Here is a 62,292-nt window from a genome sequence, read left to right as displayed (position 1 = left end):
CACACTGACAGGGTAGCCAGTTGGACGGTGTTTCCTCCGACACATTGGTGCAGCTGGCTTCCGGGTTCAGCGAGCAGTGTGTCAAGAAGCAGTGCGGCTTGGCAGGGTCGTGTTTCGGAGGACGCATGGCTCTCGACCTTCGCCTCTCCAGAGAGCGATGGGACAAGATTAACTACAAATTGGGGAGAATAAAGGGTAAAAAAATAAAATAAAATAAATAATTAAAATAAAACACATTTGAAGGCCAAAACTGTGGGGGGAAAGCACTCACCATGTTCCTGCAACCGAATAATCACCCAAAGAATACTTTGAACCAAATGAGAAAGTGTAGAAATTGTCCCACCCTAGTCTTCATTGATAGGGAAGCATGGGACATTGCACAGCAGTAAGTAGGTGTTTTTTAAAATTTTATTTCACCTTTATTTAACCAGGTAGGCTAGTTGAGAACAAGTTCTCATTTACAACTGCGACCTGGCCAAGATAAAGCATAGCAGTGTGAACAGACAACAACACAGAGTTACACATGGAGTAAACAATAAACAAGTCAATAACACAGTAGGGGGAAAAAAGAGTCTATAAACATTGTGTGCAAAAGGCATGAGGAGGTAAGGCAATAAATAGGCCATAGGAGCGAATAATTACAATTTAGCAGATTAACACTGGAGTGATAAATCATCAGGTGATCATGTGCAAGTAGAGATACTGGTGTGCAAAAGAGCAGAAAAGTAAATAAATAAAAACAGTAAGGGGATGAGGTAGGTAAATTGGGTGGGCTGTTTACAGATGGACTATGTACAGCTGCAGCGATCGGTTAGCTGCTCAGATAGCTGATATTTAAAGTTGGCGAGGGAAATAAAAGTCTCCAACTTCAGCGATTTTTTCAATTCGTTCCAGTCACATGCAGCAGAGAACTGGAAGGGAAGGCCGCCAAATGAGGTGTTCGCTTTTGGGATGATCAGTGAGATATACCTGCTGGAGCGCGTGCTACGGGTGGGTGTTGTTATCGTGACCAGTGAACTGAGATAAGGCGGAGCTTTACCTAGCATGGACTTATAGATGACCTGGAGCCAGTGGGTCTGGCGACGAATATGTAGCGATGGCCAGCCGACTAGAGCATACAGGTCGCAGTGGTGGGTGGTATAAGGTGTTTTAGTAACAAAACAGATGGCACTATGATAAACTGCATCTAGTTTGCTGAGTAGAGTATTGGAAGCTATTTTGTAGATGACATCGCCGAAGTCGAGGATCGGTAGGATAGTCAGTTTTACTAGGGTAAGTTTGGCGGCGTGAGTGAAGGAGGCTTTGTTGCGAAATAGAAAGCCGATTCTTGATTTGATTTTGGATTGGAGATGTTTAATATGAGTCTGGAAGGAGAGTTTACAGTCTAACCAGACACCTAGGTATTTATAGATGTCCACATATTCTAGGTTGGAACCGTCCAGGGTGGTGATGCTAGTCGGGCGGGCGGGTGCAGGCAGCGAACGGTTGAAAAGCATGCATTTGGTTTTACTAGCGTTTAAGAGCAGTTGGAGGCCACGGAAGGAGTGTTGTATGGCATTGAAGCTCGTTTGGAGGTTAGATAGCACAGTGTCTAAGGAAGGGCCAGAAGTATACAGAATGGTGTCGTCTGCGTAGAGGTGGATCAGGGAATCGCCCGCAGCAAGAGCAACATCATTGATATATACAGAGAAAGAGTCGGCATGGCCAGGTGGAAGGCATGGCCAGCTGTTGAGAAATGCTTGTTGAAGTTTTCGATTATCATGGATTTATCGGTGGTGACCGTGTTACCTAGCCTCAGTGCAGGGGGCAGCTGGAAGGAGGTGCTCTTGTTCTCCATGGACTTTACAGTGTCCCAGAACTTTTTGGAGTTAGAGCTACAGGATGCAAATTTCTGCTTGAAAAAGCTAGCCTTTGCTTTCCTGACTGACTGCGTGTATTGGTTCCTGACTTCCCTGAACAGTTGCATATCGCGGGGACTATTCGATGATATTGCAATCCGCCACAGGATGTTTTTGTGCTGGTCGAGGGCAGTCAGGTCTGGAGTGAACCAAGGGCTATATCTGTTCTTAGTTCTGCATTTTTTGAACGGGGCATGCTTATCTAAGATGGTGAGGAAGTTACTTTTAAAGAATGACCAGGCATCCTCAACTGACGGGATGAGGTCAATATCCTTCCAGGGTACCCGGGCCAGGTCGGTTAGAAAGGCCTGCTCGCAGAAGTGTTTTAGGGAGCGTTTGACAGTGATGAGGGGTGATCGTTTGACCGCGGACCCGTGGCGGATACAGGCAATGAGGCAGTGATCGCTGAGATCTTGATTGAAGACAGCAGAGGTGTATTTGGAGGGCAGGTTGGTCAGGATAATGTCTATTAGGGTGCCCATGTTTACGGATTTAGGGTTGTACCTGGTGGGTTCCTTGATGATTTGTGTGAGATTGAGGGCATCAAGCTTGGATTGTAGGACTGCCGGGGTGTTAAGCATATCCCAGTTTAGGTCACCTAACAGAACAAACTCTGAAGCTAGATGGGGAGCGATCAATTCACAGATGGTGTCCAGGGCACAGCTGGGAGCTGAGGGGGGTCGGTAGCAGGCGGCAACAGTGAGAGACTTATTTCTGGAGAGATTAATTTTTAAAATTAGAAGTTCGAACTGTTTGGGCATAGACCTGGAAAGTATGACAGAACTTTGCAGGCTATCTCTGCAGTAGATTGCAACTCCTCCCCCTTTGGCAGTTCTATCTTGACGGAAAGTGTTATAGTTGGGTATGGAAATCTCAGAATTTTTGGTGGCCTTCCTAAGCCAGGATTCAGACACGGCAAGGACCCTTCCTAAGCCAGGATTCAGACACGACAAGGACATCAGGGTTGGCAGAGTGTGCTAAAGCAGTAAAGCAGTGAGGTGTATTTCTCCTTTATTATTTCTTCCTTCTTGATTTCAATATGGCAGGGAAACTAGGTAATGGTGTTTTGTATGTACTATTTCTTGATTAATAAAATGTATTCATATACCATATTTTTGTGTGGGGGTTAGTGGGGAGGCGCATATGATTTTTCTCCATGATGAAAGGGGGCCATAACAGAAACAGTTTGGGAAGCACTGATCTAGCTGATTAGCACAAATACAGATGGGCAACCCCATGCTTCAGCCTATTTAGTTATAGCCTATAGGCTGCATCCGTTGGGCTACATGTGATAATTGCTTGTTTAACCTCTTGACGCTAGGGGTCAGATTTTTTATTTTTTAAATAACGTTCCCAAGGTAAACGGACTATTTCTCAGGTCCAGATCGTAGAATATGCATTTAATTTACAGATTAGGATAGAAAACACTCCAAAGTTTCCAAAACTGTCAAAATATTGTCTGTGAGTATAACAAAACTGATTCTGCAGGCGAAAACCTGAGAAAATCTAACCCGGAAGTGATATTCTTTTTAAAAAATCTGTGTTTCCTGGCCTGTCTTTCTTCCATTTAAAGGGGTATCAACCAGATTCCTTTTCCAATGGCTTCCTCAGGCTGTGACCAGGCTTTAGACATAGTTTCAGGGTTTTATTTTGAAAAATGAGCTAGATTTTTCAAAAGTAGTCAGGTGTCCTCTGAATAGTTCCTGCGCGCGAGAGGGGAGTTCTCCATTTTTTTTCTCTCTCTTATTGAATAGGTTACAGTCCGGTTGAAATATTATCGATTATGTTTGTTAAAAACAACCCGGGGATTGCTTATAAAAAACATTTGACATGTTTCTACGACCATTACGGATACTTTTTGGAATGTTTGTCGAACGGAACGAGGCTTTGGTTTTCTGAACATAACGCGCAACCCAAATGGCGTTTTTTTGTTATAAAAGTAATATTTATCGAACAAACAGAACATTTGTTGTGTAACTGGGAGTCTCGTGAGTGCAAACATCTGAAGATTATCAAAGGTAAGCGATTAATTTTATTGCTTTTCTGACTTTCGTGACCATGCTAATTTGGGGCTAGCTGTTCTAGCATTGATTGATACACTCACAAAAGCTTGGATTTCTTTCTCTGTAAAGCATATTTTCCAAATCTGACACGATAGGTGGATTAACAACAAGCTAAGCTGTGTTTTGGTATATTTCACTTGTGATTGCATGATTATAAATATTTTGGTAATATTTTGCGCCCTGCAATTCAGCGGTTGTTTAGGAAAATGATCCCGTAAAAGGGATCCGTGCGAAGTTAAGCAATAAGGCATATGGCCAATATACCACGGATAAGGGCTGTTCTTAGGCAAATCTAATTTTATTGGTTACATACACTTGATTAGCAGATGTTATTGCGGGTGTAGTGAAATACTTATGCTTCTAGCTCCAACAGTGCAGTAATATCTAACAAATTACACAACATATACCCAATACACACAAATCTAAGTAGGAATGAATTAAGACTACATACATATATGGACGAGCGATGTCAGAGCGGAACTGACTAAGATACAGTAGAAGTATAGAACAGTATATACATATGAGATGAGTAATGCCAGATGTAAACATCATTAAAGTGACTAGTGTTTCAACCCTTAAAGTGGCCAGTGATTTCTAGTCTATGCCTATAGACAGCAGCCTCTAATGTGCTAGTGATGGCTGTTTAACAGTCTGATGGCCTTGAGATAGAATCTGTTTTTCAGTCTCTCGGTCCCAGCTTTGATGCACCTGTACTGACCTCACCTTCAGGATGATAGCGGGGTGAACAGGCAGTGGCTCGAGTGGTTGATGTCCTTGATAATATTTTTGGCCATCCTGTGACATCGGGTGCTGTGGGTGTCCTGGAGGGCGGGTAGTGGTTCCCAGTAATGCGTTGGGCAGACAGCACCACGCTCTGGAGAGCCTTGCGCTTGCAGCCGGTGCAGTTGCCGTACCAGGCAGTGATACAGCCCGACAGGTGACAAGCCAAATTTCTTTAGCCTCCTGAGGTTGAAGAGGCTCTGTTGAGCATTCTTCACCACACTGTCTGTGTGGGTGGTCCATTTCAGTTTGTCAGTGATGTGTACGCTGAGGAACTTGAAGCTTTCCACCTTCTCCACTGTGGTCCCGTTGATGTAGATAGGGGGGTGCACCCTCTGCTGCTTCCTGAAGTCCATGATCATCTCCTTTGTTTTGTTGACGTTGAGTGAATGGTTGATATCCAGGCACCACACTCCCAGAGCCCTCACCGCCTCCCTGTAGGTTGTCTCGTCATCGTTGGTAATCAAGCCTACTACTGCTGTGTCGTCTGCAAACTTGATGATTGAGTTGGAGGTGTGTTTGGCCACGCAGTCATGGGTGAACAGGGAGTACAGGAGGGATGCTGAGCACGCACCCTTGTGGGGCCCCAGTGTTGAGGATACAGCCATTAGCAGTGGTATATTGACCACATACCAGAAACCCCCGAAGTTCCTTATTGCTATTATAAACTGGTTACCAAAGTAATTATGGAAGTAAAAATACATGTTTTGTCATACGGCTGTCAGCCAATCAGCATTCAGGAATCGAACCACCCAGTTTATAATGCTAAATATCACACCAGCCTGATAATTTTTATTTTTTATTTTTATTTCACCTTTATTTAACCAGGTAGGCTAGTTGAGAACAAGTTCTCATTTGCAACTGCGACCTGGCCAAGATAAAGCATAGCAGTGTGAACAGACAACACAGAGTTACACATGGAGTAAACAATAAACAAGTCAATAACATGGTAGAAAAAAGAGAATCTATATACAATGTGTGCAAAAGGCATGAGGTAGGCAATAAATCGAATAATTACAATTTAGCAGATTAACACTGGAGTGATAAATCATCAGATGATCATGTGCAAGAAGAGATACTGGTGTGCAAAAGAGCAGAAAAGTAAATAAATAAAAGCAGTATGGGGGGTGAGGTAGGTAAATTGGGTGGGTAGTTTACAGATGGACTATGTACAGCTGCAGCGATCGGTTAGCTGCTCGGATAGCAGATTTTTAAAGTTGTTGAGGGAGATAAAAGTCTCCAACTTCAGAGATTTTTGCAATTCGTTCCAGTCGCAGGCAGCAGAGAACTGGAAGGAAAGGCGTCCAAATGAGGTTTTGGCTTTAGGGATGATCAGTGAGATACACCTGCTGGAGCGCGTGCTGCGGGTGGGTGTAGCCATCGTGACCAGTGAACTGAGATAAGGCGGCACTTTACCTAGCATAGCCTTGTAGATGACCTGGAGCCAGTGGGTCTGACGACGAACATGTAGCGAGGGCCAGCCGACTAGGGCATACAGGTCGCAGTGGTGGGTCGTATAAGGTGCTTTAGTAACAAAACGAATGGCACTGTGATAAACTGCATCCAGTTTGCTGAGTAGAGTATTGGAAGCTATTTTGTAGATGACATCGCCGAAGTCGAGGATCGGTAGGATAGTCAGTTTTACTAGGGTAAGTTTGGCGGCGTGAGTGAAGGAGGCTTTGTTGCGGAATAGAAAGCCGATTCTTGATTTGATTTTGGATTGGAGATGTTTGATATGAGTCTGGAAGGAGAGTTTGCAGTCTAGCCAGACACCTAGGTACTTATAGATGTCCACATATTCTAGGTCGGAACCGTCCAGGGTGGTGATGCTAGTCGGGCGTGCGGGTGCAGGCAGCGAACGGTTGAAAAGCATGCATTTGGTTTTACTAGCGTTTAAGAGCAGTTGGAGGCCACGGAAGGAGTGTTGTATGGCATTGAAGCTCGTTTGGAGGTTAGATAGCACAGTGTCCAAGGAAGGGCCGGAAGTATATAGAATGGTGTCGTCTGCGTAGAGGTGGATCAGGGAATCGCCCGCAGCAAGAGCAACATCATTGATGTATACAGAGAAAAGAGTCGGCCCGAGAATTGAACCCTGTGGTACCCCCATAGAGACTGCCAGAGGACCGGACAACATGCCCTCCGATTTGACACACTGAACTCTGTCTGCAAAGTAGTTGGTGAACCAGGCAAGGCAGTCATTAGAAAAACCGAGGCTACTGAGTCTGCCGATAAGAATATGGTGATTGACAGAGTCGAAAGCCTTGGCCAGGTCGATGAAGACGGCTGCACAGTAATGTCTTTTATCGATGGCGGTTATGATATCGTTTAGTACCTTGAGCGTGGCTGAGGTGCACCCGTGACCGGCTCGGAAACCGGATTGCACAGCGGAGAAGGTACGGTGGGATTCGAGATGGTCAGTGATCTGTTTGTTGACTTGGCTTTCGAAGACCTTAGATAGGCAGGGCAGGATGGATATAGGTCTGTAACAGTTTGGGTCCAGGGTGTCTCCCCCTTTGAAGAGGGGGATGACCGCGGCAGCTTTCCAATCCTTGGGGATCTCAGATGATACGAAGGAAAGGTTGAACAGGCTGGTAATAGAGGGTGCGACAATGGCGGCGGACAGTTTCAGAAATAGGGGGTCCAGATTGTCAAGCCCAGCTGATTTGTATGGGTCCAGGTTTTCCAGCTCTTTCAGAACATCTGCTATCTGGATTTGGGTAAAGGAGAAGCTGGGGAGGCTTGGGCGAGTAGCAGCGGGGGGGGCGGGGCTGTTGGCCAAGGTTGGAGTCGCCAGGAGGAAGGCATGGCCAGCCATTGAGAAATGCTTGTTGAAGTCTTCGATTATCACGGATTTATCGGTGGTGACCGTGTTACCTAGCCTCAGTGCAGTGGGCAGCTGGGAGGAGGTGCTCTTGTTCTCCATGGACTTTACAGTATCCCAGAACTTTTTGGAGTTAGAGCTACAGGATGCAAATTTCTGCTTGAAAAAGCTGGCCTTTGCTTTCCTGACTGACTGCGTGTATTGGTTCCTGACTTCCCTGAACAGTTGCATATCGCGGGGGCTCTTCGATGCTATTGCAGTTCGCCACAGGATGTTTTTGTGCTGGTCGAGGGCAGTCAGGTCTGGAGTGAACCAAGGGCTATATCTGTTCTTGGTTCTGCATTTTTTGAACGGAGCATGCTTGTCTAATATGGTGAGGAAGTAACATTTAAAGAATGACCAGGCATCCTCAACTGACGGGATGAGGTCAATATCCTTCCAGGGTACCCGGGCCAGGTCGGTTAGAAAGGCCTGCTCGCAGAAGTGTTTTAGGGAGCGTTTGACAGTGATGAGGGGTGATCGTTTGACCGCGGACCCGTGGCGGATACAGGCAATGAGGCAGTGATCGCTGAGATCTTGATTGAAGACAGCAGAGGTGTATTTGGAGGGCAGGTTGGTCAGGATAATGTCTATTAGGGTGCCCATGTTTACGGATTTAGGGTTGTACCTGGTGGGTTCCTTGATGATTTGTGTGAGATTGAGGGCATCAAGCTTGGATTGTAGGACTGCCGGGGTGTTAAGCATATCCCAGTTTAGGTCACCTAACAGAACAAACTCTGAAGCTAGATGGGGAGCGATCAATTCACAGATGGTGTCCAGGGCACAGCTGGGAGCTGAGGGGGGTCGGTAGCAGGCGGCAACAGTGAGAGACTTATTTCTGGAGAGATTAATTTTTAAAATTAGAAGTTCGAACTGTTTGGGCATAGACCTGGAAAGTATGACAGAACTTTGCAGGCTATCTCTGCAGTAGATTGCAACTCCTCCCCCTTTGGCAGTTCTATCTTGACGGAAAGTGTTATAGTTGGGTATGGAAATCTCAGAATTTTTGGTGGCCTTCCTAAGCCAGGATTCGGACACGGCAAGGACATCAGGGTTGGCAGAGTGTGCTAAAGCGGTGAGTAAGGCAAACTTAGGGAGGAGGCTTCTGATGTTGACATGCATGAGGCCAAGGCTTTTTCGATCACAGAAGTCAACAAATGAGGGTGTCTGGGGACATGCAGGGCCTGGGTTTACCTCCACATCACCCGAGGAACAGAGGAGTAGTAGGATGAGGGTGCGGCTAAAGGCTATCAAAACTGGTCGCCTAGAGCGTTGGGGACAAAGAATAAAAGGAGCAGATTTATGGGCGTGGTAGAATAGATTCTGGGCATAATGTGCAGACAGGGGTATGGTGGGGCGCGGGTACAGCGGAGGCAAGCCCAGGCACTGGGTGATGATAAGAGAGGTTGTATCTCTGGACATGCTGGTCTCAATGGGTGAGGTCACCGCATGTGTGGGGGGTGGGACAAAGGAGGTATCAGAGGTACGGAGAGTGGAACTACAGGGTCCATTGCAAACCAAAACAATGATAATGATAACTAGCCTGAACAACAGTATGCAAGGCATATTGATATTTGAGAGAGACATACAATAAGGCATAAAGTGAATGCAGGTCTTGATTGGGAGAGCTAGCTAAAACAACAGGTAAGATAACAGCAGCAATAACAGGGTGCTAGTCTAACACAGCAACAACAGGTAAAAATGGCGACGACTAGGCAGAGAGGGTCGGATTAACTACACACAGATCCTGAGTTAAAGCACAGAGCCGACAGATAAACACAAATAAACAGAATGGAGTACCGTGAATTAATGGACAGTCAAGCATGCATCAGCTATGTAGCCAAGTGATCATAGTGTCCAGGGGGCAGCCGTAGATGGAGCAGGGAGGCCTCCACTAAGCTAGCACGCGGCGTTTAAAGTTAGTAGCCCGGGGGGTGGTCTGCTCAGACGGAGGGGGTCTGCTCAGACGTGGTCGTGTCGACAGAGAATCCAAGCCGGATGGCGAAAGAGAGGTTGTGAATTGTAGAATTGTGTTTGCTAACTGGTGCTAGCTTCGTGGCAGTGGCGCTAGCTGCGCTAGCTGCAAGCTAGCTGTGAGGATCAGAAGTAGTGGCTCAGGGATTACGGCAGGAATCCGGCGTTGTTGTCGAGAGACAGTCCGATGCTGGTAAATTGGTGAGTAATATCCAGGCTAATAACAGGGCTGGTGTCTGTGCAGAAGGTAAAAGCTACTAGCAGCGGCAAAAAAATGGCTAAATTAGCTTGTAGCTGATTTAGACCAGTTGTGATGGATTGGCAGGGCTCTGTGTCGGCAAAAAAGGTCCAGTCCAATTGGCAAAAGAGGTATTGTAGCCCAAGAATTCGCTGGTAGACCTCTTCGGCTAGCCGGCAGATGGGCCTAGCTCGAGGCTAGCTCAAGGCTAACTGGTGCTTGCTTCGGGACAGAGGTGTTAGCCAGTAGTAGCCACTCGGTTGCAGCTAGCTAGCTGTGATGATACGGTGTAATTGTCCAGAGCTTGCGTCAGGAATCCGGTGATGTGGTAGAGAAAAAGCAGTCCTATATGCTCTGGGTTGATATCGCGCTTGCAGACTGGCAGGTATTGGCCCGGTATTGAAGCTGGCTGTGTCCGAGTTGAGGGTGAAGACCGCAGCAGTGGCTAACTGACTACTAGCTAGTAGCTAGTTATCTAGCTAGCTTCTGATTGGGGTTACGGTTCTAAAGTATAAAAAATAGCAGGTCCGTACCACATTGGGTGAGGCGGAATGTAGGAATGTATATTCAGTTCCTAGATGGAAAGTGAAATTAAAATATATACGAAATGTATACGAAAAATACGAAGACTATTTACACGGGACAGGACAAGACAACACACGTCCGACTGCTACGCCATCTTGGATTCAATTGGACGAATATGTTGTTAAGCAAATTTTTGGAAGGGGCATTTCATTTTAAATAGTGTCACCATTTTATTTTCATAAATTTTGGAGTAGAAAAGTCACCAGCGCTGTGTTCAGTACAAAAAAACGTAATGCAAAGTTCAAGTAAACGGAAACAGTGCTGTTCGTAACGACCAGTTGGAAAACGGGAAGGGATTGGGTTGTGGGTTCAAAATGCACCGCTGCTCTGTAAAATACGTCATTCATTGCTTCAAGCCACACGCCGCCAAACCCATCAACTGCAGCAAACGCAGGCTACCTCAAAGTCTGTTAAAGAACATTGAAGAACATTTTGGGGAAAGGTGTCATTCAGTACAATCTGTTATGCAACGTACCAAATGTTCAATCGAACTGAACGCACCCCAGAACTGACTTTCTCAGTCGTTCTACCAAAAACTTGCCAATTGTGGTTACTTTCTGAACTGATAGTTAAACCAACAGTTGAACTATGACACAGAAAGTATTGGTATTCAAATCAAATTTTATTAGTTACATGCACGTAATACAACAGGTGTAGTTGAACTATGCTTACAGTGAAGTGCTTACTTACGAGCCCCTAACCAACAATGCAGATTCAAAAAAATACGGATAAGAATAAGAGATAAAAGTAACAAGTAATTAAAGAGCAGCAGTAAAATAACAAAAGTGAGACTATATACAAGGGGTACCGATACAGAGTCAATGTGCGGGGGCACCGGTTAGTTGAGGTAGTATGTACATGTAGGTAGAGTTATTAAAGTTACTATGCATAGATGACAACAGAGAGTAGCAGTGGTGTAAAGAGGGGGGGGGGGGGGGCAATGCAAATAGTCTGGGTAGCCATGTGACTAGATGTTCAGGAGTCTTATGGCTTGAGGGTAGAAGCTGTTTAGAAGCCTCTTGGACCTAGACTTGGTGCCCCGGTACTGCTTGCCGTGCGGTAGCAGAGTGAACAGTCTATGAATACGGTGGCTGGAGTCTTTGACAATTTTTAGGGACTTCCTCTGACACCGCCTGGTATAGAGGTCCTGGATGGCAGGAAGCTTGGCCCCAGGGATGTACTGGGCCGTTCGCACTTCCCTCTATAGTACCTTTTGGTCGAGCAGTTGCCATACCAAGCAGTGATGCAACCAGTCAGGTTGCTCTCAATCGTGCAGCTGTAGAACCTTTTGAGGATCTGAGGACCTATGCCAAATTTTCAGTCTCCTGAGAGGGAATAGGTTTGTCGTGCCCTCTTCAAGACTGTCTTGGTGTGGTTGGACCATGTTAGTTTGTTGGTGATGTGAACACCTAGGAACTTGAAGCTCTCAACCTGCTCCACTGCAGCCATTGGCAAATTTAATGATGCTGTTGGAGTCATGCCTGGTCGTGCAGTCATGAGTGAACAGGGAGTACAGGAGGGGACTGAGCACGCACCCCCGAGGGGCCCCTGTGTTTAGTCCCAGGCTCCTTAGCTTATTGATGAGCTTTGAGGGCACTATGGTGTTGAACGCTGAACTGTAGTCAATGAATAGAATTCTCACATAGGTGTTCCTTTTTTCCAGGTGGGAAAGGGCAGTGTGGAGTGCAATAGAGATTGCATCATCGGTGGATCTGTTGGGGCGGTATGCAAATTGGAGTGGGTCTAGGGTTTCAGGGATGATGGTGGTGATGTGAGCTGTGTTGATGTGAGCCAAGACTAGACTTTCAGTTGTGGTTGGGATATATTGACCAAGTTTTGGATGTACACTGAACTAAAATATAAATGCAACATGTAAAGAGTTGGTCCCATTTTCATGAGCTGAAATAAAAGATTGCAGAAAATGTCCATACAAACACAAAATGTATTTCTCTCAAATTGTGCACAAATTTGCTTACATCCCTGTTAGTGAGCATTACTCCTTTGCCAAGACAAACATCCACCTGACAGGTGTGGCATATTAAGGTGATTAAAACTTCTTAGGGACCAAATCCCGTTAACGGGATCGATTTGACAACATCGGTGAAATAGCAGAGAGCCAAATTCAAATTAAATTATTAGAAATATTTAACTTTCAAACAATCACAAGTGCAATACACCAAATTAAAGCTTTACTTCTTGTTAATCCAGCCACCGTATCAGATTTCAAAAAGGCTTTACGGCGAAAGCATACCATGCTATTATCTGAGGACAGCACCCCATCAAACAAACACAGACAATCATATTTCCTCCCGCCAGGCGCGACACAAAACTCAGAAATAACGATATAATTCATACCTTACCTTTGACGAGCTTCTTCTGTTGGCACTCCAATATGTCCCATAAACATCACAAATGGTCCTTTTGTTTGATTAATTCCATCATTATAGCTCCAAAATGTCAATTTATTTGGCGCGTTTGATCCAGAAAAACACCGGTTCCAACTCGCGCAACATGACTACAAAATATCTAATAAATTACCTGTAATCTTTGTCCAAACATTTCAAACAACTTTCCTAATACAACTTTAGGTATTTTTTTACGTAAATAATCGCTAATATTTAATACGGGATAAACTGCGTTCAATAGCGGATAAAAACAAAGTGGAGCGAGCTTTCAGGTCGTGCACCCCTAAGAAACAGTACACTAGACTCGACCCTCGTTCTGAACAGCCCTACTTCTTCATTTCTCAAAGGAAAAGCATCAACCAATTTCTAAAGACTGTTGACATATAGTGGAAGCAATAGGAACTGCAAGCAGGTGCCTTAGAAATGTAGATCCGCATAGAAACCCATTGAAAAGAGAGTGAACTCAAAAAATGTTTTTCCTGGATGGTTTGTCCTCGGGGTTTCGCCTGCCAAAAAGGTTCTGTTATACTCACAGACATTATTCAAACAGTTTTAGAAACTGCAGAGTGTTTTCCATCACAATCTACTAATAATATGCATATCCTAGCTTCTGGGCCTGAGTAGCAGGCAGTTTACTTTGGACACGCTTTTCATCCGGATGTGAAAATAACGCCCCCTAGCCTAGAGAGGTTTTAAATAGCATGATCATTACACAGGTGCACCTTGTGCTGGGCACTATAAAAGTCCACTCTAAAATACACAACACAATGCCACAGATGTCTCAAGTTGAGGGAGCGTGCAATTGGCATGCTGACTGCAGCAATGCTGACTGCAGCAATGTCCACCAGACCTGTCAACTTTACTGTAGTATTCAATACTACAGTGATATCTAATATGCTTGTGTTCCTAGCTCCAACAGTGAACTTGCTGATTTCCGGTCACAACTTGCAGACTTGTTTACGTGCTGCTGTGCTTTTTGTTGCCAACCTTACTTTGCTACCTGACAACTTTACAGTTTGAACTTTTTAATTACCGTTTATATTTTTAGTTTTTCCCTCACTCAACTTTTTTTCATTCAACATTTTCACTCCGGACATTTTATCTTGACATGGTTCGTCAGGACTTCCAACAGCCAAAGCTAAGTAGTAACATTAACATGATGCCTTCTAATTGCAGTCGCTGTACTCATAATATACAGGAGAACGATCGCCATACGGCGAGGATAGCTGTGCTGCAAGCCCAGCTTCAGATGCAATCGCTAGGCAAGGGTAATTTCAGTGTAGGAAAGGATGAAACAGCGTCTGTGCCACCAGTAAGTACAGATAGTAACGTTAGTATAAATCCCCTCGCACGGTCCCCGCAGCCAGACAGCTTTCTCATGGCTTCTGGAGGGAAATGCTGTAGGAATGCTCAACCGGTGTCGCTCATTCAGCCGACAGAAACTTTCAACCGGTTCTCCCCATTAAGCAGCGAGTCGGAGTCAGAGGCCGAGCCTTCTCTGGTCTCTACTCCTCCTGTTACGGGGTCTGAGACGCCGAAGGCTCCCACCATTAGCTCTGAAAAATTGAAAACCCTAGTCATTGGCGACTCCATTACCCGTAGTATTAGACTTAAACCGAATTATACAGCGATCATACACTGTTTACCAGGGGGCAGGGCTACCGACGTTAAGGCTAATCTGAAGATGGTGCTGGCTAAAGCTAAAACTGGCGAGTGTAGAGAGTATAGAGATATTGTTATCCACGTCGGCACCAACGATGTTAGGATGAAACAGTCAGAGGTCACCAAGCGCAACATAGCTTCAGCGTGTAAATCAGCTAGAAAGATGTGAAGGCATCGAGTAATTGTCTCTGGCCCCCTCCCAGTTAGGGGGAGTTATGAGCTCTACAGCAGAGTCTAACAACTCAATCGCTGGTTGAAAACTATTTTCTGCCCCTCCCAAAAGATAGAATTTGTAGATAATTGGCCCTCTTTCTGGGACTCACCCACAAACAGAACCAAGCCTGGCCTGTTGAGGAGTGACGGACTCCATCCTAGCTGGAGGGGTGCTCTCATCTTATCTACGAACATAGACAGGGCTCTAACTCCCCTAGCTCCACAATGAAATAGGGTGCAGGCCAGGCAGCAGGCTGTTAGCCAGCCTGCCAGCTTAGTGGAGTCTGCCACTAGCACAGTCAGTGTAGTCAGCTCAGCTATCCCCATTGAGACCGTGTCTGTGCCTCGACCTAGGTTGGGCAAAACTAAACATGGCGGTGTTCGCTTTAGCAATCTCACTAGAATAAAGACCTCCTCCATTCCTGCCATTATTGAAAGAGATCGTGATACCTCACATCTCAAAATAGGGCTACTTAATGTTAGATCCCTCACTTCAAAGGCAGTTATCGTCAAAGAACTAATCACTGATCATAATCTTGATGTGATTGGCCTGACTGAAACATGGCTTAAGCCTGATGAATTTACTGTGTTAAATGAGGCCTCACCTCCTGGTTACACTAGTGACCATATCCCCCGTGCATCCCGCAAAGGCGGAGGTGTTGCTAACATTTACGATAGCAAATTTCATTTGACAAAAACAAAAAACGATGTTTTCGTCTTTTGAGCTTCTAGTCATGAAATCTATGTATCTATCTTTTATAGCTACTGTTTGCAGGCCTCCTGGGCCATATACACCATTCCTCACTGAGTTCCCTGAATTCCTATCGGACCTTGTAGTCATAGCAGATAATATTCAAATTTTTGGTGACTTTAATATTCACATGGAAAAGTCCACAGACCCACTCCAAAAGGCTTTCGGAGCCATCATCGACTCAGTGGGTTTTGTCCAACATGTCTCTGGACCTATTCACTGCCACAGTCATACTCTGGACCTAGTTTTGTCCCATGGAATAAATGTTTTGGATCTTAATGTTTTTCCTCATAACCCTGGACTATCGGACCACCATTTTATTACGTTTGCAATCGCAACAAATAATCTGCTCAGACCCCAACCAAGGAGCATTAAAAGTCGTGCTATAAATTCTGACAACCCAAAGATTCCTTGATGCCCTTCCAGACTCCCTTTGCCTACCCAAGGATGTCAGAGAACAAAAGTCAGTTAACCACCTAACTGAGGAACTCAATTTAACCTTGCGCAATACCCTAGATGCAGTTGCACCCCTAAAAACTAAAAACATTTGTCATAAGAAACTAAGTCCCTGGTATACAGAAAATACCCGAGCTCTGAAGCAAGCTTCCAGAAAATTGGAACGGAAATGGCGCCACACCAAACTGGAAGTCTTCCGACTAGCTTGGAAAGACAGTACCGTGCAGTATCGAAGAGCCCTCACTGCTGCTCGATCATCCTATTTTTCCAACTTAATTGAGGAAAATAAGAACAATCCGAAATTTATTTTTGATTCTGTCGCAAAGCTAACTAAAAAGCAGCATTCCCCAAGAGAGGATGGCTTGAGGAAAAGATAATGATCATTAGAAAGCAAATTATGGACTCCTCTTTAAATCTGCGTATTCCTCCAAAGCTCAGTTGTCCTGAGTCTGCACAACTCTGCCAGGACCTAGGATCAAGGGAGACACTCAAGTGTTTTAGTACTATATCTCTTGACAAAATGATGAAAATAATCATGGCCTCTAAACCTTCAAGCTGCATACTGGACCCTATTCCAACTAAACTACTGAAAGAGCTGCTTCCTGTGCTTGCCCCTCCTATGTTGAACATAATAAACGGCTCTCTATCCACCGGATGTGTACCAAACTCATTAAAGTGGCAGTAATAAAGCCACTCTTGAAAAAGCAAAACCTTGACCCAGAAAATATAAAAAACTATCGGCCTATATCGAATCTTCCTTTCCTCTCTAAAATTGTAGAAAAAGCTGTTGCACAGCAACTCACTGCCTTCCTGAAGACAAACAATGTATACGAAATGCTTCAGTCTGGTTTTAGACCCCATCATAGCAATGAGACTGCACTTGTGAAAGTGGTAAATGACCTTTTAATGGCGTCAGACTGAGGCTCTGCATCTGTCCTCGTGCTCCTAGACCTTAGTGCTGCTTTTGATACCATCGATCACCACATTCTTTTGGAGAGATTGGAAACCCAAATTGGTCTACACAGACAAGTTCTGGCCTGGTTTAGATCTTATCTATCGGAAAGATATCAATTTGTCTCTGTGGATGGTTTGTCCTCTGACAAATCAACTGTAAATTTCAGTAAGAAAACACGTTTGGTGTTCTCTAAAAGGCATGTGGGAGACTCCCCAAACATATGGAAGAAGGTACTCTGGTTAGATAAGACTAAAATGTAGCTTTTTGGCTATCAAGGAAAATTCTATGTCTGGCGCAAACCCAACACCTCCATCACCCCGAGAACACCATCCCCACAGTGAAGCATGGTGGTGGCAGCATCATGCTGTGGGGATGTTTTTCATCGGCAGGAACTGGGAAACTGGTCAGAATTGAAGGAATGATGGATGGCGCTAAATACAGAGAAATTCTTGAGGGAAACCTGTTTCAGTCTTCCAGAGATTTGAGACTGGGACGGAAGTTTACCTTCCAGCAGGACAATGACCTTAAGCATACTGCTAAAGCAACACTCGAGTGGTTTAAGGGGAAACATTTAAATGCCTTGGAATTGCCTGGTCAAAGCCCAGACCTCAATCCAATTGAAAATCTGTGGTGTGACTTAAAGATTGCTTCACACAAGCGGAACCCATCCAACTTGAAGGACCTTGAGCAGTTTTGCCTTGAAGAATGGGCAAAAATATATGGGCCAAGCTTATAGAGACATACCCCAAGAGACTTGCAGCTGTAATTGTTGCAAAAGGTGTCTCTACAAAGTACTGACTTTGGGGGGGGTGAATAGTTATAGACGCTTAAGTTTTCCATTTTTTGTCTTATTTCTGGTTTGTTTCACAATAAAAAATATTTTGCATCTTCAAAGTGGTAGGCATGTTGTGTAAATCAAATAACGCAAATCCCCCCAAAATATATTTTAATTCCAGGTTATAAGGCAACAAAATAGGAAAAATGCCAAGGGGGTGAATAGTTTCGCAGGCCACTGTAAGAGTTAGGTAAGGGTCAAAGAAACAGCAAAAACAGAGAGCGAGAGAGTGAGAGGATGGGAATGAGTGAAAGAAAGAGAAAAGCAACATGCACACTGTCTCTCTTGCTCCGTTCTGTTTAGTCTCTGTTACTAGGCAACACCTGCAGGCATGGGCTAAATAAAGCCTTGCACCAGCCACTCACCCCCTCCTTCACCCCCATTTTCTATCTACATCCTTCATGCCTTTCTCCCTTACTCTACCCATCTCTCACCGCCATACTCTCTAATCTTATTCTCCCTCACCCCATTCCCTCCATTCCTCTCTTCTCTCCCTCTACATCCTTTTCTTGCCCCACCTCAGCTTCATATCCACCCTGAGCCAAAAGCAGAGGAGATATCCACAGCACAGGCCTTGAACCTGCAGAGCTACCTTGACTGTGTGTGATGTTCTACCATGAACCCAGAACCCATTTACACTGACAGTCTGCTACCTTTCTTTCTGATGGTGATTTATGTAAAATGACTATGAGAGAGGGAGTAAGATCAAATAAGATAGAGGTAAACCCTGTGGACCCAGCTAGCTGAATCACTACAGGAAATAAACCCTATCACCATGGAGACTACTTAGCAACAGGCAGTGGAACAGGCACTAGAGATTCTAAACAATTACTTCCCACTGGGCACAGATGTCAATTCAATGTTGGTTCACTGTAATTTCATTGAAATGACGTGGAAACATTGATTCAACCAGTATGTGCCCAGTGGGCTGTGATTATCCTAATGACATTACAGAGACCTGTTTTAGAGCATTTAGTTCAGAGTTATGGTCACTACGGTCTCTGTAGAGTAGAAAAAATGCAGAGAATTTGTATTTTAGGGGTTTAAACCAAATTCTGTCTTTCCCAGGACAGTTGGAAAACTAAAGCTGCCTTACGAAAGACAGGTAAATCCAGGAAATCTGTACCCTCACACTGCAGGAGCCAGAGATGTGTTTTATAAAGGTCTTAGTATAGGTGAATGTAAGTAAGCGTGTGGACTAAAAGCATTTTGCTTTTCTAAATGGCTGAGTTAGCCTGTAGACACGTGTGTATGCGCGCGTTGAAGGCTGAGTGAGATTTGGTTTAATTCAAACATGAAACAAACTCTATCCACAAATGCCAACACCCAACGTGAATCTGTATGTGTGTGTTGTGTAAGGGCTATTATTATATAATCCCAGAGATAGACACATATCCACGAGCCGAGGCTTGCATTCAGAGAGCATGAAGCAGGTAACAGCAGCGGATTGGAGAGGAGGAGGAGGAGAGAGGAGGAAGAAGAGGAAAGGAGTGGAGAGGATGAGGAGAAGAGTAGAAGGAAGAGGGTGGAAGGAGGTTGGGTAGTCAAAGAGGGGTGAGATGAAGAGACGGTCCACTTGATTGATAGGTTCTAGATTGATGGTTCAGTCTAAAGAAAACAAGTGATGGATCAAACAATGTAATGAAGTGCACTAGATAGGGAATAGGGTTTCAAGACAGTCATTGAAATACTAACGTAAGATGAAGTACACTGGTCTCAAGAGTATTTACAGTAACTGAGGTTTTAGAGTTTCAAATAGCAAACACGTGGAATGTCTAGGTCCTGAGAGACCGTTTGATTAAAGTGACCGTCTGGAACATTTAAAGTCCAGAGCTTCAAGAGGAGGCCTACTCTAAAAGCCAGGTTGACAGAGAGCGAGAGGAAGAGAGAAATGGATAAACAAAGGTGTGAGGAGAAAGAACAGCAGAGGAGGGTAACAGGATAAATAGAGAGGAGGTAGAGAAAGCAGGAATGAAGGCACTGTAGACAGAGTGAGAAAGGTACAAGGAGGAGTAGAGTGAATGATGTGTTCCTACCAGGGAGCATGTCATTATGGTATTAGTGAATTGGCACAGAGAGCTGTAGCTAAAAGGCACTGGGCATCAATCACTCTGGCAGAGCAGAGCAGAGCATAGCAGGGGGTACACACACACGGTTACAGCCTAAGCTTTCTTCATTACACAACAGGTGTAGACCTTACAGACCTTACAGTGAAATTGGGGACAATGCAAATAGTCCGGGTAGCCATTTGATTAACTGTTCAAGATTCTTATGGTTTTAGGGTAGAAGCTGTTACGAAGCCCTTTTGGACCTAGACTTGCCGCTCTGGTACTACTTGCCGTGCGGTAGCAGAGAGAACAGTCTGACTAGGGTGGCTGGAATCCTTGCAATTTTTTGGGCATTCCTCTAACACCGCCTGGTATAGAGGTCCTGGATGGCAGGAAGCTTGGCCCCAGTGATGTACTGGGCCCTACGCACTACCCTCTGTAGTGCCTTGCGGTCGGAGGCCGTGCAGTTGCCCTACCAGGCGGTGATGCAACCAGTCAGAATGCTATTGATGGTGCAGCTGTAAAACCTTTTGAGGATCTGAGGACCCATGCCACATCTTTCCAGTCTCCTGAGGGGAAATGGGTGTTGTCATTCCCTCTTCACGACTGTCTTGGTGTGTTTGGACCATGATAGTTAATTGGTGATGTGGACACCAAGGAACTTGAAGCTCTCAACCTGCTCCACTACAGCCCCGTCGATGAGAATGGGGGTGTGCTCAGTCCTCCTGTAGTCCACAATCATCTCCTTTGTCTTGATCACGGTGAGGGAGAGGTTGTTATGCTGGCACCACACTGCCAGGTCTCTGACCTCCTCCCTATAGGCTGCCTCATCGTTGCCAGTGATCAGGCCTACCACTGTTGTGTCATCTGCAAACTTAATGATGGTGTTGGAGTCTTGCTTGGCCATGCAGTCATGGGTGAACTGGGAATACAGGAGGGGATTGAGCACGCCCCCCTGAGGGGCCCCCGTGTTGAGGATCAACGTGGCAGATGTGTTGTTACCTTCCCTTACCACCAGGGGGCAGCCCACCAGGATGTCCAGGATCCATTTGCAGAGGGAGGTGTTTAGTCCCAGGGTCCTTAGTTTAGTAATGAGCTTTGAGGGCACTATGGTGTTGAATGCTGAGCTGTAGTCAATGAATAGCATTCTCACGTAGGCGTTCCTTTTGTCCAGGTGGGAAAGGGCAGTGCAATAGAGATTGCATCATCTGTGGAACTGTTGAGGCAGTATGCAAATTAGAGTGGGTCTAGGGTTTCTGGGATAATGTTGTTGATGTGAGTCATGACCAGCCTTTCAAAGCACTTCATGGCTACAGACATGAGTGCTACGGGTCAGTAGCCATTTAGGCAGGTTACCTTAGTGTACATGGGCACAGGGACTACGGTGGTCTGCTTGAAAGCATGTTGGTATTACAGACTCGGTCAGGGACAGGTTGAAAATGTCAGTGAAGACACTTGCCAGTTGGTCAGCACATGCTCAGTGTACACGTCATGGTAATCCGTCTGGCCTTGCGGCCTTGTGAATGTTGACCTGTTTAAAGGTCTTGCTCACATTGGCTACGGAGAGCGTGATCACACAGTCATCCGGAACAGCTGGTGCTCTCATGCATGCTTCAGTGTTGCTTGCCTCGAAGCGAGCATAGAAGTTATTTAGCTCATCTGGTAGGCTTGTGTCACTGGGCAGCTTGCGGCTGTGCTTCCCTTTGTAATCTGTAATAGTTTGTAAGCCCTGCCACATCCGACGAGTGTCGGAGCCAGTGTAGTACGATTCAATCTTAGTCCTGTATTGATGCTTTGCTTGTATGATGGTTCGTCGGAGGGCATAGCGGGATTTCTTATAAGCTTCCGGGTTAGAGTCCCGCTCCTTGAAAGCGGCAGCTCTACCCTTTTAGCTCAATGCGGATTTTGCCTGGAATCCATGGCTTCTGTACGTATGGTCACTGTGGGGACAACGTCATCGATGCTAATTGATGAAGCCAGTAACTGATGTGGTGTACTCCTCAATGCCATCGGAAGATTCCGGAACATATTCCAGTCTGTGCTAGCAAAACAGTCCTGTAACTTAGCATCTGCCTCATCTGACCACTTCCACATTGAGCGAGTCACTGGTAATTCCTGCTTTAGTTTTTGCTTGTAAGCAGGAATCAGGAGGATAGAGTTATGGTCAGAGTTGCCAAATGGAGGGCGAGGGAGAGCTTTGTACGCATCTCTGTGTGTGGAGTAAAGGTGGTCTAGAGTTTGTTTCCCCTCTGGTTGCACATTTAAGATGCTGGTAGAAATGAGGTAAAACGGATTTAAGTTTCCCTGCATTAAAGTCCCCGGCCATTAGGAGTGTCACCTCTGGATGAGCATTTTTCTGTTTGCTTATGGCTTTATACAGCTCTTTGAGTGCCGTCTTAGTGCCAGCATCGGTTTGTGGTGGTAAATCAACAGCTACGACAAATATAGATGAAAACTCTTGGTAAATAGTGTGGTATACAGCTTATCATGAGATACGCTACCTCAGGCGAGAAAAACCTTGAGACTTCCTTAATATTTGATTTTGTGCACCAGCTGTTATTTACAAATACAGACCGCCACCCCTTTTCTTACGGGAGGCAGCTGTTCTATCTTGCCGATGGACCGAAAAACCCCGCCAGCTCTATGTTATCTATGCCATCGTCCAGCCACGACTCGGTGAAACATAATATATTACAGTTCTTAATGTCTCATTGGTAGGATATACTTGATTGGAGCTCATCCTTTTTTTTATTCAATGATTGCACGTTGGCTAATAGGACTGATGGTAGAGGGGGTTTAATCACTCGCCTACAAATTCTCAGAAGGCAGCCCAACCTCCTCCCCCCTTTTCTACACCGTTTCTTCACGCAAATGAAGGGGATTTTGGCCAGTTCCCGAGAAAGCAGTATATCCTTTGCGTCGGACTCATTAAAGAAAACATCTTTGTCTAGTTCGAGGTGAGTAATCGCTGTTTTGATGTCCAGAAGTTATTTGTGTCATAAGAGATGGTAGCAGCAACATTATGTACAAAATAAGTAAACAACATGGCACAGTTGGTAATGAGCACGTAAAACGGCAGCCATCCCCTCTGGCGCCATTCTATTGGAAATATGGTGTTATTTGGGACGCAGACAAGCAGTTAACTTTTTCCACATTTTGTTTTACGTTAGACTTATTCCAAAATAGATTTTAAAAAAGCTCTCAATTTACGCACAATACCCCTTAATAACAAAGCAAAAACAGGTTTAGACGTGTCCAAATTGATTAAAAAACAAAAAACGGTAACATCATATTTACGTAGGTATTCGGACCCTATGACACTACAAGCTTGGCATACCTGTATTTGGGGAGTTTCTCCCATATTTCTCTGCAGATCCTCTCAAGCTCTGTCAGGTTGGATGGGAAGTGTCGCTGCACAGCTATCTTCAGGTCTCTCCAGAGATCGGGTTCAAGTCCGGGCTCTGGCTGGGCCACTCAAGCACATTCAGAAACTTGTCCTGCATGATCCTGCATGATCTTGGCTGTGTGCTTAGGATCGTTGTCCTGTTGGAAGGTAAAAATTCAACCCAGTCTGAGGTCCTAAGTGCTCTGGGGTAGGTTTTCATCAAGATCTCTGTACTTTGCTCCGTTCATCTTTGCCTCGATCCTGACTAGTCTCCCAGTCCCTGCAGCTCAAAAACACCACCACAGCATGATGCTGCCACCACCATACTTCACCGTAGGGATGGTGCCAGGTTTCCTCCAGATGTGACACTTAGCATTCAGGCCAAAGAGCTCAATCTTGGTTTCATCAGACCAGAGAATCTTATTTCTCATGGTCTGAGTCCTTTATGTGCCTTTTGGCAAACTCCAAGCGGGCTGTCATGTACCTTTCACTGAGGAGTGGCTTCCGTCTGGCCACTCTACCATAAAGGCCTAATTGGTGGAGTCCTGCAGAGATGGTTGTTCTTCTGGAAGGTTCTCCAAGCTCAATCAGAGTGACCATCAGGTTCTTGGTCTCCTCCCTGACCAAGGCCCTTCTATCCCAATTGCTCAGTTTAGCCGGCCGGACAGCTCTAGGAAGAGTCTTGGTGATTCTATACTTCTTCCATTTTAGAATGATGGAGGACTCTGCGTTCTTGGAAACCTTCAATACTGCAGACATTTATTGGTACCCTTCCAAAGATCTGTGACTCGACGCAATCCTGTCTTGGAGCTCTACTGACAATTCCTTTGACCTCATGGCTTGGTTTTTGTTAATATGCACCGTCAACTGCGGGACCTTATATAGACAAGTGTGTGCCTTTCCAAATAATGTCCAATCAATTGAATTTGCACAGGTCGACTCAAATCAAGTTGTAGAAAACATCAAGGAGGATCAATGTACAATGTAAATAGGACGCACCTGAGCTCAATTTTGAGTTTCTTAGCAAATTAGGTATCAGTATTTTATACATATGCAAAAATTTCTAAAAACCTGTTTTCGCTTTGTCAATGTGTATTGTGTAGTTTGAATATTTAATTTTTTTAATCAATTTTTGAATAAGGCTGTAAAGTAACAAAATGTTTTCCCTTTTCAATCTCCCTCTATCTAGCCTATATTTCCCCCCCTCTTTTGCTCTGTCTAGGGCTGGCCTTTGCTTCCTCTTCCTTATGCCTACATTAGTTTGAGACAGGATGAGAGAAGAGGGGAAGGATGGAAGGGTGGCTAAGGAGAAGAAACATTTCCTCTGTTCTCCCTCTTCCAGTGGGAGAACAGGATGGAATGAGAAAGGAGTATACTCTTTCCTGAGGTGGCTGCATGGTCGTCATGGCAGCAGAGATTGGTACTAAATAGGAGAGATATGGCTGATGGGGGGGTGGTGTATGTTTGTGTGATATGATGCAGTTTAAGTCGCCATGGCAACCACATAAAGGCAGTTACTTTGAGAGATCGTGCATGTTTATTTGTGTGCGTGGGAAGCAGAGTTGGGGTTAGATTCAATTTCAATGACCTTCAGAGACTGTATATGAATTTAATATCTTTAATCAATTCCATCTTCCTTACAATGATAGAAAATTAAATAGCCGTTGATAAACATTCAAACATGCACAATAATAATAATTGTAAAACGTTTTTTGCCAGTGAAGTTCCCTGTTAAAACAAATCAGCAGTAGAAACTAAAATAAGTTACTAAAGCTTCGACCCCTGGAGTGTACCAAGTCTGGGGAAGCATGGAAGACCAGGTGCTCTGTCTAGGGGTGGCCTTTCTGCTATGGCAGTGGCTTAGAAGTTCTACTGAGCTACCCAACTCATCTCTTCTCCCTCACATTTGGTCTAGCCCTAGTCTGGCCAGCATAGCTCCAGCTCATACAGCACCTCCTCCTCCCTTTCCCTTCCTCCCTGTGTCTCAATAGTCTAAAGAGGTTCAACGCCTCTCCTACATCTCCACTGATATAAAAACAAAAGGGTGAAAGCAATATGGTGGAGCCAAAGAGAGGGAAACTTGTTAAGACTAATGAGATACACATTTCTTTCTACTCCTCCCCTCAGGTGCTGGTCAATATCTCCCCTCCCCTGTCAGGTGCTCGTCACCTCTACTTTCACCTCCTCTTTTATGCTGCCATTTTTGTTCCCGTTCTCCGTCTCCACCTCCTCCTCTCCCTCCCTGGGTCCCGGTCCCTGTTTGTTCCGGAATACCTCGACCACCAGCATGCGGAGGTAGTGGAACCTCTCGTTGCGGGGTACGAAAGCTCTGATGGAGGACTTGCCTCTCCAGCCACACAGCTCTATAGGACACTGTGGACCATCAAGGTTACTGAGGAGAGGGTTGGAGAGAGAAAGAGGGTGAATTCTCTGATAACAGTAAATAATACATGGACAGAGACAAAATGGATACTTACCTACTATCAGGCCGGTACTTTAAAACAATGCTGCCCATTTCTGTAGAAACAGAGAAACACTGCATGAACACACACAAAGCCACCACCCTACAGCCACACAGTACAGAACATAGACGGGTTTGAAGGAAAAACAAAAAGCACGACTGTACCAATCTTCTTGGCCTGTTGGTGAACATCATCCTCCAGTTGGTTGAGGTACGGGTTCTCCCGAGTCAGTAGAATCTTGATGTCCTCAACACTGATTGTGATCATCCTGGAGCGGATGTAGGGGAACAGAGTATAGATACCCTGGAGGAGAGATGGATGAGGAGGGAGAGAGAGGATTGAGTGCGTGTACGCATATGTACTGCCGTATGTGCGAGTGTGCATTTTCCATGTTATCTGAAAGTCTAGAATATTAATACACGTGTACCTACCTCCTGGGCAAGTCTGAAGGCACAGCCAAACTCCTCCTTGTCGCTGTTGAGAGACCACACCTTCACCCCTGTGTTGATCACCTGCAAAACACACAAAATAATGAAATTACAGTGCTTGAGAATAACATCCATTTCAGCAACATATTTACCGATTGCTTCTGATTTCAATGTTTTGAATAATAGTTTGGATTTCAAATAAGCCATTGCTTCTTACAATATTTTGTCACACATCATTGAGCCAGAACCGTGCTGAGTATTCTGCATGCATGTAAACACTGAATTTATTTATTTATTTGTGCATACCTTCCTGATATTGAATTGCACCCCCTTTTGCCCTTAGAACAGCCTCAATTTGTCTGGGCATGGACTCTACATGTTGTCGAATGCTGGCATGGAATGCCAGCATTCCACAATTCCACTGGAATGCTGGCCCATGTTGATTCCAATGCTTCCCACAGTTGTGTCAAGTTGGCTGGATGTCCCTTGGGTGGTGGACCATTCTTGATACACACAGGAAACCCAGCAGCGTTACAGTTCTTGACACACTGAAACCGGTGTGCTTTGCACCTACTACCATACCCCGTTCAAAGGCACTCAAATCTTATGCCTTGCCGCTCTGAATGGCACACATTCACAATCCATGTCTCAATTGTCTCAAGGCTTAAAAATCATTCTTTAAACCGTCTCCCCTTCATCTAGACTGATTGAAGTGGATAACAGATGTCATCAAATAGAGATCGTAGCTTTCACCTAGATTCACCTGGTCAGTCTGTCATGGAAAGAGCAGGTGTTCTTAATGTTTTGTACAATCAGTGTATATGCATGTGCATATATACAGTACCAATCAAAAGTTTGGACACCTACTTATTCAAGTGTTCTTTATTTTTACTATTTTCTACATTGTAGAACAATAGTGAAGACATCAAAACTATGACATAACATATGGAATCATGTAGTAATACATTTTTTTAAAGTGTTAAACAAATCAAAATACACTAGGGTTAAAAAGTTTGGGGTCACTTAGAAATGTCCTCGTTTTTGAAAGAAAAGCACATTTTTTGTCCATTGATCAAAAATATAGTGTAGACATTGTTAATGTAACAGCCTTCCTTTCTCAGAACAAGAATAGACTGACGAGTTTCAGAAGAAAGTTCTTTGTTTCTGGCCATTTTGAGCCTGTTTTCAAACCCATAAATACTGATGCTCCAGATACTCAACTAGTCTAAAGGCCAGTTTTATTGCTTCTTTAAATCAGCACAACAGTTTTCAGCTGTGCTAACATAATTGCAAAAGGGGTTTCTAATGATCAATTAGCCTTTTAAAATGATAAACTTGGATTAGCTAACACAACGTGCCATTGGAACACAGGAGTGATGGTTGCTGATAATGAGCCTCTGTACACCTATGTAGATATTCCATAAAAAAATGTGCCGTTTCCAGCTACAATAGTCATTTACAACAAAAACAAGGACATTTCTAAGTGACCCAAAACATTTAAACTGTAGTGTATACGTTGTATTCTTCAAAGTAGCCACCCTTTGCCTTGATGACAGCTTTGCACACTCTTGGCATTCTCTCAACCAGGTTCACCTGGAATGCTTTTCCAACAGTCTTGAAGTTCCCACATATGCTGAGCACTTGTTGGATGCTTTTCCTTCACACATCCCAAACCATCTCAATTGGATTGAGGTTGGGTAATTGTGGAGGCCAGGTCATCTGATGCAGCACTCCATCACTCTCCTTGGTCAAATAGCCCTTACACAGCCTGGAGGTGTGTTGGGTCATTGTTCTGTTGAAAAACAAATGATAGGTCCAGCAGAATGCTGTGGTAGCCATGCTGATTAAGTGTGCCTTGCATTCTAAATAAATCACTGAGTGTCACCAGCAAAGCACTCCCACAGCATCTCCTCAATGCTTCACGGTGGGAACCACACACGCGGAGATCATCCGTTCACCTATTCTGGATCTCACAAAGACATGGCGGTTGGTACCAAAAATCTCAAATTTGGACTCATCAGACCAACGGACAGATTTCCACCGGTCTAATGTCCACTGCTCGTGTTTCTTGGTCCAAGCAAGTATCTTCTTCTTATTGGTGCAATTCGACCATGAAGGCCTGATTCACACAGTCTCATCTGAACAGTTGATGTTGAGATGTGTCTGTTACTTGAACTCTGAAGCATTTATTAGGGCCGCAATTTCTGAAGCTGGTAACTCTAATGAACTTATCCTCTGCAGCAGAGATAACTCTGGGTCTTCCTTTTCTGTGGCGGTCCTCATGAGAGCCAGTTTCATCATATCCCTCTAGTGGTGTGGGGGCTGTGCTTTGGCAAAGTGGGTGGGGTTATATCCTGCCTGTTTGAACCTGTCCGGGGGTATCATCGGATGGGGCCACAGTGTCTCATTTACATTACATTTAAGTCATTTAGCAGACACTCTTATCCAGAGCGACTTACAAATTGGTGCATTCACCTTATGATATCCAGTGGAACAACCACTCTACAACAGTGCATCTAACTCTTTTAAGGGGGGGGGGGGGTTAGAAGGATTACTTTATCCTATCCTAGGTATTCCTTAAAGAGGTGGGGTTTCAGGTGTCTCCTGACCCCTCCTGTCTCAGCCTCCAGTATTTATGCTGCAGTAGTTTATGTGTCGGGGGGCTAGGGTCAGTCTGTTATATCTGGAGTACTTCTCCTGTCTTATCTGGTGTCCTGTGTGAATTTAGGTATGCTCTCTCTAATTCTCTCTTTCTTTCTTTCTCTTTCTTTCTTTCTCTCTCTCGGAGGACCTGAGCCCTAGGACCATGCCTCAGGACTACCTGGCATGATGACTCCTTGCTGTCCCCAGTCCACCTGACCGTGCTGCTGCTCCAGTTTCAACTGTTCTGCCTGTGGCTATGGAACCCTGACCTGTTCACCGGACGTGCTACCTGTCCCAGAACTGCTGTTTTCAACTCTCTAAAGACAGCAGGAGCGGTAGAGATACTCTCAATGATCGGCTATGAAAAGCCAACTGACATTTACTCCTGAGGTTCTGACTTGTTGCGCCCTCGACAACTACTGTGATTATTATTATTTGACCATGCTGGTCATTTATGAACATTTGAACATCTTGGCCATGTTCTGTTATAATCTCCACCCGGCACAGCCAGAAGAGGACTGGCCACCCCTCATAGCCTGGTTCCTCTCTAGGTTTCTTCCTAGTTTTTGGCCTTTCTAGGGAGTTTTTCTTAGCCACCGTGCTTCTACACCTGCATTGCTTGCTGTTTGGGGTTTTAGGCCGGGGTTCTGTACAGCACTTTGAGATATCAGCTGATGTAAGAAGGGCTATATAAATAAATTTGATTTGATCATAGCGCTTGAAGGTTTTTGCGACTGCACTTGAAAAAATGTACAAAGTCCTTGAAATTTTCCATATTGACTGACCTTCATGTCTTAAATATATTTAGATTTGTTAAACACTCCTTGTGTTACTACGTGATTCCGTGTGTTATTTCATAGTTTATGTTTTGACTATTATTCTACAATGTAGAAAATAGTCAAAATAACAAAAAACCCTGGAATGAGTAGGTGTATCCAAACTTTTGACTGGTACTGTATGTAGTTCTGGGAACAGTCTGGTGATGGAGACTCAGACTGTTTCTAATGTTTAACTGGAGGCTGATCAGACCCTGGGTCAAGTCTAAACATCACAACAGAGAAAGGGAGGGGGGCATCGAAAGAGAGGGGGAGAGTGACAGAGGAATAGGGGAAGGGAGTGGTTATCTGACTGCTTGGAGGCACACACACACATCCACCTGCGCAGGTGCTGAGTGTACTAGGGGGATTTGGGGTGAGAAGGGTCTTAGGGAAGTCTGGAGACAGGTCATAGAAGGACCAGCAACACACACATTATGGAATAGATTAAGTTATCAATCAAAACCTGTACACTGAACAAAAATATAAAACGCAACATGTAAAGTGTTGGTCCCATGTTTCATGAGTTGAAATAAAAGACCCCAGACATTTTCCACACGGACAAAAAGCTTATTTCGCTCACATTTTGTGCACAAATTTGTTTATATCCCTGTTAGTGAGCATCTCTTTTGCCAAGAAAATCCATCCCCTGACAGGTGTGGCATATCAAGAAGCTGATTAAACAGCATGATCATTTTTTATTTATTTTATTTTACAAGTTCTCATTTACAACTGCAACCTGGCCAAGATAAAGCAAAGCAACACAAACAACAACACAGAGTTACACATGGGATAAACAAACGTACAGTCAATAACACAATAGAAAGGTATATCTACAGTGTGTGCAATTGTAGTAAGATTAGGGAGGTAAGGAAATAAATAAGCCATAGAGGCGAAATAATTACAATTTATCATTAACACTGGAGTGATAGATGTGCAGATGATGATGTGCAAGTAGAAATACTGGGGTGCAAAAGAGCCAAAAAACTAAAACAATATGGGGATGAGGTAGTTGGGTGATGATCAGCATGATCATTACACAGGTGAGCCTTGTGTTGGGGATAATAAAAGGCCACTAAAATGTGCAATTTTGTCACAACGCCACAAGATGTCTCAAGTATTGTGGGAGCGTGCAATTGACATGCTGACTGTAGGAATGTCCACCAGAGCGGTTGCCAGAGAATGGAATGTTAATTTCTCTACCAACGTCATTTTAGAGAATTTGGCAGTATGTCCAACCGACCTCACAACCGCAGACCACGTGTAACAACGCCAGCCCAGGAACTCCACATCCTGCTCCTTCACCTGCGGGATCGTCTGAGACCAGCCACCCAGACAGCTAATGAAACTGTGGGTTTGCGCCAATAAAGAATTTCTACACAAACTTTCAGAAACCGTCTCTCGGAAGTTAATCTGTGTGCTCGTCTTCTTCACCAGGGTCTTGACCTGACTGCAGTACGGCATCGTAACCGATGGCATGCTGGAGAAGTGTGCTCTTCACAGATGAATCCCGGTTTCGACTGTACCGGGCAGATGACAGACAGCGGGTATGGCGTTGTGTGAGCGAGTGGTTTGCTGATGTCAATGTTGTGAACAGTGCCCCATGGTGGTGGTGGGGTTATGGTATGTGTAGGCATAAGCTGCAGACAACGAACACAATTGTATTTTATTGATGGCAATTTGAATGCACAGAGATACTGTGACGAGATCCTGAGGCCCATTGTCGTGCCATTCATCCGCCGTCATCACATCATGTTTCAGCAGGATCCCATTTCGCAAGGATCTGTACACAATTCCTGGAAGCTGAAAAATGTCCCAGTTCTTCCATGGCCTGCATACCAGACAGGTCACCCATTGAGCATGTTTGGGATGTTCTGGATTGACGTGTACGACAGTGTGTTCCAGTTCCCGCCAATATCCAGCAACTTCGCACAGCCATTGAAGAAGAGTAGGACAACATTCCACAGGCCACAATCAACAGCCTGATCAACTCTATGCGAAGGAGATGCTGCATGAGGCAAAATGGTCACACAAGATACTGACAACTTAAATAAAAACAATTAAAGTAGGGTGTGTATCTGTGACCAACAGATTCTTATCTGTATTGCCTGTCGTGTGAAACCATAGATTAGGGCCTAATCAATTTATTTTAATTGACTGATTTCCCTATATGAACTGTAAAACTCTGAAAAATCTGTTCCGTTGATATTTTTTTGTTCAGTGTACATTACCTTGTAAAGGTAATACTATCTATGCTTGGTCAAAACAGTTTCCCCTCCATACAGGTAACGCTGATATCAAGCAGCTGCTTACATAGGTTGCAATCCGTCAGAGACCAAAAACTCACTCTATAGGTGGGAAGTCAGGGTGGTCTTCAGTTAGGAAGACAAAGGGGTCTTCTTTAAAATCATGCTGAAGTCTTCATCTTTTTATTGGGAGTCCTGGAGCAGAGAGCAGAGTCAGAAGATACACACTGCTGGAAATTAACACCCGCCAAATGTGGGTAGATTGTCATTGGTAGGTAAGAATGTCTATTTCACCAGCCATGTTGGCGGATGGTCACAAAGAGCATTAAAAAAAAATCCAAAGCCCACATGTAGAAGTTGGTCGAATGGACAAGAAAGGCTTCTAAAGTGTGACTTTCTCCCTCGTGTTTCTTTGCCAGTTACATCGTTTTGTTCACATACTAGGTTGTTTTTCAATATTAGTTTGAGTTTGCGGCAACTGCCTTCTGCTAAGAAGACATTGCAGTCAGATTTTCCATCACAGGGGAGTGTCCAAATTACCACGGTAACGCCCTGTCCCTTAAAGGGGAAGCTGAACATTTGTATCACCTAATGATTGTGCTTGATTGAGTATGTATCACTCCCCAAAACTTTTATTCATTAACTTTTTGTAATTTCTTGTCATTAAAACACTCAAACATTGTAATTGTTCTCCTAGATGTATTTGTGTGCTTCTACATTTCTACTTAGGAACACATGTACTAAAATAAATAAGCTGTATCACTCAGCATTTGTGGCAGGGGAGGCACTTTGTTGATTCTGATGTTCAGTTGTAGAACTGTTTCTGTTCTTACTATAGTATTTAAATGATTTATTTTAAGATGCATTGGTTAAGATGCAGGTCAAAACAATGAAATAAAATTAAGCAATATACCCCATTACTTCTTACTAGTAATACTTTTGTTTTAGAAACATTAGAATGCATGCTCATTCGTTTTTGTGATTTTTGGAGTGATTATGGCGGGAAAAGTAGTTTGGCTGGTAAAAAATCTGTTGTTGGTACATTTTTCTTATCTACCTGCCAGTGGCTGGTGGACCAAAAAGTTAATTTCCCACCCTGCACACACTCTCCCTCCCTCATCTCACCCACACACGTTGGGTTCCTTGGTCTGACTAGCTCTTTGGGCGAGTCCTCTCCTGCCTCGTCTCCATCCTCCAGGGGTTTCTCAAGGAGGGGGGTGTCCACTGGAGAGTCCTCTGGCTGGGGCACTGAGCTGGATGTCTGCTCCTTCCTCAACTGGAGAAAGGAATCAAAGTTCACTTTTGTGGGAACTTCTCTCTCGTGTATGAGGTACCGGACAGTGTTGCGTTCCATCTAAAATGTGCCTGTGTTAACAAGAAAACAAAGGTGTGAGGAGCGTGCGTGTCCATGTGTGTGTGAAGTGTGAGTGTCTGTGTGGACTGTGCGCTTTTCTGTGTATCCCGTGTAAGTATGTGGGTGTGTTCCTTGGGGATTGTTCTGTTCCAGGGCATGGGGGCTTTCTTGGCCAGGACAGCTACAAAGAAGCCTCCAGTGTTCTGGTGATGGGGCAGAATCCTCATACTGAATACACATAGATACTGTGTGTGTGTGTGTGCGTATGTATATATTATATAGAGATAAACATGGGCCAGGAGCACCCTCTGCTGGTAGAAATCAAAACACAAACCAGCAACCCTTCACAGGGATTTGATAGTCTGCCTAGATTTGATTATGTATCTCATATTAGGATCAGATATGTATGCAGCTGTGTTGAAAGGTGAATGTGCACAGGTGTAGCAAATACAATGTACATGATTGTCATGAAAGTTGACATCTTAGGCATATTCTAACCAAATAAAGTGGAGCCGGTGGGTGTGTATGAGTTCGCATGTGTATACACAGATGTGTGTACCATCTCCAACTTCATATTGGCCAGTTTCTCTGTGTCTGTGGGAGGGAACATGGTGGGTCTGATCTGTGTATGGTGGTTGGCTGGCACCTCTGACCAGTCCTTATACCACTGACCCTCCTTAGTCATCAACTAGGAAAGAAACAAAATGAATAGAGAATAAGTATGTGTGAGAGGTAGTTGGAGATGGGAAAGAGCGCGATCTAAAACTGTCTCAATATGTCGTCAATAAACTGACAAGGTTGTGGAATATCATGAATATTGTAGTGGCTAGACTCTCATGCCTATCAAGTACCTCTAGTAGCTGCTAGCAGTGACTGTTAGGCATGAGGTGGAGGTCATGTGGTCCAACAGTTATATACCTTCCATTTGGTTACTCCAGGCATCCATTTTAACCCTGGGAGATCAGCGGACGCATCTGCCAACTCTAACGCACCTGGAGAGACAAAGCAGATGAGGCAGTTATCACCTGTGTGTGTGTGTCTGAGACACTGGATTTGTGCATGCATGCATGCATGTGTGTTACCTTCACTCTTCTCCAGTACTGTTGCTATGACAGCTTCGTCCTCTACAGTGTTGAGTGAACAGGTAGAGTAGACCATCCTCCCTCCTACAGCTAGCTGCTCCACACCATGCACTGCTCCACACCATGCACTGCTCCACACCATGCACTGCTCCACACCATGCACTGCTATACGGATCTAGAGACACACACAACTTTCTATGTCGCAACAAAGCCTCCATCACTCGCCGCCAAACTTACCCTAGTAAAACTGACTATCCTACCGATCCTCGAATTCGATGTTATCCAATACTCTACTCAGCAAACTGGATGCAGTCTATCACAGTGCCATCCGTTTTGTTACCAAAGCTCCTTATACCACCCACCACTGCGACCTGTATGATCTAGTCGGCTTGCCCTCGCTACATATTCGTCGCCAGACTCACTGGCTCCAGGTCATCTATAAGTCTATGCTAGGTAAAGCTCCGCCTTATCTCAGCTCTCTGGTCACGATAACAACACCCACCCGTAGCACGCGCTCCAGCAGGTATATCTCAATCGTCATCCCCAAAGCCAACACCTCTTTGGCCACCTTTCCTTCCAGTTCTCTGCTGCCAGTGACCGGAACGAATTGCAAAAATTGCTGAAGCTGTAGACTTATAATTCCCTCAATAACTTTAAACATCAGCTATCTGAGCAGCTAACCGATCGCTGCAGCTGTACATAGTCCATCTGTAAATAGCCCACCCAATCTACCTACCTCATCCCCATATTGTTTTTATTTACTTTTCTGCTCTTTTGCACACCAGTATCTCTACTAGTATCTCTATCTCTACTTCATCTGCTTATTTATCACTCCAGTGTTAATATGCTAAATTGTGAATGACTTTGCTACTATGGCCTATTTATTGCCTTACCTCCTCATGCCATTTACACACACTGTATATAGACGTTCTTTTCTCCCCTATTGTGTTATTGACTGTACGCTTGTTTATTCCATGTGTAACTCTGTGTTGTTGTTTGTGTCGCACTGCTTTGCTTTATCTTGGCCAGGTCGCAGTTGTAAATGAGAACAGGTTCTCAACTGGCCTACCTGGTTAAATAAAGGCGAAATAAAATAAATAAAGGTTAAGACACACACAAGCTCTCTCCTCACCCATGGAGATGCAGGCTGTTGCTGGTGGTGTATTTCTTCCACACATCAATGTTCTTCCTCATGGTGCCCTCTCCACTGGAGATACACATAACACTTGACTTTAGGGAATGAAGAAAATAGGAACACACTTAAAAATGTTGTTTGGACAGAGACAAACCAGGAAAGCAAACCCCTAACGACACATCAGCCTTCCCACACAGGAACTCCAACAGCGTGGTTTCAGACTGCTCAGCCGCCTCCCTCTTATGTCTCTACTCATCCCTTTCCTCTGTCTCTATTAAATCAAAGTTTTTTTTAAATTGTACCTTTATTTAACTAGGCAAGTCGGTTAAGAACAAATTCTTATTTACAATGACAGCCTACCCGACCAAGCCCAGACGACGCTGGGCCAATTGTGCGCCGCCCTATAGGACTCCCAATCACGGCCGGGTGTGATACAGCCTGGATTCTAACCAGGAACTGTAGTGACGCCTCTTGCACTGAGATGCAGTGCCTTAGACCGCTGCACCACTCCAGAGTCCCAAATGTAAACCTATTAAACATTGTCTATTTCACTTGCTTTGGCAATGTAGACTAACAAAAGTTAGAAGAAACAAAAAGTTTTAGAAATGAACAGTAAATGTGTGTGAGTGATGGAGTCCAGGCCTTGGCATTGTGGGACCAGTCAGACTCAGCATTTGACCTGGGAGAGTTACTTTACCCACAGTCTCATTCTTGTAGTCACACTTGTTTCCCCTACTAAAAACAAACAAGCAGTAGCCTACCCAGTATAGCAACCAATCATAGGACAGACAGGGTAGAACCATGAGGTTTATATAGCTCCATATTGCTGACTGTCTAGATATCATGTCGAGTTCTAACAGTCAAACACAAAACCCCCAAATTTTTTGTCTCCCCCTGCCTTTCTTTCTCCCCTACTTCTCTCTCAGCTAAGCAGGTTAAATCTTTGTTTACCGGCAGGCGACATCACAGAGGCTGCGGTCATAGAACAGTGTGTCCTTCTGTCCGTCCTCCGTGACTATCTGTAGTCTGGGGATGCAGGAGGCATCGTGGTTCACCACCATGATACAGGGGCTGTTCAGTCTCTTAGCCTGGTGCACCGGCAGGTAGCAATGCTTGTTGTCCATGTCATTGGCTATCACAAAGCCCTCTGCAAAGCAGAAGGTAGAGCGAAAGAGAGGGATGTTCAGGACTACAATGTGTTGTTAGTGTATTATTCCTTTTCAGAAAAGATACATTCAGCAACTTATGGTCTTTTCCTATTGGACAACAGTTCAGACACTCCAATGGATCAGGTGTTTTTTTAAATTTTAGATCATATTTTTGCAATTTGTGCGTGTGTGACACACGTTACCAAGGAAGGATATGTTCATATCAGAATGGAGCATCTCGATCAACTGGGCTGTCTTGGATCCAGGAGCAGCACACATGTCCAGAATCTACCCACAGGAATACACACTGTTACACTATGATGTTCCCAGGTTTAGGGGGGTCAGAAATGGGAGCAGACCTTTACCAGAGGCGTCCAGTGTGTCGCTTACCTTGTATTTTTGTTCAATCTTCAGCAGAGGATCATACTTACAGCCTCCTGTCTACTGACGTTACCTGTAGAGGCCAAGGTAGAGACAGAAACACCACACTACATAAGGAAGCCATACAGCTAAGAAACTACCAAGATCCAATTCAATTAGTATTCTAATTCTATGCAAGAAACCAAGTAACTCAACCAGCAGCTCATCTATTGTCAGGTTAAGTTGTTATGACATGAACATTAGGGCTGGTTTCCCAGACACAGGTTCAGTTGTTATGACATGAACATTAGGGCTGGTTTCCCAGACACAGGTTCAGTTGTTATGACATGAACATTAGGGCTGGTTTCCCAGACACAGGTTCAGTTGTTATGACATGAAAATTAGGGCTGGTTTCCCAGACACAGGTTCAGTTGTTATGACATGAACATTAGGGCTGGTTTCCCAGACACAGGTTCAGTTGTTATGACATGAACATTAGGGCTGGTTTCCCAGACACAGGTTCAGTTGTTATGACATGAACATTAGGGCTGGTTTCCCAGACACAGGTTCAGTTGTTATGACATGAACATTAGGGCTGGTTTCCCAGACACAGGTTCAGTTGTTATGACATGAACATTAGGGCTGGTTTCCCCAGACACAGGTTCAGTTGTTATGACATGAACATTAGGGCTGGTCTCCCCAGACACAGGTTGTTGTTGTAACATGAACATTAGGGCTGGTTTCCCCAGACACAGGTTCAGTTGTTATGACATGAACATTAGGGCTGGTTTCCCCAGACACAGGTTGTTGTTGTGACATGAACATTAGGGCTGGTTTCCCAGACACAGGTTCAGTTGTTGTGACATGAACATTAGGGCTGGTTTCCCAGACACAGGTTCAGTTGTTGTGACATGAACATTAGGGCTGGTTTCCCAGGACACAGGTTGTTGTTATGACATGAACATTAGGGCTGGTTTCCCAGACACAGGTTCAGTTGTTATGACATGAACATTAGGGCTGGTTTCCCAGACACAGGTTCAGTTGTTATGACATGAACATTAGGGCTGGTTTCCCAGACACAGGTTCAGTTGTTGTGACATGAACATTAGGGCTGGTTTCCCAGACACAGGTTCAGTTGTTGTGACATGAACATTAGGGCTGGTTTCCCAGACACAGGTTCAGTTGTTATGACATGAACATTAGGGCTGGTTTCCTAGACACAGGTTCAGTTGTTATGACATGAACATTAGGGCTGGTTTCCCAGACACAGGTTCAGTTGTTATGACATGAACATTAGGGCTGGTTTCCCAGACACAGGTTCAGTTGTTATGACATGAACATTAGGGCTGGTTTCCCCAGACACAGGTTCAGTTGTTATGACATGAACATTAGGGCTGGTCTCCCCAGACACAGGTTGTTGTTGTGACATGAACATTAGGGCTGGTTTCCCCAGACACAGGTTCAGTTGTTATGACATGAACATTAGGGCTGGTTTCCCCAGACACAGGTTGTTGTTGTGACATGAACATTAGGGCTGGTTTCCCAGACACAGGTTCAGTTGTTGTGACATGAACATTAGGGCTGGTTTCCCAGACACAGGTTCAGTTGTTGTGACATGAACATTAGGGCTGGTTTCCCAGGACACAGGTTGTTGTTATGACATGAACATTAGGGCTGGTTTCCCAGACACAGGTTCAGTTGTTATGACATGAACATTAGGGCTGGTTTCCCAGACACAGGTTCAGTTGTTATGACATGAACATTAGGGCTGGTTTCCCAGACACAGGTTCAGTTGTTGTGACATGAACATTAGGGCTGGTTTCCCAGACACAGGTTCAGTTGTTGTGACATGAACATTAGGGCTGGTTTCCCAGACACAGGTTCAGTTGTTATGACATGAACATTAGGGCTGGTTTCCCAGACACAGGTTCAGTTGTTATGACATGAACATTAGGGCTGGTTTCCCCAGACACAGGTTCAGTTGTTATGACATGAACATTAGGGCTGGTTTCCCAGACACAGGTTCAGTTGTTATGACATGAACATTAGGGCTGGTTTCCCAGACACAGGTTCAGTTGTTGTGACATGAACATTAGGGCTGGTTTCCCCAGACACAGGTTGTTGTTATGACATGGACATTAGGGCTGGTTTCCCCAGACACAGGTTCAGTTGTTATGACATGAACATTAGGGCTGGTTTCCCAGACACAGGTTGTTGTTGTGACATGAACATTAGGGCTGGTTTCCCAGACACAGGTTCAGTTGTTGTGACATGAACATTGGGGCTGGTTTCCCCAGACACAGGTTCAGTTGTTATGACATGAACATTAGGGCTGGTTTCCCCAGACACAGGTTGTTGTTGTGACATGAACATTAGGGCTGGTTTCCCCAGACACAGGTTGTTGTTGTGACATGAACATTAGGGCTGGTTTCCCCAGACACAGGTTCAGTTGTTATGACATGAACATTAGGGCTGGTTTCCCCAGACACAGGTTCAGTTGTTATGACATGAACATTAGGGCTGGTTTCCCCAGACACAGGTTGTTGTTGTGACATGAACATTAGGGCTGGTTTCCCCAGACACAGGTTCAGTTGTTATGACATGAACATTAGGGCTGGTTTCCCCAGACACAGGTTGTTGTTGTGACATGAACATTAGGGCTGGTTTCCCCAGACACAGGTTCAGTTGTTATGACATGAACATTAGGGCTGGTTTCCCAGACACAGGTTCAGTTGTTATGACATGAACATTAGGGCTGGTTTCCCCAGACACAGGTTGTTGTTGTGACATGAACATTAGGGCTGGTTTCCCAGACACAGGTTCAGTTGTTATGACATGAACATTAGGGCTGGTTTCCCCAGACACAGGTTGTTGTTGTGACATGAACATTAGGGCTGGTTTCCCAGACACAGGTTCAGTTGTTATGACATGAACATTAGGGCTGGTTTCCCCAGACACAGGTTCAGTTGTTATGACATGAACATTAGGGCTGGTTTCCCAGACACAGGTTCAGTTGTTATGACATGAACATTAGGGCTGGTTTCCCCAGACACAGGTTCAGTTGTTATGACATGAACATTAGGGCTGGTTTCCCAGACACAGGTTCAGTTGTTATGACATGAACATTAGGGCTGGTTTCCCAGACACAGGTTCAGTTGTTATGACATGAACATTAGGGCTGGTTTCCCAGACACAGGTTCAGTTGTTATGACATGAACATTAGGGCTGGTTTCCCAGACACAGGTTCAGTTGTTATGACATGAACATTAGGGCTGGTTTCCCCAGACACAGGTTCAGTTGTTATGACATGAACATTAGGGCTGGTTTCCCCAGACACAGGTTGTTGTTGTGACATGAACATTAGGGCTGGTTTCCCAGGACACAGGTTGTTGTTATGACATGAACATTAGGGCTGGTTTCCCAGACACAGGTTCAGTTGTTATGACATGAACATTAGGGCTGGTTTCCCAGACACAGGTTCAGTTGTTATGACATGAACATTAGGGCTGGTTTCCCCAGACACAGGTTCAGTTGTTATGACATGAACATTAGGGCTGGTTTCCCAGGACACAGGTTGTTGTTGTGACATGAACATTAGGGCTGGTTTCCCAGACACAGGTTCAGTTGTTGTGACATGAACATTAGGGCTGGTTTCCCCAGACACAGGTTCAGTTGTTATGACATGAACATTAGGGCTGGTTTCCCCAGACACAGGTTCAGTTGTTATGACATGAACATTAGGGCTGGTTTCCCAGACACAGGTTCAGTTGTTGTGACATGAACATTAGGGCTGGTTTCCCCAGACACAGGTACAGTTGTTATGACATGAACATTAGGGCTGGTTTCCCCAGACACAGGTTCAGTTGTTATGACATGAACATTAGGGCTGGCTTCCCCAGACACAGGTTCAGTTGTTATGACATGAACATTAGGGCTGGTTTCCCCAGACACAGGTTCAGATGTTATGACATGAACATTAGGGCTGGTTTCCCCAGACACAGGTTCAGTTGTTATGACATGAACATTAGGGCTGGTTTCCCCAGACACAGGTTGTTGTTATGACATGAACATTAGGGCTGGTTTCCCCAGACACAGGTTCAGTTGTTGTGACATGAACATTAGGGCTGGTTTCCCCAGACACAGGTTCAGTTGTTATGACATGGACATTAGGGCTGGTTTCCCAGACACAGGTTCAGTTGTTATGACATGAACATTAGGGCTGGTTTCCCCAGACACAGGTTCAGTTGTTGTGACATGAACATTAGGGCTGGTTTCCCCAGACACAGGTTCAGTTGTTATGACATGAACATTAGGGCTGGCTTCCCCAGACACAGGTTCAGTTGTTATGACATGAACATTAGGGCTGGTTTCCCCAGACACAGGTTCAGATGTTATGACATGAACATTAGGGCTGGTTTCCCCAGACACAGGTTCAGTTGTTATGACATGAACATTAGGGCTGGTTTCCCCAGACACAGGTTCAGTTGTTGTGACATGAACATTAGGGCTGGTTTCCCAGACACAGGTTCAGTTGTTATGACATGAACATTAGGGCTGGTTTCCCCAGACACAGGTTCAGTTGTTGTGACATGAACATTAGGGCTGGTTTCCCCAGACACAGGTTCAGTTGTTATGACATGAACATTAGGGCTGGTTTCCCCAGACACAGGTTCAGTTGTTGTGACATGAACATTAGGGCTGGTTTCCCAGACACAGGTTCAGTTGTTATGACATGAACATTAGGGCTGGTTTCCCCAGACACAGGTTCAGTTGTTGTGACATGAACATTAGGGCTGGTTTCCCCAGACACAGGTTCAGTTGTTATGACATGGACATTAGGGCTGGTTTCCCAGACACAGGTTCAGTTGTTATGACATGAACATTAGGGCTGGTTTCCCCAGACACAGGTTCAGTTGTTGTGACATGAACATTAGGGCTGGTTTCCCCAGACACAGGTTCAGTTGTTATGACATGAACATTAGGGCTGGTCTCCCCAGACACAGGTTAAGCCTAGTCCTGGATTAAGGAGCCAAGGAGATTGTCAATTTCCCCATTGTCTGGAAAATCAGCCCCAAATAACACCGAAGGCTGGTCTCCTCAAGACTAGGTCTCGCTGACTGGGAACTGTGTGTGTGTGTGTATGTTGGTAGACTGGTCTTAGGAACTGATGGAATTCTCCAGGAGCAGACTTCCTCAGGATCTTCCTGCTCATGTTGGTATGCCACGCTAGCTCATCTGGGTACCAACACAAAAAGTGTTAGCAGCTGTAATGCCGTGTTCACTTGCTAGTCGGAACTAGGAAACTCTGAAATGTCCGACTTGCTAACTGGTTGTAGTTATACACGTACCGGGTTCAAGCAGTTAGCAAGTCGGAAATGTTTGAGATTCCTAGTAGCATGTGAATGTGGCATTATGGTCTGTGTCCGTGCATGCGCATGTGTTCGTACCAGCTCAGAGACTGAGGAGCCTCTATTTGCACTAGTTCTTCAGACAGTGGAGAATCTACTTTGCATGGCTACAGACGGACAACGCATTCCTTTCAATGCATTTTAGAGGTTTAATAGAGGGTGTTTTGGACAAGTCTTCATAATTGTTGATCCTGATGTAGAGCAAGAGTAGCCTGGTCCTAGACCTGTGTGCGCGCTGTCTCACTAACCCCATGGTCATTGTCATGCCAAATTATCATGAACAATAACAGATCCAGGAACAGGCTAAAGAAAGAGTGGGTGATGTATCTATCATCATATTCAAACATCTACCTCTATTAATTTCAATCTTGTTCTCATTACACAGGCTGAGAAAGACCACTTTTATTAGTGCACTGTAGCAAAACAACAGAAAACGTTTGGCAAAGAATCAAGTGTTTCTATTGGACAAATTCAGATAGGTTCCTCACCGTTTGATACCATTTTCTTCATAGTGAATACACCCCTGACCTGATTGCAGAGGTCTGGCTAAGTAGATTATCTTCCATACCTCTTGTATCCAGTGTGGCCGATGGTGGTTCTCCCTTTTTTATTTAACTAGGCAAGTCAGTTAAGAACAAATTCTTATTTACAATGACGGCCTACCGGGGAACAGTGGGTTAACTGCCTTGTTCAGGGGCAGAACGACAGATTTTTACCTTGTCAGCGATTCAATCCAGCAACCTTTTGGTTACTGGCCCAACTCTCTAACCACTAGGCTACCTGCCGCAGCAATGAACTTCTCAAACCCCCCCCCTCGGGCACAAGACCCAGCTCCAGGTAATAGTGCTCAAACAGCTTGTTCTCCTTGGAGGTCAGAGAAGAGTGTTCTGAATTGCAGCCTCAGATGGATAGATCTTGATAGAGCTCACCATCATAGTACAATAGTTATAACCTGGGCCCAAATCTGCTTGTACCGTATAGCCAGCTCATTGACATGCCAATGAATGGTCATAGGAGTCGGCAAGACAGCACAAAGACATCTGGGACCAAAATACAATAGCTAGTTAGTTAAGCATGATGTCAACAAGGTATGATAAGCAATGAGTTGTGCGATAGTAATCAAATTAAAGTTGCTGGCTCGCTAGGGATAAATTAAATCTCTCTTTGACTTGGCATAACGTTACAGTAATTTGATGCTATCTAAGTTAACTAGATACAGTAACGTTCCGCTAAAGTTAGCCGGCTATCTATGATTAGCTATCAAACCTTACAGCATTGTCCCTACTAACCCCTCCACCAGGCTTGCTATTATGATGCTCCTTCTTTCTCTGTCGACTTCTCTTCCCCATGTCGGAAACACAAAACCACTCTGGATATGAACCTACAAAGCAGAAAATTGGTGGTCAAACCGTAACTGCGAATGGTGTTGCACTCGCGTACTGCCTCACACATTGCTCGGTCGTCACTAGTTAACCCCGCCTATTTATACAATTTATCATCTTAAAATCTGATTTTAAACCTAACCTTAACCACAATATTAACCTTATACCTAACCGTAAATTAAGAACAAAAATCACATTTCTGTTTTCACGAAAACATTTTTGTGACTGTGTTATTTAGCGGACACCACACTGCTCGCGGACCCATTTGAGACAGGACCCCAGTTTGTCAGCCAGCAGTTTATGGGTGACCATGTATTCGCCAGAGAGAGAAAAAAAAATGTCAGTGCAACATTTTAGCCAACTGGAGACAGACAGACAGTGACATATTATATGTGAAAAGTGCTTGATGTCCATGCCCCCAACAATTTGTGTTTTTTGTGTGCACTGACACCCCTTTCTCCAAAGAATGTCCGATAGTGGCCTTTTCTTCGCCAGTATAGGAAACGATCATGTCTGAACAAGAGATACGAATTTAGAACAAAAACTCCAGCTTTTGCCAACATGTGTAATTGAATTAATCTAAAAGTACTGAAATTTCACATTTTCACCACAATATAGTGGTTTCTCTTGAACACACCCCAAAGAAGGGTCTATAGAATGTGGGGATTCGATTAATATCGCCCGGGCGCCCATGTAGGCGTATTTGAAAGGGTGAAAGTTGATTGCATTCGTTTTGGAACGGGCTGCCTCCGGTGCGTAAACCAGGTGCCCGGTTCAAAGCCCACGGCGAAATCGTCTCAAAACAAACAAAAGTGACATAATTAAGCATGAGGAGTAATGAGTAGGTGATTGTTTTGATAAAAACGCGTCATCTGCCTTCACAATGAAAACTACTATGAAAATTAAACCATATGGAAAATACATGTTTTATGTTTCTGCATGGTACACGATGCTTCCTTGTGGGCAACATGACCTAGCAGCACAGAATACTGTTCAATCCGAGAAGAGCGCTCCTCCCTCACCGTTTTTGCACAGCACGTCACAGGCCAGGGTCCGGTGCCCATGGCTCAGAATAATCTAATCCGCAGAATGAGTTATATACAGTATGCACTATTGGGTTTTTAGTTGAATAACATTGCTCAATTTGATATCGATTGGTTATTTGGATTCGGGCTCCTTTAATTAAATTCAATTCAAGGGGCTTTATTGGCATGGGAAACACATGTTTACATGTTGTTGTTTTGTCGCACTGCTTTGCTTTATTTTGGCCAGGTCCCAGTTGTAAATGAGAACTTGTTCTCAACTGGCCTACCTGGTTAAATAAAGGTGAAATAAATAAAACATTTAAATAAAAAAATAGTTAAAGTAATTTAGAGGGCAACCAGTGAGTCTGTCTCCTCTATAGCATGTTTCTTGTAGGAGGAGAATGTCTGTATTTCCAGTTTCTTTGATGAAGTCTGGGCTCCTGGTCTTTAGGCCAAAGGCAGATGACCTCAGACCCTGTATATTCCTGGATGAGATAGAAAAAGCTTTTGTGTTCCATAGTGTCTAGTGTTGTTTTTGTGTGGTTTAGGCCACGACCATTACAGTAGATGTGAGCAGAGCATGTTGAGCATCTGATACATACCTATTAGGTTGCAGGATGGGGATTGGGTGGGTGTATTAGGGGGTTGGGGGGTTGGGCCTGTTGCTCTGCTCACGGCCTGGGCATATGTGTGGCTGTCATGTTGAGGTCCTTGCTGCAGGGGCGGGGCACATGGGGACGTAGGTCTGATCTGGGGGGTGGTCAGGGTTTGTTTGGGGTGGTCCCAGCTGGTTGGGGTGTGGCTAGTGAAGCTGTGGTCTGAGTGTAGGTACTCTTGGCGTGGGTTCTCTCGGTGCAGGTCCTTCGGAAGGGGGTCTTGCAGGTCTGGGAGGGTGTCTCGCTGGTCTAGGCAGGGTGTCTGTTGCTCTGTTGCTCCTGTGTGAGGTGCTGGGGCTGTGGTTGAGGGTGATGTCCTTCAGGGTCCTGGCAAAAGTTGGGATTGCTGCCTTGTAGAAGTAGACCTGGTCGTAAAGGCTGTTCAAGTCCAGGTTGGAGTGGTGGGCCAGGTAGACATTAGGTTTTGAGGCACATTCCCGGGAAATGCTTGCATTCACCCGCTGTATGGTGACAAGGTGAATGTCTTTTCGTGGTAGCAGGGTGGAGATAACCACTTGTGTGTTGGGGAAAGTGGAAGAAGCTTTTTCAATCACTCCCTTGTGCTGTGGCCATCCTTTCCTGCTGGGCCCTCAGGTAGTTTGTGCCCGTGTAAATTATAATGTGGCTGGGGGACCCTAGTCTGACAACAGCTCCAGGGCATGCCTAGTGTTTGGACAAAAGTTAGTTCTCTTGAATGTATTTGCCATTTGAGTCAATGGGGAACACCATTTCTTGCTTTTGTGTGTCCTCAGTAGATGTGTGGGGGTTGTCAGGAGGGCTATAGGGGGAGCTGACAGGGGGGCTGTTAGGAGTCGGTAGGGTCTGTTGGGTTGGTGGGTCCTGTGTTGTCTGTCCCATTGTGGTGTTGAGGTTGTGGGCAGTTTTGCTGGCTCCTCTGGGGGAGTGTCCTGCTCTCTGTCACACCTCAGCTTTCTCACCTCCTTCTTCACTGCTGTTAGCTGTGACATGTGTTTCTCACCTCCTCCTTCACTGTTGTTAGCTGTGCCATGTGTGTCTCTCTCTCCTCCTTCACTGTTGTTAGCTGTGCCATGTGTTTCTCACCTCCTTCACTGTTGTTAGCTGTGCTATGTGTGTCTCCCTCCTCCTTCACTGCTGTTAGCTGTGCCATGTGTGTCTCTCTCTCCTCCTTCACTGCTGTTAGCTGTGCCATGTGTTTCTCACCTCCTCCTTCACTGCTGTTAGCTGTGCCATGTGTGTCTCCCTCCTCCTTCACTGCTGTTAGCTGTGCCATGGGTTTCTCACCTCCTCCTTCACTGCTGTTAGCTGTGCCATGTGTGTCTCTCTCTCCTCCTTCACTGCTGTTAGCTGTGCCATGTGTGTCTCCCTCCTCCTTCACTGCTGTTAGCTGTGCCATGGGTTTCTCACCTCCTCCTTCACTGCTGTTAGCTGTGCCATGTGTGTCTCTCTCTCCTCCTTCACTGCTGTTAGCTGTGCCATGTGTGTCTCTCTCTCCTCCTTCACTGCTGTTAGCTGTGCCATGTGTTTCTCACCTCCTTCACTGTTGTTAGCTGTGCCATGTGTGTCTCTCTCTCCTCCTTCACTGCTGTTAGCTGTGCCATGTGTTTCTCCCTCCTCCTTCACTGCTGTTAGCTGTGCCATGTGTGTCTCTCTCTCCTCCTTCACTGCTGTTAGCTGTGCCATGTGTGTCTCCCTCCTCCTTCACTGCTGTTAGCTGTGCCATGTGTTTCTCAACTCCTCCTTCACTGCTGTTAGCTGTGCCATGTGTGTCTCCCTCCTCCTTCACTGCTGTTAGCTGTGCCATGTGTGTCTCTCTCTCCTCCTTCACTGCTGTTAGCTGTGCCATGTGTGTCTCTCTCTCCTCCTTCACTGCTGTTAGCTGTGCCATGTGTTTCTCACCTCCTCCTTCACTGCTGTTAGCTGTGCCATGTGTGTCTCTCCCTCCTCCATCACTGCATTTAGCTGTGCCATGTGTTCCTCTCTCTCCTCCTTCACTGCTGTTAGCTGTACCATGTGTTCCTCTCTCTCCTCTTTAAGTTGTCTCACCTCAGTCCGGAGTGCAGCCAGCTCTGTCAGACAACTGTCCATCTCCACCTTCAGCCCTCCAGGTCTTGTTGGGAGGGTGTTGTTGTGCTGGTCTGTTTCATGGGTCTGTTCTGTCTGGACTGTGTGGACTAGCCCTCTGAGCTCCATAATGTCTCTCTCCAGCTTTGTGAATTTATCCCTCTCAATGATGGAGGAGCAGTCAGTTGTGGGACCTGGGTGTATTCCGTGCTGGGGAGGGGGTGACTATCCTCGTCTGCAGGACAGTTTGAAGAGGTGTGATCAGACTCACTCAGGATGGGGGAGTCATCACAGAGAGAGAGCGTTTCCTGCTGTGCTCTCTTTTTGATCCCGTTAAAGTCCTACTGGAACTGCATGAGGATGCCCTGCAGCATTACTGTCCCAGATGTTGACAGAGGTTGTTTCCATTTCTTCAATGTCTAGTATTCTGAGTTTCCACCCTGGGCCAATACCCTCTCTTTTGACATAGGGGTAGTGAACTCTTATAGCACTGTGCCAGGGGATGGTCTGTGTAGTAGTCAGCAAATAGTGTCTCTGGATTGTCCTTGAGGAGCTTATTTTTGTACTCAAGAGTTTTCACACATCTCACTTCACACTTCAGTGCTAATTGAAGTTGCAGCCAAGTCTGTTCTGTCCTAGAAGCTTGGTAGCTTAGTAGCCTTATTTGCTAAGCTTTATATAACAAAATTACCTACAGATTGTCTTTTACTTTTTGGCTTCAGAAGTAGGTTCAGACTGAACATTGCTCACTCAGTTTTGTGTTGGATGTTATTTCAAGGTTTCCTCTATGTTTCCTCTGCAGGTTTTGGTTTGTTAGAACCATCCTTTATCCTTCTTTATGATTGGACGATGGAGCTGGGCATACCAGTGATTTGATCACATGTACGCATGTTTCTCAAGTGACGTATGTGTTAATTATTGTGTTGGATATAGTTTTTTTTCAGGAGCTACCTGCTTTTCTAGTGCTACTGTGCCTTATGCTGTGGACTTCTGTTGCAAAAACCACTCATCTTCCCAATCAGTTACTGCTGTTTGGTTATTTTGCTCTGCCCAGAATACCTGCTCATACGCAGTGCACCAGTAAGCCTATGGTCTGATGAGTCTTCCCAAGTGTCCCCAGTGGATAGGCCAAGTACCTGGTTGAGAACCACTGTTCTAGGTGACAGTGTTCAGTTCAGTAGGCAATTTGATGGCTGAAATCTCAATTGTAATTTAAAATGAAATCGGTAATAATAATGCATGTCATTGCTTAAATGATGTGTCAACATTGTAACTTGTTTCTCAGCCATGAGAAACATCCACCTTAGACAACTGGTGGTGAAATTATTATTAATCAGTTCTATTTTTTCTTCGAGGTCATCTATCAATTATTTTGGTGGAGGGAAATCTACATTGTTTGCATTGTTCGTCCTGGCCTTTGTGTTCTGCATCTATAATGGCTATATGCAGGTCAGATACCTGAGCAACTGGGTTACCAGCCCCTGCTTCATCACAGGTAAGAGACATGGGTGACATACTGCATACCATCAGGGTTCCCCAACTGGCGGCCCTTGGGCCCAATTTGGCCCGCAAGTGATTTTATTTGGCTCCCATGCATTCTGACAAAAATGTATAAAAAATGTTGGACTTAAAAGACTGTAAAAACACCAGCAAATCAGCTGAAATTAGTTTCATTTTGGATATCTGTTCCAAAGTATTTCCACGCATAATAGAGAGATATACACAGTGTACAAAACAATAGGAACATTTCCATGACATAGACTAGGTGAATCCAGGTGAAAGCTATGATGCCTTATTCAGTATGTTTACATGCACACTAATAATTAGATATCAAATAGATTATGGCAGTAGACAGATTATGCAGTAGTCATGTAAACACCTTACTCTGCTTATCTTAATCGGTGTGAGGTAAAAATCAAAGTAAGCATACATCGATTAAAATACCTGGTTTTCTGAGCAATCTTTCAAATGATTAGGACACGTACAGTAAACACCTTATCGGGGTTCCAGCTGTGTATTTGATCTGGTCATGTGCTAGCACCAGCCGAGCGAGCCTCCCTCTTTAGCGCGAGTGAAGTGTGTTCGGAACAACTGAATGTATGCCTCATAAGAAGTAGTTTTCACATAAATACTTCATATGTCCGAACCCAGAATCAAATACATTTCCAAGAAATAACCTGGCAGCTGTGGTGGAACGTTTATTTTGATTGCCGATTTTCTACATTTATCAGAGTACTATCAGGTAGCCTTATTTCAGATGTCTCCATGTAAACAGGATTATTAAGGAAATCGTTCTTGCAAAGCATTTAAACATTTTAATCAAACTATTATATGAATCTGACTATCCACAATAATCACATTATTGTGTGCATGTAACTGTACTTATTTGTTAAATCCACTTCAATCAGTGTAGATGAAGGGGAGGAGACAGGTTAAAGAAGGATTTTTAAGCCTCGAGACACTTGTGCCATTCAAAGGGTGAATGGGCAAGACAAGATTTAAGTGCCTTTGAACGGCTATGGTAGTAGGTACGAGGTGCACCGTTTTGAGTGTCAAGAACTGCAACGCTGCTGGGTTTTTCACGCTCAACAGTTTCCTGTGTGTATATCAAGAATGGTCCACCACCCAAAGGACACAACTGTGGGAAGCATTGGTGTCAACATGGGTCAGCATCCCTGTGGAATGTTTTCGGCACCTTGTGGAGTCCATGCCCCGACGAATTGAGGCTGATCTGAGGGCAAAAGGGGGTGCAGCTCAATATTAGGAAGTTGTTCCTAATGTTTGTGCATCTAGTGTATGTGATCGTATACAAATGTAAACAAGGTTTGAAATTATGTTTTAGTCAAATAATATATCTGTTTGGGCTTTTTACGGTGAATTTGCAGTCTACAAATTATTATCTGACCATCCGCTCAAGAAAAAAATCATAAACCACAAATTACACAGTTGTCTGTCAATATGTTCCGTGAATTTCTTAATGTATTGTCCCTGATCGTTCTAGAGTTATTCCACGTCACACTATCCATAAACACGTCACATCTCCAAATGTTCACCTCATTGGTCGTCTTACACACACTGTCATTATAAATCAGCTTCCCCACTGGTTGATTTTCAGGCTCTGTGCTGGGGTTGGTGGGTTGGTTGGTGAACGTTCACTCTGACCACATCCTAAGGAACCTACGGAAACCTGGAGAGAGGGGCTACAAGATACTGTACCAAAAGATAAGATTCCTGCTGCCTGCAGGTTCGCTCTGGCCAATCAAAACCACTGCCTGGAAGTTTCCTAGTAACGTAGTGATCCTGAATCTACGTCTACATGTAGTGGAGAATCACTGCTTGTTCCTTTTCAGCACGTGTTAAATTCATTCCACAAAGGGCCGAGTGTCTGCAGGTTTTCGCTCTTCCCTTGACAATAATGAATGAATTAAGGTCACTCATTAGTAAGAAACTCCCCTCACCTGGTTGTCTAAGTCTTAATTGAAATTGAAAACAAAAATCCAGCAGAATCTACGCCCTCCATGGAATGAGTTTGACACCCTTGCTTTACAGTTACAGATAGTGCATACCAATTGACTGATACCACATTTTGTTGTTGTCACACCCTGATTTGTTTCACCTGTCTTGTGCTTGTCTCCACCCCCCACCAGGTGTTTCCTATTTTTACCCATTATCCCCTGTGTATTAATACCTGCGTTTTTCTGTTTGTCTGTTGCCAGTTTGTCTTGTCAGGTCTTACCAGCGTGTTTCACGTTGCGTATGCTCTCAAGTTTGTTTTTCGAGTCTTCCCGGATCTGACCTGTCTGTGCTGATCCTGAGCCTGCCTTCCGTTCTGTCCCTGTTTGACCCTGCCTTGGATTACGAACCACTGCCTGTCCTCGACCTGCCCTTTGCCTGCCCCGTTGTATAATAAATATTCAGAGTATTGAACTATCCGCCCCCTCTGTCTTCATCTGGGTCATATCCCGAGTCATGATAGTACAAACTGGCCATGACTGACCCAGCAGACTCGGACCAGCTCTGCGACGCTGTCTCTTCCCAAGGAGCCACCAGGAGTTCCTTGAAAGGCTTATGGAAAGACTCCAGACCTTGGCGGAACACCATGACCATGATTTCAATGCATTACTAGAGCTATTCCACAGATTTTCTAACAGGCAGCAAGCCACAACTGTAATCTCCCAGACTCTCAGTAACCCCGCTACCAGCAGTGTTTCTCCCCACCCTACACCGACTTCCCGTTAACCCTGCTTACTTCCTCCGGAGCGCTACGCTGGGGATCCTGGAACCTGCCGGGCTTTTCTCTCCCAGTGCTCCCTCATTTTTGATCTGCAGCCCTCTTCATTTCTGTCGGACCGTTCTAAGATGGTGTATCTTATAATGCTGTTGTCCGGGAGGGCACTCGCCTGGGCTACGGCGGTGTGGGAGAAACAATCCACCATTTGCCTTAGGCTGGAGGATTTCTTGGCGGAAGTAAGGAAGGTGTTTGACTCTCCGTTGTCTGGGATAGAGGTGGCTCGGAAGCTACTTCAACTGTGTCAAGACTCCCGTAGTGTGACAGACTATGTGATAGACTTTCGCACTTTAGCCGCCGAGAGTTCCTGGAACCCGGAATCCTTGTTCAGCACGTTCCTTCATGGATTATCGGAGGGAATTAAAGACGAGCTCGCAGCCCGGGAGCTGCCCTAGTACCTTGACTCTCTCATAGCCTTGACCATAAGGATCGATGGGCGGGAACACAGTAGGGAGAGGTCTGTTCCTGGGCACACACACCCGTCCACGGTTTTCCCCTCACCTCCGAAGAACCCCAGAAATCCCAGACGCCTGCATTCCCGTGAGAATCCGATGTCACACGAGTTCCTTCAGAAATCATCGAGGACTGTTGACTCTCCTCCTCCAGCGCCCATGCAACTGGGCAGGGCTAGATTGTCCCCTGAAGAACGTTTCCGCAGACTGACCTCTAAAAGCTGTCTGTATTGTGGAACTTCGGGACATTACATATCCACCTGTCCAGTAAAAAGCCCAGGTTCATCAGTAGGTACAAGTACGCTGGTGGGCCATACAGGGAGTCTCCCAGCTCCCATTACTCGTACTCCTCTCCATGCTATCCTGTTGAGGGGTGACCTGTCTAAATCTCTCCGGTTGCTCGTGGACTCTGGGACCGACGAGCGCTTTATGGACACTATCCTGGTGTTGGAGCTGTGTATCTTCACACAACTCATCTCCGTTCTCATGGATGCCAGAGCATTGGATGGACGCTCTATTAGCAGGGTCACTCACAGTACGATTCCTATTAACCTGTGAGTGTCAGGGAATCACAGTGAGTCCATGCGGTTCCTGCTCATTGAATCTCCTCATGCACCTGTGGTTTTGTGATTGTCCAGACGCACAACCCCCTGATCAACTGGGCTACGGGTTCTATCCTGGGTTGGAGCACGTTCTGCCACGCGCATTGGCTGAAGGCGGCACAACCCACCCCTTGACGTTCTCCAGCGGGCTTGGGTTAAGCCTCGGATCTCTCCGCCATTCCCGCGGAGTATCAGGACCTCCGGGAGGTTTTTCAACAAGGCCCGAGCCACATCTCTTCCTCTGTATTGACCCTATGACTGCGCCATGGACCTCCTCCCTGGCACTACACCGCCACGGGGGCGGCTTATTGCCTGTCTGGTAATGAGACCAATACCATGGAAGGGTACATTGAGGACTCTCTTGGGGCAGGGTTCATTCATCCTCCTTCCCCTGCCAGCGCAGGTTTCTTCTTAGGGGAGAAGGACAAAACCTTGCGCCCGTGTATCGACTACCGGGGTCTTAAAGACATCACGGATGTAAAGAACCGTTACCCACTACCACTCCTCTCCTCGGCTTTCGAGCCTCTCCAGGGGGCAATTGTATTCTCGAAGTTGGACCTCCGGAATGCCTACCATCTGGTTCGGATACGGGAAAGAGATGAATGGAAGACAGCCTTTAACACAGCTAGCGGGCGCTACGAGTATCTGGATATGCCATTCGGACTGACCAACGTTCCACAGTGTTCCAGGCTCTGGTCAATGATGTGCTCCGTGACATGTTGAACCGGTTCGTGTTTGTTGAACCGGTTTGTTTCCCGTTCAGTTTAGGAGGATGTTCTCCAGCGCCTCCTGGAGAACCACCTGTTATTTAAAGCGGAGAAATGTGAGTTCCAATAATCCACTATCTCCTTTCTGGGAAGTATTGCAGCACCCTGGCTTCCCCCCTCTCTGCATTCACCTCACCGAAGGATCCTTTCACATGGTCCCCAGCTGCTGACTGGGCGTTTTCGGATCAAGCATCGGTTCACTACAGCCCCCATCCTAATCCATCCGGGCCCGTCCCATCAGTTCGTGGTGGAGGTCGACGCCTCGGACGTTGTAGTGGGGGCAGTCCTGTCCCAGCATTCTGCCCAGGATCAAAAGATGCATCCCATCACTTTATTTTCCCATAGTCTTAATCCCGCAGAGAGGAACTATGATGTTGGTAACCAGGTCAAGATGGCGCTGGAGGAATGGAGACACTGGCTAGAAAGGGCGCAACATCCATTCCTCGTGTAGACCGACCATAAGAATCTGGAATATCTCCGCACCGCCATGCGTCTCAACTCAAGGCAGGCTCGTTGGGCTCTGTTGTTCAATCGTTTAAATTTCACCATCTCCTACCGCACTGGGTCCAAGAATGTGAAGCCTGACGCCCTCTCTCGCTTGCATAGCTCTGCTGCAAATCCGTCTGACCCAGAGACCATCCTCCCTACTTCCTGTCTAGCAGCAACACTTGTTTGGGGTATTGAGGGCCTGGTCCGCAAGGCACAGCGTTCCCAGCCCGGGGGGGCCCGGCTAACTGGTTGTTTGTCCCGGATTTTGCCCATCCCCGGTCCTGGAATGGGCTCATTCCTCCAATCTAACCTGCCAGCCCTGCTCCCGCCGGACCCTGGCCTTCCTCCGACAACATTTTTGGTGACCAGTGAGCTGAGATAAGGCGGAGCTTTACCTAGCATAGACTTATAGATGACCTGGAGCCAGTGGGTCTGGCGACAAATATGTAGAGACGGCCAGCCGACTAGAGCATACAGGTCGCAGTGGTGGGTGGTATAAGGTGCTTTGGTAACAAAACGGATGGCACTGTGATAGACTGCATCCAGTTTGCTGAGTAGAGTATTGGAAGCTATTTTGTAGATGACATCGCCGAAGTCGAGGATCAGTAGGCTAGTCAGTTTTACTAGGGTAAGTTTGACGGCGTGAGTGAAAGAGGCTTTGTTGCGAAATAGAAAGCCGACTCTAGATTTGATTTTGGATTGGAGATGTTTAATATGAGTCTGGAAGGAGAGTTTACAGTCTAGCCAGACACCTAGGTATTTGTAGTTGTCCACATATTCTAGGTCAGAGCCTTCCAGGGTAGTGATGCTAGTCGGGCGGGCGGGTGTGGGCAGCGAACGGTGGAAAAGCATGCATTTGGTTTTACTAGCGTTTAAGAGCAGTTGGAGGCCACGGAAGGAGTGTTGTATGGCATTGAAGCTCGTTTGGAGGTTAGTTAACACAGTGTCCAAGGAAGGGCCAGATGTATACAGAATGGTGTCGTCTGCGTAGAGGTGGATCAGAGAATCACCAGCAGCAAGAGCGACATCATTGATATATACAGAGAAAAGAGTCGGCCCGATAATTGAACCTTGTGGTACCTCCATGGAGACTGCCAGAGGTCCGGACAACAGGCCCTCTGATTTGACACACTGAACTCTGTCTGCGAAGTAGTTGGTGAACCAGGCGAGGCAGTTATTTGAGAAACCAAGGCTATATGAGTCTGCCGATAAGAATACGGTGATTGACAGAGTCGAAAGCCTTGGCCAGGTCGATGAAGAGGGCTGCACAGTACTGTATAATATTCAAAGTCAGATATATTTGCATTTCAGATTTTCTGGTACCTGTGGACACGCCACACCTAATGAAATATGTTTACATCTTAGTCATTTAGCAGACATTCTTATCCAAAGCAACTTACAGGAGTAATTAGGGTTAAGTGCCTTGCTCAAGGGCACATTGACAGATTTTTCACCTCGTCGGCTCAGGGATTCAAACCAGTGGCTTTGCGGTTAATGGACCAACGCTCTTAACCACTAGGCTACCTGCTGCCCTGCAGAAACTGCAGGCACTCCTGGAATCCAGAAACATTCTCATTTTAGAAGAGGCGAGGTAGAGGCAGTGGCTGTACAGTCTGTGTTCAAGCAGGGAGGGAGCACAGCAGCCATCTATGGTTTATGAATGTTTTTTTTTTATGCTGCCATATTTATCCGTCCATGACATCAACACTCAAAATTGAGGTTAACCTTCAGTGACTTAGAAGTGGTTTGAAACCAGAGAGACTGTGAGAAAGGATCTGAATTACAATGCTACGTTTTCACCAGAAACTGACCTGAGAGAGACCTGAAGAAATTGAAACGGGTAGATACAAACACTCCTAAAGTAAAAGATTTTTCTTTCTTTTGTAATAATGGCTTTATTGAAATGTTTTACTCAACTGAGGTTTAAGATATTAGGGATGATCTCGTTCTCCAACGATCCAGCCACAATGAGTCAGTAATGGTTTTGATGAAAATAATCAACTGTCAAGTTTTATCAGATAAAAACAATGTAAATGCCTGATCCAAATCTTGCCATCTTATCGTCCAACATCGATGATAAGATTAGCATTCCTACAATTTGCTGAGAAATTAAACTAATTGATTGCACCCAAATTGTCAATTTTAAATTATAGGGTTCATGTAATATTCAATAAATATAGCACATCACATCTGATTTGGTCCCCAAAAATGTATAATAATAACCAGGTTAAAGTACATGTCGGATAAATGTAATGACGGGCCTGATGGAAACAGATTTTTTTTCGGTAAACTGTCCAAATCTCGATAAAACAAAAGACACTAGACAAGGTGCGATCTTTTTGTATGAAAATTATGTGAGAAATGCTTTTATGCGCAAATATTTGTATAATAACCATCATATCGAAGTAAACTTGGAGTCACACGATGACATGTTGTGTGGTCCTCCCACTACGACTAGTCGGAAAAGCACGCAGTTTATACTGAGGTAAAGACCGTTTTCAGGTTGGATATTTTACGGATATTCGCCTGTAGTTTTCCTTACGTCCACCAACAGCAGTTAGGAACCGTCAACATAGTGACAAATCAAATTTTTCAAATTTCAATAGCTCTTTAACCATTACTCCTAAAACTTTCAAAACTGGTTCTAGCTAACCTGATGGTATAGACACACATTGCGCACACTTTTCTTTTTGACGATTTACTCGCACTACTTAATTATTTATTTACATTTTTGAATTTCAATATCTCTTTGCTCATGTGACCTACTGACTTCAAACAAGGTTCAGAATGTACAATCAGTGGCCCTACACAGTGCACACCCTTTAGTTTGTACATTATCATCTCACACCATTTCCCCATGAATTTTCAATGTTTTTCAATGTTTCTAATTTCAGTAGCTCCTTGGTCATGTGACCTACTGACCTCAAGCAAGGATCAGAATGTCCACTGACTACCCTTCTATATTGCACACCCTTTAGTTTGTCCATTTTCATCTCACATGTTTTTACATTAAATGTTCAAACTTTCAAATTTGAATAGCTCCTTGGTCATGTGACCTACTGACTTAAAACACGGTTCAGAATGTCCACTCAGCGGGCCTACACATTGCACACCGTTTAGTTTGTCAATTTTCATCTCACACGTTTTGACATGAATTTTATTTTATTTTAAATTTGTCAGTTCTTATTTAAGGGGTGTGCAATGTGTAGGCCCACTGAGTGGACATTCTGAACCTTGTTTGAAGTATATTCACTCACTATATATATATATTTTTTTGTGAGAACAACAATCCCACTCCAACGAGTATATACACAGAACAAAAATATAAACGCAACATGTAAAGTGCTGGTCCCATGTTTCATGAGCTGAAATAAAAGATCCCAGAAAATTTTTCCATAGGCACAAAAAGCTTATTTTTCTCAAATGTTGTGCTCAAGATAATCCATACACTTTACAGGGGTGGCATATCAAGAATCAGCATGACCATTACATCGGTGCACCTTGTGCTGGGGACAATAAAAGGCCACTCTAAAATGTGCAGTTTTATCACACAACACAATGCCACAGAGGTCTCAAGTTGAGGGAGCATGCAATTGGCATGCTGACTGCAGGAATGTCCACCAGAGATGTTACCAGAGAATTTAATGTTAATTTCTCTACCTTAAACTGCCTCCAACGTCATTTTCGAGAATTTGGCAGGATGTCCAACCGGTCTAACAACTACAGACCATGGCCTCCACATCCGGTTTCTTCACCTGCGGGATCGTCTGAGACCAGCCACCTGGACAGCTGATGAAACTGTGAGTTTGCACAACTGACAAATTTCTGCACAAACTGTTAAAAACCATCTAAGGTTCATCAGGGTCTTGACCTAACGGCGTCGTAACCGACTTCAGTGGGCAAATGCTCATATTCGATGGCCACTAGCATGCTGGAGAAGAATGCTCTTCACAAATTAATCCAAACATGGGACCAACACTTTACATGTTGCATTATTTTATATTTTTGTTCAGTGTAATTTGTATTGCCAATTGCTGTTATATTGTGGAGTGACACTAATACTGTATATTTATATATTTTTTGTGATGGGCACTGATATGGAAAACCTATATTGATCTGAGTTGCATTTTTTCCCGAAATGATATATCGGTTTGAATGAATAACATTGCAACTGTGTGGACTTCTCTTCCACAGTTTTGTGAAGTAAAGACAACTTCTTCCTGATTGCCCACTGGGCCAGGTGTGAATGTTCTGCAAGACCTAACCTACCCAACCAGTTTGAATACAATGGAAAGCCTGTTGATGGCCCATCAGCAGACAATTAAGTATGCTAATAGAGAACCTGTGAGAATGTTTTGTGACTGCAGGAACAGGCATGAATGGACTTTTTTACATAATAGTGGTAACAGCAAGGATAAACAGATATCATGATAAACCTGGTTAGTCCAGTGGAGGCTCCTCAGAGGAGGAACGGAAGGACCATCCTCAGTGAATTTCTTAAAATTTGTTTGCAACTGTTGGAGTAATGATTACACCTTAGATAAGCTAGATGCAGGCAAGAGTGTGCATGGTGGCATTGAATGTGTCACTGTCTGTCCATGTGTCACTGTCTGTCATCTCAAAAATGTATCTTGATCTGTGTGCACCTACATTGTAAACTTTCATTCATAGGCTAGGTTGTAGGGGACATTTTTGTATCTTGTAGTAGCCTCAACCTCTCGACGTTACATTGAACTGGGTGAATGGAATATGAGTGACAGTCATCCATCATGCTGTAATAGAAATAAGGCCATGCTCATGAAAAGAAAATTGGCCTCCCTCATCATAAACGGCACTGACCGCCACTGGGTTAGTCACATTTGTACATGACTGTTGCTGTAATCACAATGCAACGAGTTCTACCCTGTCTTATGTTCTCTCCTGTAGGTGGGCTGTTTGCTCCGGGCATATACTCAAAGTTCTTTGGCGAGATAAGAGTGGGTGAGGTTTGCTCTGGCGGCTCATTCTGTCCACAGCGCATTCTTCCCCACCTTTACTCTCATTGTTCTTGCCAGCAGAGCCTTCGCTCACTTCAGGTAGGAAACACCAGGGGCGCCACTTTGGTTTTAGAAGTGTGTTGGGGGGGCATAATTACATATATTTTTTCAGTGGGATAAACACTCCAAACAGCCTAACCGAAAGCTCTGAGGCGTCCGCATGGTCCGCACGGTTTCTTCATTGTGTATCACATTCCAATGATAAAACTGGGGGAGGGGGGATGACAAACATGCAATTTCAGAATTGTGAAAAGTTGCGCCCTTGGGAAACACACACACATTCCGCAGGCAGGCACACATGCATGAAGACACTGAGCATACACACACACGGTTTGGGGTGAACTGTCCCGTTAACTGTCCCGTTAACACAGTGAATTAATGTCATCCTGTCTTTCTCTCTAGGTGGTACCTTCAGAAATTTGAAGACTACCCCAAGTGTAGGAAGACGTTGATATCATTCATATTACGAAGCACTACTACGATCCAACCTTCAACAGCCCTACGCAAAGAGCTGTGACCCTATGCTACATCAGCTGCGGTCTGTTTAGGTTAGTTATTGCTTGTTAGTTTGTGTTTACGTCAAGCGAAGACGTACAAGGATGAACACTGAGTACTGACAATCACTGGGAAAATATGAAGGGCTCTAGAATCCACAACACCACTGACAAGAGTTCATTTAAAGTACCCTGAAGGCTACAATGACAAAAAGAGGCCATTTACTTTAATCAACTTTTATGTCAGTTTGATTGAAACACATCACTGGTGGGAAAATGTACTAACATGTTACTGTAATGAGGCTTTTTGTTGCTTTTTGCTGCTCTGATGGGAAAACATTTTATTTTATTAGGATCCCCATTAGCTGATGCCATAATGTTAGCTAATCTTCCTGGAGTCCAACACAGAACTAAAAAGACACTAGAAAAATTACAATTTTAAGACCTTACAAACATTTAACAAGTAGACATTACGGACAATTAAAATACCTGACAGGTAATACATTTAACATTTAGTAGATGCTGCTAATGGTGATGAGTGAATGAGTATGCTTCATTAAATGTCCAATGCAGCCGTTTTGATCTCAATATCAAATTATTTATGGGTACAATAAAGTACCTTTCTGTGATTGTTTTCATTAAAATTTTCAAAAATAAACAAAAATAGCTTATTAGCAAAGGGATATTTCTGAAGCAATAATTTGCTAGGACTGTCTGGGAACTATCTGGATGGAGGAGTGTAGAGTCCTGATGGCTGAGCGTGTTGTCAGCTGGGGGCCATTTGTGATTCAAAACGACATTATTCCAACCTCATAGTGTGGAAATATTATATATATATATATAATATTTATATAAAAAGCACAGGAAATTACATTTTTGACGTCACTGCGCAATAACCGGTGTTGGAGTAGTTAAATTACATGTAATTTAACCACATTTTGCAGTAGCTTGGTGGTAGTTGAACTAAATTCAAATATTGATAGTGTTTACAGTAGTTAATTACTTATTTGGTGTTTAGCTAAGAACTGGAACTACACAACTTTTTTGCAACAACAAAAAATATATGGGCGAAATAGGCAATAATTTCCTTGGGGGGGGGGGGGGGGGGTAAATTACACATATGCTAAATTACACATTTACATCAATTACATTAAACAATCTGCCAGTTTGAGGTAATACATTTTTATAAATGTACCTCTCAAAGGACCTACGCTGGCTCCGAAGCTTGTCGGATGTGACAGTGCTCGCAAACTATTACGGATTACAAAGAGAAACCAACACGCAAGCTGCCAAGTGACACAAACCTACCAGACAAGCTAAATGCCTTCTATACTCACTTCAAGGCAAGCAACTCTGAACCATGCATGAGAGCACCAGCGGTTCCGGACATCTATGTGATCACACTCTCTTTAGCTGATGTGAGTAAGACCTTTAAACAGGTTAACATTCACAAGGCCGCATGGACAGATGGATTTCCAGGACACGTACTCTAAGCATACGCTGAAAAGCTGGCAAGTATCTTCACTTACATTTCAACCTCTCCCTGACCCAGTCGGTAAAACCTGCATGTTTCAAGCAGACCACCATAGTCCCTGTGCCCAAGAACACCAAGGTAACCTGTCTAAATGACTATCACCCTGTAGCACTCACATCTGTAGCCATTAAATGCTATCCACATTGACGGGACTGCAGTGGAGATAGTGAGAAGCTTCACGTTTCTCGGCGTAAACATCACAGATGATTTGAAATGGTCCACCCACACAGACAGTGTGGTGAAGAAGGCGCAAGAAGCGTCTCTTCAACCTCAGGAGGCTGAAGAAATTTGTCTTGGCCCCTAAGACCCTCACAAACTTTTACTGATGCACAATTGAGAACATCCTGTCGGGCTGTATCACCGCCTGGTACGGCAACTGCACTGCCCGCAACCGCATGGCTCTCCAGAGGGTGGTGCGGTCTGCCAAACGCATCACCGGGGGCACACTGCCTGCCCTCCAGGAAACCTACATCACCCTATGTCACAGGAAAGTCAAAAAGATCATCAAGGACATCAACCACCTGGGCCACGGCCTGTTCACCCCGTTACCATCCAGAAGGTGAGGTCAGTACAGGTGCATCAAAGCTGGGATCGAGAGACTGAAAAACAGCTTCTATATCAAGGCCATCAGACTTTTAAATAGCCATCAATAGTGTTCCATTATTAAAGTGACCAGTGATTCCATGCCTATGTATATAGAACAGCAGCCTCTAAGTTGCAGGGTTGAGTAACCGCTACCACCCGGTTACTCAACCCTGCAACTTAGAGGCTGCTGTTCTATATACATAGGCATGGAATCACTGGTCACTTTAATAATGGAACACTAGTCACTTTAATAATGTTTACATACTGCTTTACTCATTCCATATGTGTATACGGTATTCTATTCTACTGTATTTTAGTCAATGTCACTCCGACATTGCTCATCCTAATATTTATATATTTCTTAACTCCATTCTTTTTGTGTGTATTGTTGTGAATTGTTAGATATTACTGCACTGTTGGAGCAAGGAACACAAGCATTTCGCTACACCCGCAATAAAATATATATTTTTTATTTCACTTTTATTTAACCAGGTAGGCTAGTTGAGAACAAGTTCTCATTTACAACTGCGACCTGGCCAAGATAAAGCAAAGCAGTGCGACACAAACAACAACACAGAGTTACACATCGAATAAACAAACGTACAGTCAATAGCACAATAGAAAAGTCTATATGCAGTGTGTGAACATGAGGTAGGATAAGGGAGGTAAGGCAATAAATAGGCCATAGTGGTGAAATAATTACAATATAGCAATTAAACACTGGAGTGATAGATGTGCAGAAGATGAATG

At 44.7% G+C, this 62,292-nt stretch overlaps 1 long non-coding RNA gene and 1 pseudogene across 1 annotated transcript; one reads left to right on the top strand and one right to left on the bottom strand.

Annotated features, from left to right (window-relative positions):
• Positions 1 to 24,712: 24,712 nt before the first annotated feature.
• On the bottom strand, positions 24,713 to 47,424 carry LOC139558895 (RNA cytosine C(5)-methyltransferase NSUN2-like; annotated as a pseudogene).
• A 10,670-nt stretch (positions 47,425 to 58,094) lies between these two features.
• LOC139559098 (uncharacterized) lies at positions 58,095 to 59,992 on the top strand. The gene is made up of 3 exons (XR_011671687.1): positions 58,095 to 58,218; positions 58,820 to 58,968; positions 59,332 to 59,992. It is a non-coding gene; the product is annotated as an uncharacterized lncRNA (long non-coding RNA).
• Positions 59,993 to 62,292: the final 2,300 nt, after the last annotated feature.

This window comes from Salvelinus alpinus, chromosome 29, assembly GCF_045679555.1.
Source record: "Salvelinus alpinus chromosome 29, SLU_Salpinus.1, whole genome shotgun sequence".
Lineage (NCBI taxonomy): Eukaryota > Metazoa > Chordata > Actinopteri > Salmoniformes > Salmonidae > Salvelinus > Salvelinus alpinus.
This window is presented reverse-complemented; position numbering and strand designations above follow the sequence as displayed.